The 52,611-nt window shown below is 28.4% G+C and overlaps 3 protein-coding genes across 3 annotated transcripts; 1 reads left to right on the top strand and 2 right to left on the bottom strand.

Moving 5' to 3' along the window:
• Positions 1-12,267: 12,267 nt before the first annotated feature.
• On the bottom strand, positions 12,268-13,962 carry LOC112689584 (protein THEM6-like). The gene has a single exon (XM_025563366.1). It carries the CDS (start codon positions 13,871-13,873, stop codon positions 13,136-13,138), a length of 738 nt encoding a protein of 245 aa, XP_025419151.1. The 5' UTR covers positions 13,874-13,962; the 3' UTR covers positions 12,268-13,135.
• Positions 13,963-27,391: 13,429 nt separating this feature from the next.
• LOC112689528 (protein THEM6-like) lies at positions 27,392-29,544 on the bottom strand. The gene has a single exon (XM_025563287.1). The coding sequence runs from the start codon at positions 29,001-29,003 to the stop codon at positions 28,344-28,346; it is 660 nt and encodes a 219-aa protein (XP_025419072.1). The 5' UTR covers positions 29,004-29,544; the 3' UTR covers positions 27,392-28,343.
• An 8,912-nt stretch (positions 29,545-38,456) lies between these two features.
• On the top strand, positions 38,457-41,563 carry LOC112689705. The gene is made up of 3 exons (XM_025563542.1): positions 38,457-38,595; positions 40,814-41,330; positions 41,466-41,563. Exons 1-2 carry the CDS (start codon positions 38,457-38,459, stop codon positions 41,143-41,145), a joined length of 471 nt encoding a protein of 156 aa, XP_025419327.1. The 3' UTR covers positions 41,146-41,330; positions 41,466-41,563.
• Positions 41,564-52,611: the final 11,048 nt, after the last annotated feature.

The following is a 52,611-nucleotide window of genomic DNA, read 5'->3' as shown; positions in this document are numbered from 1 at the left end:
ACAAACTTATTTGATACTGTCTGAGATTAGTTTTTCTGACTTGTATCTTATTAATCTTACAGTGAAATGTAGATTGATTTCAATCTTCGGATCTGTAGGAGGAAGGGAAATCGCTGGCAATTTTGTAGATGCTTTCAACTGAGCTAGATTTGAAGGCACCAATGGCTAGACGGAATTTTTTGAGTTTTTTTTTAAAACCACTTCATGTTTTACTACGCGAGCAAAAACGTGTAACCACATGCTTTGGCCAGAGAGACCAACATCATCGCCAATCACAACCGCGGCCCATTTTCTTCATCGACCCATATCCAACTATTTAAACGTCGTCGGTAAACCAAGAGGCATATCTCTTCCACCGAACACTACTACAATAGAGCAACACTCCAAGAGCGTCTAAAAACCATAGAGTAATATAATATTACTCTATGCAAAAAAAAACAGAATTTAACCGTGATGATACCGTGCATGCAGTAGCTGTTATCATTAATATTTCGGTGTGCGTGCAGCGTGCAATAGCATCACAACCCAATACGCGCTTTTTCTAACTCTTGTCTCAGATTCCAGAACAAGAGTACAAAAAGTGAAAGAAGTATGAACTACGAACAGGAATTTATAGGAGCCGGCTCAAATGTTTAATCACACTTAAGCAAACTTAAGTTTGAAGACTCCTGGTTCAACGATGGTTCGGTGTCGGGGGCGGGGATTGCAAAACCCCCCAAATATTCCCACTTATTTAAAATGAATTCTTATTAGTCTTCGATATGTTAAGAAATATAAATGCTTTGGATATTATTATTAATTATTATCTAAAATGTATTGAAGATATTATTTTTAAAGAAAAAATATTTCAATAATATTTAAAATGTATAAACCGAACAAATAAATATTAACGTATGTACAATATACTTTAACTTATCATTGCCCGCTAAAATTATTTGTTATCAATACATCATGTCTGATAATTTTTTAAATATACGAGTATCTTATACATTTTTACTCGCTAGAACGAAGGTCGGTCAAATACGTTAACGATAACGCGGTGAAGACCAGCGAAGATCAGCGAGGACCAACAGGACCGGCAGGAGAACAATGGATTTCCCTTATCCCAGGATCGGCAAATATATACTTAGATTTTAAATATATTTAGAATTAACTTTTATTTAGCTTTAGAAGAAGAATTAATTATACGATTTCGCCAAATTTCAAGAAAGATTTTATTTCTCCATATTTAATTTCAAATGTGACTTTTCCCATAAATGGGAGGTGGTGGATAAAATAGTTAAGCATTTCGTCTGGGTAGCTTTTATTTTTGTACATGTATAGTGAGCGCAACTCATCTTTAATTAAAAATTATTCATTGATTTGAATTTGTTCTGAATTCTTTGGATTACTATTGAACTGAATTAGTACGTTTTCCGTGATTATATTTTATTTTTAAATTCAGCACTATAACTTAAATTTTCGCTGTTTTTTAGAATTATTCGTCTAATTGTTTTATTTTTTCTTACTGTGGGCCCATAATGTTGATTTCATTATTTAGTATATTTATTTGGATGTTACGTTTTAGATTTTATAAAAATGTTATTTTATTCAGACTCTGATTTTATCTATTTTTACACTTAAATTTGATGTGAAATCGTACCTAAAGTTTATTTTATTGTTTTTACTTAAATATTTGAAATATAATATCCAAGAAAAACGCTGAGCTATTGCTAAATTTTGAAATGCTAAATCGATTACTGAGATATATTCATGACCTGGATTTAGTCATGTATTATTGTTTGTATTTAGAAGAGATATATTGTTGTCATTAAGTATTATTTGTATTATTTATGCACATTTATTTGTTGTTAGTGAGCCCCATAGCTGGTTGTGGCTATTGAAGTCTCGGGTAATTATAAATAGTAAAGGTAGTTTAGATAAGTTATCTGTACTAGGTCATTTTCGTAAATATTTAGTTTGGTAAATATACAGGGCGATTCAAAAGTCTTCATTCAATTTCAAAAATATATATTTATTTTGAAAATGAAGACATAAAGGTAGAATGAAGTAAAAAATATTTATAAAATAATCAAGTTATATTTAGTTTAATTACAACTTACAAATATTCAATATGACTCGCATAGGTCGCTCGACATACATCTATACGGTATTCAAATTCCTCTCAAACGTTGCTGATCATATCTTGTGTCATGGTATTCACAGCATCTTTAATCCTGGTTTTTATCTCCTCCAAATTTGTAGGTAATGGCGGTACACAAACTTTATTCTTTATATAGCCCTATAAAAAGAAATCACACACTTTGAGGTCTTGGAAAAGTGTTGGTCAGGGATGAATTGTCAAATCATGGCCTCCTTTACGCCCAATCCACTGTTGAGGAAGTTGACCGTTTAGATACCAGCGAACTTCTAACTTCTATTGCGGTTAACTAAAAATAAACTTGACTATTTTATATTTCCATTGGTATATAAGTCGTTGACCTGCAATTAATGATTGCTGAGCTATATCAGTTCGTAATTGGATGAAGACTTTTTAATTGCCCTGTATATTGCAAATAGTCATTATTTTTTTTGTGTGCATTGTTATTACAATCGCTTCTAAATTCATTTGTGTATTATAAAAATTATTTGAGATACAAATTGTAACGCTACCGCTGAAGCAATAAGCATTTTTGTGTTAACCTATATATGTTGAGATGTTTCCAGTTGACTTGTCGTTAAAGTTTGTTTCTTGAATACTTATTATTCTTGGTTTTGTTTTTGAATAATAAGTTGTAGTTCCCTATACTTTTTTAGAATCAATTTAGATTCTATTGTACTAAATTTAAGTTATGTACCATGATTATTTTGAGATCTTTCGTGTTTGCATTTTTGTTTTTAGTAATTTAGCTGTTAATTTTTTAGTTATTATTATCGTTGTAATTGTGTGTAATCAATATAGATTTTAAATTAATTTGTTATTACAAGTATATACGGCTATATTAGTTTGATTATTCAAATTATGTTGCTTGGTTCTATTTTTTAGTAATCACATAATTCTTATTAATCGTTACATTTTTGTGCGTTTTTTAGAATAACTTTAAATTGTAAACCTCCGATTTGTATGTTGGGATTATCTGTGAATACATGTTTTTTTGGTTCTAATAAATCGTTGAGTTTTCCAAGGGTGGTTTGCAATTTAAGTCGAGGTATCACATTTACTTTTTTTATAGTTAATTCTTTATGGATTTTGGTTGCAATCGTATTTTGCGTTTCGGATTCGATTTTTAATTCTGTTTGTTGAGATAGTGTTGGAGAGGAGCCTACGTTTCTTCTATTATCATTGTTTATTTTTTCATCGATTTCAATGTTATCATATATTATATTAGTTGTTTCAATGTTATATTAAATATATATATATATATATATGTATACTAGCAGACTTGACAGACGTTGTCCTGCGTGATATTTCAAGCGATTAGAATATTAAACAACATATGAAATGAAAGAAAATTAATATAATAATTTCATTATCGAATCAATACATCATATTAAATAGAGTATCCTGTTTGATTGTTGTCTAATTAATATTCTGTCAGGATGGGAACTTGAGGTGTCATAGGTACATCATTTACTTTTTTTGTGATAGTATGGTTCGTGTTAATATTTTCTAGGTATTTTTTGTAACTGGAAGAGAAATAGCCAGTTTTTTTTTTAAATTTGAAACGTACGAATGAGTCGTCTGAGAAAAGTATTCTGTATTTTATACCTTCATAATTTATTAGTAGAGAGCTAGGAAGTTTTGATGTGTTATTTGTTGTTATGACTATTTGTCTTTAAAATTTAAAATGTGTTTATATTTTTTATCTCTATACTGGTTCTTCAGTAGATTAACTAGTACGGTTAATATATATATATATATTATGAAGTTTTTTTTCAATTATTTCTTTTAGAATAGTTGGACAGACGTTAAATATGATAATTCATTAATCTGGATTAAAATATCTTCCTATTTTGATTGGTAATTAGGTTGTTACTACGTACTTAACGATATTTATCGAAGTTAGGAATATATAGAATCTATCTGTGAATATACGTGATATCAATATTATGTTTTCGAGTTTTGTCATTTATGTTATCCCATATACATATTCGTATTGTATATTGTCATTTCTATCCATGATTAAAGCTTGTTCTTTTTTTTTTTTATGATAAATCATTTTTGGTGCTACTTTTGAAAATTATATATTTTGATTTATATTGATATTTGAGTATTGAGATGATGAATTTTCTGAAATAAGTTTTGGATTGTGAATTTGAATTATCTTAGAGGTTTGGTTAAATTATTGTTACATTCATTGGATTAGTTATTGTATTGCTAATTTTAGAACTTGAGTTTGGGTTATATGACGAAAATGTAGTTTTGGATCTTCTTCAACAGCGATTTTGCATTAATGTTAATTTTTGGAGGTGATTTTATACTACTTACATCGTATTCAAAAATGCACTCACCTTTTTGTTTGTTCGTTTGAACTTATGTTTAACTGACTGAAGCGTTATCGTAATTAATGAGAACTTATCGATAGTCTCGGTTAAGTTGAATACGCGAATTGTTTTTTTTTTTTTTTAATTTATTTAGTCTCAATACTCAATAGTTAAAATTTCAAGCGTAATTCTGTTTTTGCTGTAAGATTTATAATTAATCTTGCATAATCTTAACCTAATATAAAATAATTCAGATCGTTACAAAACATAATACATAACTATAACATTGATGAAGAATAAATATCGTTATTTTGTATGAATTAATTTTGACTATTTTAAAATAACAAAAGAACCTACAAGTTATAGAACCATAGTTGATTTAACTTAAATATCCGAAGACATGTTTTGAATGTTTGAAAAGGAAAATTGTGTTCACAATTCCTGCTTGCTCTTTTGAATTAAACACAAACAAACTTTCGAGAGTACAAACAATAAAATTAATTCAAGTGCTTATATATATATATATATATTGGTATATGAAATACTTTACATCGAACGTGATTGTATTTTTAACAAATCAAAGTATAAATTAACTACTAATAACGTAACACATTTATTACAAGAACATAATATATTAATATATAATTTAATGTATCTCGTCGAACGACGTACCTCCATATGATTTCGTATAAAGTATATTTGTATTAATATCACGATCCTGGATTTGAGTTCAACTGGCGCTAACATAATAACAGTTGAGAATAAAAAATCCACCCGGTCTGGATGTGTTATTCAATCCAATTCCATTTCCATGCCACATATAAAACAATGGGTATCTTAGCGATGAGGTAAAATCATTAAGTTGTCCACGGAAACAATAAGTTCAAAGCAATTGTGTTATTTAGTATAGCTGACCTTGAGTATAAAATATAAATATATATATATTATGGACACATATATAGTATACACCAAAGATCAGAATCAGTATTGTCTCTGAATAAATGTATGATAAAAGATTTGAACTAAGATTATTTTTCTTATAACAGAAGCTGTGGCTCATGGTTTTATTTCTTATGTTTCTCTAGGAAAATATATAAACTTAGATTTGTTTTAGATTTAGTGAAAATAATATGTTGATATATAACAGATTTTTATTTTAAGACATAATCATTAATAATAAATAACTATAAATATTAAAAGATACAAAAATTACTAATATGAAATAGCAAAATATGTGTGTGTCCAGTAATAATCATAACATTTATTGAATACTTAAATTCTTTAAAATGTATATTAACCATTTTTAACTTCTTGATCAATAACTAATTTTTTTTTTTTAGTTTCAAATACACAATATATATTTAAATAATGAGGTTTAGAAAAAATAATGAAAAAACCAATTCTATTATTTTTTTTTCAAAAATGTATGTAAAATAAGTTGAAATTATTTTAAAATTATACACAGTTAAAAATACCTTTCAATAATATCTGTCAATTGTTGGTTATTGATATTTATATCATTCATCATAAAATGATAGAAAAATTCATACTATTTTTTTCTATTGTTCTCCGTACACATCACACTAGAATGTATTATTAAAAAACTTGATATTTCAGAAATGTTTTATAGCTGATATTACTTTTTTTTTTCAACCGATTGTAGTTCAAAAATAAAAATAAATAGCCAATGAATATTTACTATAGATGTGAAATTAAACATACATTTTTTAATAAAACTATCATACGGATAATGCCATGAACTTTGATGATAAATTTTTATTGGAATTTATCAATATCTCTTTTAGATATTATTTTGTTTGTATAACAAAATGTTAGTGATGACGAAAAGTGTCTTTCTGTAATAAATTTCATAACCAGTGAACCTTTTTTATCTTTAACTCGTCAACCGTAAGTATTTTAATATGATTTTTGCTATTGTTGCTTGTAAATATGATATCTTTATAACCAAACTGGAATAAATATGAAACAATTTTTTGCATACTAATACATTACTGTTGGCAAAACAACATCCTGACATCTATTACGAGGATTTAAAATGTATCAAATGTCTAATGCATTTTACATTCATTAGTTAAAAAATCACGACGATTTAAAGAAAAGTTTTTTGTAACCTTGATATTTTATAACTTACAATCAAATTAATGTGTTCACTTTATATTTTCACACATTAAATTTAAAATTATGAATTTCGTGAGTATTTATGTAAAAAATAATATAAATTGGTATTATTTATCAAAACAATGTGTTATATTTACCTGAAACTCTTGTTAAAATGACAGTGAAAAATCCTCAGACATTGCATATAACTTTGTAATTATAAAAAAAATATTTGTTTTATTAAACATGTATATAAAATAATAACAGTATTGCAAAAGTATTTAATTCCACAAATTAATCAGAATTTAAAATAATAATATTATAATAATCATTCAAAAATCATTACAATAATATTGTACTGAAAAAAAATTCAAAAGATTTGATACGGTATAGGTAAATATCATAATTTGTTACTGAAAATATTTTCATTTACCTACAAATAAATTGAAAAGTATATAAGTACATCTACTCAATAAAAATAAAACGAAAAAAAATTAAATCCCCATAAATTAAAAATCAATGGAGAAAAAAAGCTGCTAGGATATTTTTTACCGTAATACTTAATTAAATTAAAAAAAAAAAGCTTAGTTTTACATTATGTACAAAGTTTCTTTGTCCCACTTCTTGTGAAAGTTTTGTTTTACTTTCAATCGGCAAGAACATACTCAGTTTATGTTTAAATACTTATTTTTTTTTTTTTTTGCGATTCTTATAAATTGTTACGCTTATTACATAAGTTTCACGTTAAGATTCTTAACATTTGTTTTATTATCTAGGCAGTTTAAACCACACTTGCTGTTTTGAATTTACAATTTAAATTACACATAAAAATATTGTTTAATGAAGACCACAATAAAAAAAAATAAATATTTCATTCAATCGCGGTATATGATGATGTTTTTACTATTGTTCAGAAAATACTCCATAAACAATATGAAGAATTTTATGATCAGTTTATGATCAGGTTCAGTACACTTATAGTAGTTTCGATGAACACGAAAAGCCCGTTACTAGTTTTACAATTATGTGGTGAAATAAAATGTATTTAGTTTTCCACATCGTAAAACACGATTAACAAATACAATTTACTAAATTAACTTGTATGAAAATAATTTCAAAGGATATTATGATGATGAAATTAAGTTTAATTTTATAACAATTGGTTCACAATCTTATAATCAATTTTTTTTTTAAATCATATCTGTAAAGAAATGATAGTTAAAAACAATTTTAGATAAACATTGTACAATAAGCAATTAACATCTACAATTTTAAGAGATAATATGTACTGAAAATTAATATTTATTCAAATTATTATATATTTTTTTTCTTAATTCATATAGTTTAAAGATATTTAATCCTAAAAGTATTTTTTATTTCCAAACAGTACATGTTTGTAATTTTTAAAATAATTATATAAAATATACATTTATTTTACTATAAGTACATAACTTATTTTATCTGAAATTCAGTTGCCTATAATAATTCCTGTATTCCTGTTTTGTACTTATGCATTTACATAAAAACCATCTAAAATTGCTGTAAAGTCTGTTTAAAAAACAAATTATTGCTAACATTTTCATAAAAATAATAATAACTTTTTTTTTTGTACAACAAATTATGTATATGTAAAACTAAATTCCAAAAAATTAGTTTAAATGATTTTTAATTTAAATATTAAACTTATTAACTATTTTTTAATTTTTTTTTTTTGAGTGAATATTAACGTTAAAAGTTTTATTTGAAAACCTAATATATTTTGTGTAGTACGCATATAATATAATGATTGATCAATTATTGATTGCTATTTATACAAATGAAAATAATGATTTATCATCCAATATTGTTGTAGATTTCACAATAGAATTCCAAAAAGCTGTTTTGATCACTCTTTCGTTTGTGCATTTATATTGGCCAGATAAATAAATTAATGACAATAATTTAAATTAAAAATAATACGCCTCGTTGTCATTCGCTCTACCCTGCAGCCGTCTACACGAAACACGCATTAGAATTAAATAATAGTCCTATCACTTTTATATATTATGCGCATCACCATATTGATTTCGTACTCGCGGAATATTCTAAAAAAATAAATTTTATCTTTCCATTATTCCGTTATCATTGACAGATATCATTAATAAAATCACAATAAACTGTTTCTGAACGGTAGTCCCCGGACTATGATAATTTCCATTTTTAAATATAGGAATTATTTCACCCGGGTATACCAAGCTAATGCTAAAATATAAGATTTTTAAATACCATTCCATGGTCAAAAATAACTGTACAATCACTAATTCCACTATCGTTATTAAACCATAAATTACGTTTTGAGTTAAGAAATAAGCACTAATAATTTTGTATATAAAACTAATATTTTATAAAGCAGTTCAGTTTTAGAATAAAATATTATAACTATATACAGTACATGTAATCAATAGTTGGAAACACTTTATAATTCTGTATATATTAAATATATTTGAATTATTTTTTTTTTTTTTGGATACCTAGCATACTTTGTCATACACTTATTATACTAATTAAAATAATTGAAGGCCATTTAATTTCGCGCATGCACATAACAATTTTTTTTTTTTAAAAGACGACCCCCTTTTTTCTGGTAATTATTTTGACAGGTATTTTTTTATAAATTTTAATGGTTAAACCAATTTCCAAAGTTAAAAATTAGCCGAGTTATGGATTTTTAAATGTTAGATATTAGTTGAAATAGTTGCACACGTCAAGGTAATGCCGAACGTAGGATTATGTTTATTTCTTGACTGATTACTGAATTAGAAAACAGTCTATAATTTTAAATTACTTATTGTGGACAGACGAGTCTAAATTTACTAACAATGGGATTATAAATAAACAAAATAATCGTTATTGGGACAATCAAAATCCCCATTGAGTTATAGAAACAAATAAACAATGTGTCTGGAGAACAAATATTTAATGCAGTTTGATTGGAGTTAAATTGTCGAGACCTTACTTCTACAACGGTACATTAAATGGAAGATGATATCTAAAATTTCTAATTAATAAGTTACCGATCGTGTTAGACGATATTCTTCTTGCAACAAGAAACAATTTGATTTTGCAACAAGTTGGAGCTCCAGCACATAACCTAACAGTCGAGAAGAATTATTTAAATGAAAATTTTGAAAATCGTTGGATAGGAAATTATGGGATAATACAATGGCCACCTCGATCCCCAGATCTCACACCACTAAACTACTTTTTGTGAGGATTTCTAAAAACGATCGTCTATACAGACCCACCTACTAGTCTTATGCATTTGAAAGATAAAATAAATGTAGCATGTAATCAGCTTACTGGAGAAAAAATTTCAAGTGCAATAAATAGGGAACTTCTATGGAGGGCAGAAGCATGCTTAATTCATAGGATAAATTAATGTAATTTTAATTTGAAACAACTAAAAAAATTAAAATTAAAAAAAAAATTATAAATTTTTAATTAACTAGGGAAACATATTATTAAATGGGGAAAAAAAGTATGGTAAAATAAAGCATTATCACTCCCAAAAGTAAGTACTAAAAGTAGTACTAGAAGATATCGTATTATGGGGGAAAAAAAATAATTTAAGTCATCAAATTTGTGGATAGTTAAAAAATTTAAAAAAATAATATCAAACATCAAAAGTTTTTTTTTTTTATATATATATATATATGTATAAATGTTTCAATAAATAAGTCAAAAATTTATTTAGAATTAAAAAGTTTATAATTTGAATTAGGAAACACAATATTTGACTCTATAACTGAGTTAGAATCATCTACCATTGCAAAGAAATAGGTTTTTTAATTTAATTAATTCACTGAAGTTTCTATTAATCAACCATTCGCAATCGTTTATAAAATATTTTCTAGAATTTATTAGACATATCTAGGGTGCTAATAATGATTGCAATCACGTATTTAATAGCGTTTTTGAATAACAATGATGAGTGTCGACGAATAACAAAAACATTTTTAGAAATTGGCGATATAATTTAATTGTTGTATAAGATATTGGTAAAATTGATCACGATACAATTTCGAAAAAAAATTTAAAAACTGATCTTTATTTTAAACATATTATTTTATAAAATGATTGCAATTTATTATTTAATCCAAATTTGCATTTAAGAAAGCACATTTGTATATTTAGACAAAAAACACATTTAAAATCAAAATCTGTCATAATATAACTTAATAATACAATAATTTAAAAGAATGAAAAATAAGTTTTTATAAATTTAAACATATATAGCATAACAAAAAATTATTATCCCACATTAATAACTGCAGTCTAGATATTTTTTTAAAAGATTTTCCATTTAAATGTAAATTGGACAAAATATAAAATTATAAGTATATATTATTATATGAAAAATATAAACACTAAAAATGATTTAATGTTGGAGTACTTTTGATATTATGATAGCTTTTTAATTAGCTCAATAATTATATTTATCAGTCATAAATGTGTGTAAATAATATAACTCTATTTACTTTGTACATAGTTATAAACTTAATATGAAAACACTCAATAAATTAGCATATAATATCAAATTGGTACTTATTATTATCATTAATTGTATTTTACCCAATTATGGCTGGATTTTTGTAACTGTTTTAAACATGACAAATAATTATTTTAAATTATTTTCCACAACAATCGAAACACATTGAGTTGAATGAATACTCTGAAATTTGAGTATGTCGAATTATGGCCAGTAAACTTTGAAAACGATACAATAACCAATAAAACGCTATCCTAAGAGTAACCATATAGTCATGGTACTCAATACTTTAATGAACTTATATTTTATGAAAATTTTTTTTTATAGTATCACTCCGATGTATCTTCTCATTGGAACAGTCCAGTAAAAGTTTTGCTTGCATAGGCCACAGATTCAAAAGAACTCGTTCCAATGGGATTATTAAATTTATATATGTTTATAATTAATCTATTACAAACCAAAAGAGTTGGTTCTAATGTGATGATTATTATTAATAGTCCTGTTGCGACCAAAACGAATATTAAATATTAATAAGACGTTTTATATATTTTATTGTACTAGGTACTTGAAATGTTTTCCGACGGAGAAGCGAAACCTTTCTTTCAATAAATGAGTTTCGTTTATTAAAAAGAAGTCCCAGGGTTTTTGTTATTGTTTCATTTTAATACTAACATTAGTTTAGTTTGAGTATGAGTAACAATCTTTAACAATAGTAGATCCTCGTTTACTGACAAAAAAAAAAAATATAATACAAATACCGTTTAAATGCAACGATATTTATATCGAACGAAACAGAATATTATTATAGCACGTCTAGTCAATTGTACCACTTTCTACGCACTTGATGTAAATTTACTGTGATTGCCCCCCGGCAGTAGTGTAATTTTTATTCGTGTGTATATTTTTCATGGCAATGAAAATAAAATGACCGAGGACAAGGTGATCAAATAAATCACGTAACAGTACAGTTGTAAAAAATAAAAATTATACATTTATTTTACTGACTACATAACATTTAATAAATCAATACTACACATGTATTATAATATTCAACCAAAAAAAATTGAGCGAAAGGAAATACATTTATTAAAAAAACTAATATAAACAAAATATATACAAAGTTAATATTATAAATATATGTTATATAATATACGATATTTGAATGATAATTAAACGCATTATTTATCTGCAAACGTTTGTATACTTTTTTTTTTAAGTATTTGACCTACATTGAATACAAATACAAAAAACAAAACCAATGTCCATCAGTGATAAATGTAAGTTTAGTGGCAGTTTCTCGTTATGACGCGGAAATTATAAAAGCTCCCACGAAAAAAATTCACGGAAGAAAAAAAGTTAAGAGTTTCAATATCGTTGCACGTATTGACTTTGCATTGAGAGAAATTTGCCAACAGAGATTTGCTTTTACATGGAAAAATAGACACAGAACCTATTACAGATTTTTCTAAAAATCCACGATTGTAATTAAAAAAATATTAATAATGAAAAATAAGACACACGTAAATTGGATAAAAAAAAATCTTCATATTTTTTCAAACAAAGTGGTAATCAGTTTATTATTCTAATATTTGGTTATGTCTTTGGTGATTTTTTCAGATAACAAATAAATCAAATTTTTAAAATTTTTAATTTTTAAATCGAAATTATACATAATAGCATTCTCTGATGGGGGTCACGAATTGATTTTTTATTGCCGATTCTAACACGTTAGCTCAACATTTGTACTACGTTTTACTCGTCAAAAGTGTCATACGAAAATTTCGCTTAAATCCTTTTTTAGATAAAATATAATTATAATACGTACACGTATATGTTATTCGTTATTGGTTGTTCACAGGATCACGCGAAGACAACAGTAAGTGGGCGATGTGACGAAAATAGGTAGGGACAAAGAGGATAAATGGTAAACACCGCGAAGCAATTGAACTTTGACCGGGACCTGGGAGTGCGGTGGCCACCGTGATGGACGGGATGTGATGACGTACGGACGATGGGTGTAGATGGTCAGGGATCGTTGCCGCGGCCTCCGTTCTCGGCTCTCAAATTGGCGCTGGACACGAGGTTGGACTGTATCCAGTGGTGGATCTCGGTTGGACACTCAGGTCTTTGGACGGCACCGCCGTCGACCGTTTTGGTACCGGCCACCGAGCGGACCAGTTCGTCCGCACTGCAACCGACCACGCGCTGCCGGTTGTACACGATGGCCCGCACGAACCCGTCCGCCTTTGTGACAAACCGGTACTCAAAGAACACGGACACGTCGTCCCAGTACACCAGCCGGTTGCGGATCTCATACCGGGCGAACGTGCGCACGAACTTGCGGTACCGCACGCTGTTGGCGATGGTGAACATGAGGCCACCGCGGCGACGCAGTTCGCGCCACAGACCCGTGCGCAGCAGGAATTCGACGCGCGCCAGGTCGATCTCGCGCAGGTACCGTGCGTTGTTCATGTGCGTCAGGTACACGTCCAGGTCGGTGGTCAGGCACACGGACGAGTAGACGGCCGTCTCGAGCAGGCCCAGAGGCCGCCGCTGGCACCAGGTGGCCGACACATAGGCGAACAGCGTGCGGCAGAAGTACGGCACGTCGACCGCGGACATGGCCAGCACGAGGATCGTGAGCGTGGCGCACGCCGCAGACAGTGCAATCACCGTGGTCGACGTACCGCCGTGGCCGTCCGGCGGGTCCCTGTGCGTGGCGTCCGTCGCCGCCTGCGCCGTCGAGGACAGCGCGACCAACATCGATGACCGACGCGGGTAGTCGCGTTTTCAAACGAGGGCACAAATCCGGACCGATTGCGCGCGCGCGATACTACGAGGTGACCGGTCAGTACTCGAATAATCGGACACGTGACGCGCCGATCGGGCGTCATTCATTGTTTCGGTCCCCCTTACCCCCCGGTGTCCGCCTATCCACCCACACCACCGGATGAATTGGTGAGAAGATCTGCACGTACCGCGTTCCGAACGACCGATACGTGACCCTATATTTTATAATTTACCGTACGATTATTGTAACATTATGTTATCTCAACAATCAAATAACACTTGCCGAACATTGAGAAAACCGTATAATTTTAATATCACCTTTATCGCATGTAAATCACATAACCCGTTGGATAAAATCGTTTCCCCCCCCCCTTTCGTTCAAACTATACATACCTAGACAACATTCTTCGTACATGGTATCTATTATTTTGGATTTGGATTCGGATTTTGAGTTTGTCGCCATGATTATAAAACAAATACAGGGTAAGCAATATCCATAATACAAGGATTCGCAGTCAGGACACGTAGTTCGACGGAGTAACAAAGACGTAATACAAGTGTAGGCGTTCGTTCTCCGCAATTGAATACGCAACAGGAAGAGGCATCACTGCGTGATCAACACCGACGATTGAAACGTACGATGTTTTCGTAGTGATACAGAGTGATTGATTTTATGTAGCTATAATTTACTGAATGAGAAAACCTTGTTGAGGACGCTGACTTTTTTAAACAATCATTGTGATCCGATAAAGATTGGTATAAGAAATATAGATCGATTGACTCCCAAGCATGGGCGTTCTCATGGGAGGGGGGAGGAATATGAGGGTATAAATCCTCCATGGCCTCTTATTTTTGATAAGAGAAATATTCATGATTAACTGATAAGTGATATTTAATATTTTAATAATAATTAAATTTTCTAGGGCTTGGCCCCATCAAGCTTTATTTTCAACTAAGATTCGGACCTTCACCACTAACTATCATATACAATTTTGATACACACTAATTTTCGTTCGATTTGGACTAAAAGGATTACTTTGGTGATTACGACCTTAAGATATTTCCTATAGAAAATATTATCTAGTTGATACTTTGATGGTGATCGTTTTACGATTTTCCTTACAATTATCTTAATAATTACAAAAAATTGACTAAAAATTATAAATATACGGTATCATTTTCATAAAAACCGATTTTTGTTATTCAATTAATAAAATATCATTGTATATAATTATTTTAATGAAGTTTTTATTATTTATAAGTACTTGAATATTTTTATTTTCCAAAATTTTAGAATTTTATTCTAAGAAAATCAATTTAATTGTTTTTTTAAATTTAAAATTATTAAAACTAAATCAGTGGAGTTTAACTTTCTAAAATAATTGTAAATATTCATGTGACATTTTTGTAGTTAAATTTTCATTAGTTATTCAAGTCATAACTACTAAAATACCTAATCATTTTTAAGTGATTACAGTAAAATATTTAACACAATTTCTAGTTTATTTTCAATTTTTTCACAATTTTTAAAGAACTCTTGAAAAACACCTTTTTTATACTACCTACTATTTGTGTTTAATTCCATATATTTAATTATATGACATTTTTAATCTAAATGTATTATCTAAAAAATTATTTTCAAAAGAATTTACTATTTTGGTTTTTAATAAAAGTCATATATACATATGAAGTTTAAATAAAATAATTGTTTTCGAAATTCAAAAACTTTTTAAAAATGGACAATGTATATAATCTAATCTAATAGTATAAAATATTATACTAGGTTATAAAAAATCACTTAGTATACACTCATGGATATGATGCAAACGTGCATTATTTGGCCAAACATCACTACGATGACCATACAAAATATCAAGTAGAAGATACAACAAAATAATAATACCATCACTCATTGAATTACAATACGCCTTGAGGCTACAAACGGTAATCTTAGCATTCTCGTTGACAGCGATTAGTCGAAGAAACGATTGCTTTTAATGCGATTTCTTATGCGTTAGAATTTCTCACATATTTGCCCACACGTTCCACACGCTGAACGCACTTGAGTTGTTTTCTATTAGGACCATTTTCCTGGTTTTGTAACTTTTCAACATGTGTTATATACGAGTTCCTCGAGTGTTCTATAATTAAAAAAAATAATAATAATTCGTATTTTTTCTTCTTTAAAAAATGCCTAATTTATCACTTAAATTTATAACTTCTTACAAGCATTTAAATTAATTATTGTATTAATTTTACGTTTTACACTTTACATCGTTCAGAATTTGATAAAAATGAAAATAAACTGGGATTACTTAAGTATATGAACCCGATAAATTCTAAAATTTTTCTAGAATTCTTATACATACCTAACTGCACGTAACCACTGAAAACGTACTCTAATCCTAGATTAAAATGAATAATACAACTGTAAAAATTAATATTTTTAAATAAATCATTGAAAAATAAATATACTTAGTAAACTGCCATCGATGAATGCTAATAGTTTCCATATTAATATATATATATATATACTGGTTAACTAATGACAATAATATAAAAGTAGAAATTGATACTAGATTGAAAAAAGGGAATAACTGCTATTATGGATTAGGAAAAGTACTGAGCGCTAAAGCTGTTTCAAATAACCTTAAAGTTCAAATATATATAACATTGATACATCCAGTGGTGCTATACGGCTCAGAGACTTGGCCTCTCAGGAAAGCAGAACAAATGAGGTTGGAGGTTTTCGAAAGGAAAATTCTGAGAAGGATTTTTGGACCATGCAAGGATGATCAAACCGGAGAATGGAGGAAACGACATAACCAAGAACTCCAGAACCTTTTTCAACGCCCTTACATCACAAAAAAATTTCAGTCAGAAGAATGAGATGGGCATGATATGCATGGAGGAAACAGGGATCAATAATAAGATCCGAAAACAACCCAGCAGGAAAACGACCCTTAGGCAGACCACGCTTAAGATGGAAGGATTGTGTTATTAAAGATGTAAGAAGAATATAAGATAGTTTGCAATGGAGGGAAGAAGCGGAGGATAGAAATAGATGGAGAAGTATATACTTGAAGGGCTGGTCTTAAAGGCCGTTACCCACCAAAAAAAAAAAAATATATATATATACTGGTGTTTAAGTGTTACAATATTATTAAAACATATAAATATACCAGAAAGTGTAAAATTCCAAACTCTACACGTCCCTATACGTCGTCACGTATCTAATATAACCTCATCCAATCCATCATACGCCAGTATAGCAACCAACAAACCAAAAGCAAATACTTGCGATTCAATGTCAATAATTTTAAGCAAATTGAATGGGCGAATGTTAATTTCCACACGAGATATGGCAGGTAAAAATTATCCCTGGGTATGCATACATAAGTTCCCACACGAAAAAAAATTATATCAAATACAAACTTCCTTCCCACTTTATTCAGACTTAGCACTGACAACTTAAATGTAGTTGGTGTGGTTAAAATTTGTTTTGTTTCCATATAATATATAATAAAAATTAATAATACAACGTTTATGTGTGGTCCACATATTATTTTTATAGGTATAAAATAATAATAATAGAAAAATCAAATTTTATTTGGCTTATTGTGAAAGCTCAAACACTTTATGTAGTCATACTGTGTAATTATTTTTAAGTTATAATCTAATATTTTATTATTGATAAAGTTTTTTTTTTTCTTTTTTTTTTACTTATTTTTTGAGTAAATTTTTTGAGTCTATTGAAATCTGATGTTCTTATCTTTATACATGAATTAGTTTAAAACATTTTTAAAACTTCTATTATTTTGAAAATATTAGGAAGATAATGATAAAAATTTGAATTGGATTCAGAATGGAAACTTTTACAAGCGTTTGTAGTAAGGCTTGTATCAGAACTAGCACTAGCCCAAATACTAGGGGGAAACGTACTCGTATTTTGGATGTAATTAGTCACTAAATAATCGCAAAATTCATTTATTTTATTATTTTCTGGTTTTTCAACCATGAAACTATCTATAAAACAATCTCCAACTTCCATTGGATTAAGAAACGGTAAACTAAATGTATGAACCAACCACTTTCCTAATTCATCATTTGAAAAATTAAATTCTTGTGCAAATCCTAAGCTTTGAATTTTACGGTACCAAGCTTAGCTCAAATGGAAACGACATCCCCATATTTGTGCTGTCGGAAATATAATATTTATTGCTTGGTGCATTGATATCTCAAAGTCTAAAATAAATTTAATTGGGTTTATTCCAACTGCATTAATTTTTTTTGATAATTCAATATATGTTTTCAATGTTTTTCCGGTAAAAATCAAAACGTTATTAGAATATAAATATTATTTTTTAATCCATGAACTGTACATAATTGAGTGATATTTTTATCACAATAATTAAAAAGTGCTATCCATGTAAACTATTTCCAGTTTTTTTTCAAAGATGCAATATTAGTATCACATAAAAATATAATAATCTCATTTAAATTGTCATTTTCAAAAATAAAATTTTCATCTCTGTTTTTACATTCATTGAACTCAAAATATTATGAACTTCTTTTCTTGAATTTGGTATTTTAGGATAACAACTGGCTCTAGCATTTTGTATATTTCTAGAAATTAGTTTTATATCAGATATTAACAAATTACCTTCATTCTTATGTTGTGTAAGTTCTCGTCTGATAATTTTTGATGGTTTTTCAACAACGCTATCTACTGCTTTTTTTTTTACAAAAATTACTTATTTTTTTGCCGATTTAAAGCAGTTTCTTCCTTATGGGCATGTACAAAACACGTATTTTTATTTTCAACTAATTTTTCACTATTGATGTAACATTTAGTACGACACTTATTGTTTATACACATCTACGTATATAAATATTTGTTGTAGCGGTGTGTTTCTTATACAATTTATAATTGTTATGGACTAAAAGAGTTTTCCCTTTTCACTAAACATGTAAGAAATAATTACGTCCATTTTTATAAACTGAAAATGTTAAATGTAAACTGTTTAAATGTTAACTCTGTTAGTAATGGATGAGTACTGCAATCAATAAAATGAACTGCCCATACTATATACTAATATGTAATAAATATAATTCTAGATAGAATGTAATGCATTAAATTTTATCGCCACGTCAAAAATACCCACATATTGGAATATTTTTCGTTGAGCTTCAAATAAATTATTAATTGACGGATAATTTACCTTCGATTTTGTTTCTTAACTAAACATAAAAATAATAACACAGTATGACTATATTATGAAGTGTTTCATCAAATAAAATTTGATTTTTTTTCTATTATTATTATTTATTTTATACCATACCTAATATATGAACTAGATTAAATTAAAATGAAGCTTATGTTCGGTATAATTTTTTTTTCGTGTGAGAACTTACGTACGGGTGTATATTTTTTCGTGAGGGAACTTACATATGTACTCGCTTACCTGCTATGTTTCGTGTAGGAACTTACTAAACCCCAATTGAATACCATATTAAACACTTTAATTTTTATATCGTCCGTTCTTTTAAACAAATTCGCAATAAACTTCCCACAATAGTCAATAATTTCAATATAAAATCGCTTATCTGCAAACTACATTAAATCATTATCTATAGTTAATTCCCTCACTAAAATGTGTATTAAATAAATTAAATCATTAATTGCTCTATCAACATCTTATCATATCATCAATTTTATAAATGTCATAAACAATATTATATTAAATGTTACAAGCTTGTAAATTTTATAATATCCATTCATCATCGTTGAAACATTTTAAATTAAATAGATTTAAAAAAAATTTAATAAATATTTAATAAAATCATTATTAAAATGTGAGTCGTGGGGGCCAAGCCCAAATTAAAAATTTGATCCGTAATCATTACGTCACGGAATATAAATCAACCACGACTTTGTAATTCCACCCGACTTATGGTGAAGAAATTAACGAACGACGTCATCGAAGTCACAATTTTGAAAGGGAAGTACAAAGGCGAAGATGTTTTGATTCCACGGATTCCTTTGATTTCGAACGACATTCCATTTGATTTTAAACGGTTGCAATTTCCAGTGCGGCTAGAATTTGCGATGTCGATAAATAAATCTCAAGGGCAGTCGCTAAGTTTTTGTGGCATCAATCTTGAAAATCTATGTTTTTCACATGGCCAGTTATATATAGCCTGTTCCCGTGTCGGAATAACAACAAATCTATTTATATACGCGCAGGAAAAAAAACTAAAAATGTTGTATATCATAAAGCATTAGAATAATAAACACTTCTTTTTAAATAATTTTTTTATTAATTATACCAATTCGAATTCAATATACATAATTAAGACACGACAACGTCTAGCAAGTATTTTTATAAATTGATTTTATTTTTTTTTTATTATAAAGATTTTATGATCTTAAATTAATATTATACGTGTGTTTTATTTTAAATAACTCCAAATTACCCTTTTTTTTAAATTTGATATTAAAATTATTTAATTTTAGGAGTAATTGGTGGTTTTATAAATACTAAATACGCAGAAATAAAAAAAAATGACTGAATTTCACAACTAAAAAAGTTCTTATAATATTTAAATATGTATTAAGAATCTTAGCAACACATTTTTTGATGTAGTTTTAACGAATTGTTTTGACTTTTAAAAATAAAATTATGTCCATTATATTCATTGAAGAAAACTATTCATATTATTTGATATACTGTTTTTTATCTTAGATAATGGATAGCGTAGCGATATTGCATTTATATTATTATATTAAGACCGTTGCTTTCATCAGTTTCGTAACAACGTTCACCAACTATAAACTAAACGTTTCTTTAACAATCATTCATACTTTTTTTTTTTTTTTTCCAATTCTTTATTCATTAATATGTACTTACATAATAAACACGTATCGTTTTCTATTATTTCTTGTCCGGTCTATCCAAGTTCACCATCTTTAATATGCGAATGAAAATAATAACTATTATAACTTTTTTACTAGCGTTGCAATATGCAAATATGTAATTTATGAGATAACAATGTGATATTAAGATAGTTTTATAAATATCATATTATTTTGCTATTCTCTAAAAGTATCTCTCTAGTACTGTATCAGGGCAAAATGAATAATTTCTATTTCCGTTGTATTTTATTAATAGAATGACTTTGAAGACATTATAGATATCATGGGATATTATTTTTTTAAAAAAATCGGAATCTTGTCATTCACGCATTCAAGTATATGTACTTTTAATCCTAATTTTCATTAAATATTACTAAACGGTGATACTGATTTTTAAAATGAATGATGAATTGATTAAAATTACCAGTAGCTATCCTACATGCATGCATATTTTATTTTAACGTAATTTAAAATAAAAATATTCATATTACTAAAATGCAAACCACATTTAAATCATGACTAAACAAAAAATAATAAAACTAAATAAAGATAAAATCGAATAACTCGTTATGGATATTTTATATTATTTGTATTCTTGAACATAATGTACAACGTTAATTTAATAAATCGTTTATCATGTGAGCGAGTTTTTCTATATAAATTGAAATATTTAATTAACGTCATTATATTTACACTTAAGTTTCTTGCCAAAGTTATTAATTTCCACAATAATCTTAAATCTTTAACTGTAGATAAAATATTAAAAAGCCCTTACAACATAATTTCTTTATCCACACTACCCGATTCAGTCTCAGAAATAAACTAGAACAATAGTCGACTTATATTATTCATATATAAATATTAATCTTATTAGAATTTCAAAATAGGGAAAGAAGGATAAATTGTATTCGTATCTCTATAGATTTTAGAATGTTTTATAAAAGAAACAGTTTATATTGAAAGTTTTCGAATGGAAATCTCTCCCAATTAACTCAAATCAACTGATGAGTATATTCTGATGATATGTGCCATTTGAAAAAATTATGATTTTAACAGGAATTATAGTATGTATTATTTAGCTAAAATATAGTTCTCATTTTATAATGTATAAAAATGTTGAATAAGTATTTTTCGAAATAAAGTATGTAATACGAGTACAAACCATAAAATAATATTCAATTTTCAAATAATTTTTCAATTAATGTTTTCAATTTTTAATTTTTTTTGTAATTTAAAAGAAAACATATTATCATTTTGTGTTTTTATAATATTGGCTATTAATAAATACCACAAAAATATGATAAACACACAAACACCAATAGCATACATTTTTTAATAACATAAAGTTAATGAATTATTCGTAATGTTCATACATAACCTTTATAACTACTCATATACCTGATGTTATGAAACTTTTGTGTCATAAAAATCATACCTTGTTCTAGAATTTATAATCAACAAATTATTTCTTTATTTTATTAACTATACGATATCAGTAAAAATGTACATCAAATGTGCTTGAGTAAATCATAATGTAAATTATATCTTATTTAACTTACTTCCAGCAATCAACATATTAATGTGTTTTGTTTTTATTTTTTTCAACAAAATATTTTATAGACTGTAATCAATTTTAGAACAAATTACACTTACTAATTAAACATATAAATAAATTTAATAGTTATTATATTAGCTATTAGCAACATTATTGTTCGAATTAATAATTATCATTGTTATTATTATAAGATGTTTATTAAATTATTAATTGTGAATAAAATATTATTAATTTCACATAATATTAGATAATTTTTATAGCATTATTCGTTTTATTTTGAAACTTATTATTTATAAAATTTGTATGACAAAAAAGTTGGGTTTTTTATGTGTTTGAATCATATTTATTTCTATATAAAGTGGATTTTTTTTTTTTTTATAGAATAATAGTTTAACCCTAATTCAAATATTCATATACATATTTACATAATATTATTAAAATATAGACTGGTGGTAGTTTTAAATATAGAAAATGTCAATAACTGTGTTATTGATACTACAAATCCAAGTCCAAGAATTTAAATTTAAGAAAAGTTCTTTATTCTCTGTTCAACAATAACCAATACAACCAAAAAGCACAATATACTTTTATTTTTAAAACATTGATATTTTCAAGAATATAGAACATTTTTATGAGAATCTTTTATTTATATTATGGAGTTTATAAAATATACATTTTTATCTTTGAGTTTTAACTTTCTACTCTTCAACAATTTTTTTTAAATTATTTAAAGTTTTCCAACTATCAATTATACGTAATAGAATTTTCAATCATTTTCATTTTTAACGAATTCAGAAGAGTTCAAAAATACTTGGAAAATTAAATAAACTACAAATATTTCAAATAATTATATTAAAATTACTTGATAAATAAAATAAAAGACAACTAAAATTATACATTTGTGAATAGTTCATACTTTGTATAATTAAAAATATGCTTCGATGAGGTATATACTTATAATAATCAAAATATAACTCAATATTTATATTAACTACAAATAGTAATTTAAATCAAATACCCACTCTTTAATTTAATCAGATACATTTCAAGGGATACTTCAAATTTATATAAATTGTACAAAGCACATAGAAGTCATATAGAAGTTCAATCCAGTATCCATTGTTTAGGTTTTGTTCTATATTAATAATTATGCTATAGTAGTACGTAATATTAATGAATTCATTTTTCTGTCGGTCCACACGCGTTTATCATATTTAAAATTTGAAAAACGTCTTGTAAATATGTGTACTTAAATAATTAATCAACACTATTACGAAAAAATGTTATCAACTAGAACTTACATCGGAAAAATCCGGTACATATACATTATACATAATATACTATGCATGTCAAATTTTTTGATAAATATTATCCGCTTACGCATACACCTTTATTAGAATATATTTCTAGGTCAATGTGCGAGACATAAATTATCACGTATTTTAGTAATAACTTAAAATATTTGGTGCTTTTAAATGCATACATGTGGTTAGTTTAGTTTGGAAGGTTGTCTAAATATATAGGTATTCCAATGACATGTTGATTTCATCCGCACAATTTACCATTTTTATAAAAATATCTATATGATTAACGATTTGAATAATAAAATATCTATAATTTAAGCTATTTATCAATTATTTGCTATAAACACAACGATTAATTCCATTAGAACATGTAACCCTTATCAGGGTCGTTAAGAAATCTATTTGAGGTTTTCTAAGTAAACCCGATAGTTTGTACAATGTCAAGGTCAGATTAGAATTTCAAAACACCAATGCCAGACACATTTGAGAGACTAAAACTCAATTGAATATCGGCCAACGAAGTGCAATAATATACTTGTAGTATCGGGGCCAGAACGAGCCGTAAAAATTACGCTAGAATTGCTTAGTATATTGATCGTTCGATAAACGATGTTGTAGAGCCAACGAATTATTACCGTTTGACAGATAAAATATTATTAAACTGCATCAACTATGATGCCCTAAAATCCAACGGAAGACTGATACGTCGCGATTCTTGTCACTTCATTGAAATCGGTCACAGATTCCGCTGCCGGTAAGAAGTATAATATTATGGTTACGACTAGTACTTCTCTACACACATGGGTTTAAAAGGTTTACTGGTGTATTTGCCTACAATTAAAATGACTGCATGACGGCATAAATTAAATACTATGTGTTTTTTCAGATACAAATAATGATAAACAATGATAATAACAAATTACGGTATTATTCAACGCTTCAATAATTTTATGCATAAAATAGTATTTTCCCGCTTCCAATTAAAAAATATACGCTGTGGTAGTTCACTGTCATCATTAAACTCTGCAAATGATTTATGCATGAAACATTTAAACGCAACGTTGTAATATCGGGAAAAAATTCTTCTCCGATGATTATTTTATTTGCACCATCTGGTGCCGAAATCGATAGTATTTATGCAAATAATAATTATCTTAACAATCTTTAAACTTTGATTTCAAGTATTTGGTCATATTTGATATTGATCTTATTGGAATAGTATTCACCAAAACATATTACACATAATATAACAAATTATGATGTAAAGTAAACTTTTATTACTTAACGTATTTTGTTTTTAAAGTTACGCTATAAATGCATTTATTTTTATGATTTGTTAGAAATATTTATTTCTCTTGAGGAATTTTCACATTTTAACTCGTATACACACTAAATATGCACGTTAACGAAAAAAAAAACTTAAGATCAACAACATTAAACTGTATATTAAGTTTTACTTCTAACCGGAATTCTACAAAATCCTTCCTTTAGCACGATCTTTAAATTGTATACTGTTAATAAATGTTTTCTAAACGACTATTGAAGTGAAATTAAACCATTTTTAAAGTACTTGTGCCGGAAATCACTGTAATAAAACCGTTTTACCATAAACATTATACACATCGTACGTTATCAAATAGCTTGTGTAACTGATTGCATTGATTATGACAATGCACCAAATATATTATTGAACTTAGATACTCGTATTTCACATATAATCATTAAGTATGGTACATTGCATAGAAGCATAGAAACGCTAAGGAAATTTTACCTAATTATTGGAAACGAATTATTACTACTCGTATATTAAATACACATTCCTTATTTCACTCAAAATCTAAAATAAATATATTTCTTAAACCAATACAGTCGTTCATGTAACTGTTTACATCAACGGTTCTCAAACTGTAGTACGCGGACGGCCGCATGGTGGTAGAACAGAAAATAAAAATTTGATATTTAATTGATATATTAATTTAAAAATACTAATTAATTTATATTAGTAAATAAATAATAATTTTATTGTATTATTTTACTCCCTATTTATTTAAAATAAATGTATTTAAATATATTACGTTTATATGGTTCTATTGTTAATCATTAGTAGTACGTGACTGACTGATAATATACTCAAGTGGTGCGCGAAAAAAAAAGTTTGAGAACCGTTGGTTTATGTCATACATGTATAATGAAATACAAAGTTAAGAGACATATACAACAGTACAAGTACGATTTACCGGTAAAACCAGTATTATACATTTTGTATATTCAATAACCGTTTATCATGCCAAATGCAGAGGTTTTGCTTGAAAGTAAGAGTATACGCACATACGATTTATATATAGAGTATAATAGGGTCAGATTGAAAAATATAATATTATTACGTGTTTTGCGATGTAACCGGTTTTGTTCACATTGTAGGCCAAGGTGTGTTCACCACGTTCGACATACGGTATACCTACAAAGAATTCCTATAATAAAATGATAACAATAATAAACGTCATATTTTCATACGATTCTTTTTTTTTTTTATTATTATTTATTTTATTTTACTGGTGAAATTTTAAACCACTCATCAGGGTCAACCACCGTAGAGGATTATCTCGGAGTAGCTGTTGAACATGATTTGTGTAAACATAAGTTGTATGTGTTCTTACTGTGTAATAATATTGCCAAAGAAATAAACTAAGAAAATATTATTATTTTTTGAAAAATAAAATCGTTTGGATCATCCAAAAATATATCTGGTGCCACGCATACATACGATGTACCATCTACCTCTTTAACACCGATGTAAGTACATGTAATCCATCGTGGAAAAGCCGTTCTACATCGATATCGATAAATTACTGTATCGTATTGCGAGCTGTGGAAGATATTGTCAAATTTTTGCGTAAAAACCGAACGTTCCAATGCATATTGTTTGACCAAAATGTAAACGTAACATTTCGAACAAAGACACCGACTACGGCGTTGTTGGTCATGATCTTATTATTATAATCATTCACTTTCGACAAACTGTTCGGTATATTTTGTTCTTGAAATTTATACAACAGAACCTTAATTTTCAGAACGTTTGAACGCGTACACAATCTGAAACTACTGCAGATTGAACAAAGAAATATAATGTCCTTAGTTGCATACATAACACTAATACCGTTGAATTTTCTAATTCGCACCACACACCGTGTTGCAACAAAATAAGTATCCGGTTGTGGAATGTGACACATAGTAGTCCTTGATCTAAAAAGAAAAAAATCGATAATTTATGGCGAAAAAAATTCTTTAAACCTGCTAGCCGCAAATCGTTTTGACTTTTGATTATAACGGAAACCGTCTGCTGATCAGTGATAAATGCTCATGTTTAATAATATTACTCGTTATAACTATATAGTTTTATAAACTTTATCGGCATTTAATATCATCACTTGAGAATAGTACTACATTTTACAATATGTAGATGCGTCTTGTTATTACATCGTAGTATATTGTACGGTAATGCATCAATATCGGATGCTAAGTGAAACCTATAAAATCGAATGTTGCCTTGAAATGGAAAATATATTACATTGCGGATTTGTATAAATCCTCTGTTTTTCGGTTGGAAGGAATACGCCGTGCTTGTGCGCACGATGAGCATAGTCGCATAACGAGAAATGTTATTATTATCGTTGAACAGGAGAAGACGAAAACAATTAGGGTAAAAAGAATCACAATTTTCGAGCGTAAAAAATCACATGTTATAATACTGTAACAGTTTACACTTATCAAATTCACTTGTCGCCGTCAAACAGTAAACAGCGATTCGTGTAGCGTGTCAACGCTTCGGCAAAACAGTACTGAGCACGTACGTCTCATTCTTTTTCACCGAAAAGTCCAAAATAATAACACATATATATTTACATAGGTACATACAAATCAAATATAATATACAATATCACAATATTCGAGAAGATCAATATCTGTTAGTCGTCTAAGCCTCCTTCCTACTGTTAGTTATTGTTTACCACGGGGACGTATCAGTACTTGCGTCGTACACGCAAGTCCATGCTAACGTACATATTATTAAAAAACAATTGGATCCTCGTTACGATGTATAATAACTTTAATAACTTTAACGTACGCGGAATCGTTTTGGTGATATTTCCGCATACCAGTGTTTTAGGACACCGTATGGGAAACACCGTTGTAATGACTAGAATTTAACGGACCACGATGATAAACACGATTGCAATATGAATGACGAATAACACGCGGTTTGAAGTTTTGAAACCGATCGACCGTTGTAAACAACGTTTCGAGCATGGTCCCCGCAAAAATCAGGACAAAAGGGCGAAAGGCTAAGGGCAAACATTGATGAAATACGCGGACAAACGGTGTCATGGGTACACGAAAAATCCCACGCCGTACGCGACCGATAAAATAATAAATAAATTAAATGTGAAAAAATAAATAAACGAAAATTGACAAACGAATGCAACATAATGATAATAATAATAATAATACAATTGATAATAAATGGTCGATGGAACAATGCTATGACCCTTGAATGGAGGTACGCGCGCGTGATGTGAAATTCAGTCGAGAACGCGAATGTACCGCATTGCGTGGCGATAGGAGAGCAGCCGGAACGGCCGGAATAAGACCGAAAGCGGCGGCGGACGTCGGTCAGTTGCCGTTGCGCAGGTTGGCGCTGGACACCAAGTTAGCCTGCATCCAGTGATGTATCTCCAACGGACACTCGGGCTTGAGCCGCGGTGCCTCCTGGTTCCCGGGGTTTTCCTTGGCGTGCTTGGCCAGCAGCTCACCCATCAGCTGCTCCACGTCGCAGTTGATCACCCGCTGGCGGCAGTGCACGATCGCGTTGACAAAATCGTCGCCCCTGCTCACGAACCGGTGCTCCATGTACACCGAGTCCTTGTCCCAGTACACGATCCGGGACGAGATGCTGTACATGCTGAATGTGCGGATAAACTTCCGGTACCTGATGGTGGTGCCGCCCTGCACCGGCAACCCACCCTTGTCGCGAATCGCCCGCCACAGGCCGGTACGTGTGTAGAACTCGGTGCGCGCGAAGTCCACCTCACGCAGGTACCGCGAGTTGTTCATATGGAACAGCAGGAAGTCCACGTCTGTGGTCAGACACGCCGACGAGTACGACGTGGTGTCCAGCACGTGCACATACTTCTTGAACAGCCGGCACGTGGCCGCGCACCAGAATGTGCGCGCGAAGTAGTGCACCTCGAACACCCAGTACAGCAGCACGAGCACCAGCAGCACCGTTACCGCAGCCGTATATGAGTCACACGCGAGCAAAACGTCCAACATCGTTGTTATCCCGTCGACCGTCACCAATCTTCTGTTATTACTCTTACTATCGATGTCCCGCGTTCCGTATTTCCGTATTTCCGATGCGCGTTTCGGTTTTTATTTCCTGCACCGCTTCCGGACGATTAACCGTGGTGACGCGTCGCCGCAAAAATTCGATCCGAAAATCTGCACTGCCGATTGTAAACGTAAACGTCGCAGCGAATGTAGCGAACGCTGAGCGCGATGGATTGCACGTCGGCCGTAACTGTACCCGTCTACGCTGCGGAACACGCGCGCGTACAAGCTATTGAACAATTATAGTTACTAATAAATCGATATTCGTAAACAATACTGTTTCCTTCTAAACAAAATATAAAATAAAAATACAATAAGTCGCGTCCCGTCTCTATGCGTAATTTTAAAATTATATATACGTAAATATACTATAGAGCTGTTTCTGGCGCGAGCGCGCGTGTGTGCGTAATATTCGGTCGCTTCGGTCGCTGTGTACGGTATGACTGGGCGTGTGCGTCGGTCGCAGATTGCCGCTGAACGTTCAGACACGATGTCGTCCGGCCGACGGTGGTGGTGGTCGCGGTCGAGGGACCTGTCGCGTGATCGCCGCCGGTGGATTCGAAGCGTAACAAAATTACCCCCCCGTTCGCATTGCAGTTGTTCTCATGATACCGCGTCGGTGATTTCCCCCACCCGCGGTTTTTACCCCGTGCTTAATTCATTCGTTGCTCTACGCGACACTATCGGAACCGACGGCCACACCAGACCACGTTTCGCAATTCGATTTTTCCACTCCATACGTTAACAAGTATCGCAATGAACAAATGCAATTCGGACCTCCGAGTTCCCCCACTGGAAAACCAAATATCACTGGCCCGTGAATTTTACATTTTACAACGCTTTAATTCATCTAAAGAAGAGAATCTCTGTTTTCAATACGTGATTTTTTTTTTTTTATCATGCGTTGCTCTCGAATGCGTTTTATAGAATCCTTTGAGATCAACTGCAGATAATTAACATTATTTCGTGTCGTGAATTGTTCAAAGAACAAAATATATATATTACGTATAACCAGTGTGAGTATAGCAAAACATGTTCAAATTATTATTAATTGAAAAATTTGAAATTTTAACTAGGAATTTAAAATGTTGTTGGTATCAGCTCATAAGAAAATCAAGAAAATGTATTCCTAAACAAGTTAGGAATTTGCAAACTGTTCAATAGTTGATTCAAGGTAAAAGCAACAAAAAATGTTTAGGTTTTAATTAAAAATGTATATTGTCTTACTCCCCTCACCACATAACGAAACAATAGTAACACCACTGTACATAATATATATATTTTGATGATTTATATACATTATATAGATACATTTTTTATGTGATCTCTTCTAAAGTTGCACATTCATCAACGCTGTTGCCGTAACAAAAATAATGTTTTAATAAGTGTTTTATTATCTCTCTATCAAACAACTACTGTTTGTGTAAAAATAATAAATACAGCCTAGTCTGTCTTGAGGTCATTACGTTTCCCTACTCCTGAGAAAAACGACGGAGAGATTTCCAATCTATTTAGCAACCGGTTATAATAATATGTATAAAATGTCGTTGGACGACTAATCATCAGTTCGATAGTTTCATAATCGATAAAAACTCGCTGCAATCTTACTATCTATCAGTTCGATAGTAATATCACGCAATATTACATTATCCTCAAAGGATGTCTGATCGCACTGACCGATTTATTACAATAACAGACGATATTTTATCACCTATAGAATATATAAAACTGTATATTTTTCTTTTACATAAAATATTTTTCATAGTTGAAGTATACATACTATTTTACACGCAGAGGCGTCATTTGATTATGTGCTTAGTTTAGCTATTTCAAAGTCAACACATTATCAAAACATAAATACGTATTTTATAAGGTCACTGACATTGTAAATCAGAAAACTAAGACGTATGCTATACGGATACTTAATCATTAATTGAATTCACTAATTTATTTAATTACTTTATTTGTATAAAGTACAAGTCATTACATTTTTAGACTGGTTCGACATTTCTGTCCCCCCACGTTAATCGGTTCTTTGATAAAATGAGCCGCCGAGTAGGCAATTTAATAAGAATATGACTGTCCTACTCTAAAAAAAACTAAAATGACACCACTGTTTACACGAATGTTATATATACGATTTATTAGTAAGACAAATTATTTATCAAACATGCGAGACCTATTGAGAAATACAAGGAACTACCAAGTAAATTACAGATAACATTTATGATTCAATTATTGCTTTTTAATTACAATTATTTTAGTAAAATTCTTCATAGATTTCCGGCAAGGATTTTCCAGCAGTATTTTCAATAAAAGTATGATAGGTATAATTCATGAATTCAGCTATAAAATAATAAATAAAATGTATTTATTTTTCGATCATATTTAAAGCCGTTAATGTTGCGCCTTAATTTTTAAATTTAAGAACATGGTGCAAATTTTGTTTCAGCTAGAGAATGTTTTTATTTATATTTTATTAACGTAAGGAGTTCTTTTTGGTAAATTTAATTATTATAATCATGATCTTCATTATGATTATAATAATTAACTTAATTAACATGCGAAAAAATAAGGTTATAGAAAAATAAATTTTTTTTTTTTTAAATGTTTTCCCAATTGATCTTAATTTTTCATAGTCAGTACCTAATTATACTTGCCATTGTATTATAAGTGAAAAAATCGGTATTTTATTTAACATACATAACATATGAAACACTTTTAATTGGATTTTATAATTATATAGTGTAGTTTGTATCTAAGAATTCAATATACTGTGTTTAGTCAGATATATAATATTGTTTTAGCTTATATTTTATTTACTATTTCGTCGTACAATTTTAATTGATTTAAAGAAAACTGTGGGAGCGGAATATATTAATGAATTATCTTTTTGTCATGAATTTTAAATTCGTTGTTAACAAAATTCCTTATTATGGTGTTAATAAATGCAGGCTTGTCAGTTGGTAAGACATAAATATAATTTATAAATAAAGATCAAATATAAGTGCGTTAAAAATATTTTAAAATTGCATTAAAAATATGCCGAAATTGCAATGAAAGTGTATCAAAATTGCAATATAAAAATGTTAAAATTTCAATGCAAAATTTAATTATATTTATTATTTATGATTTGTATGAAAAATTAATAAAAAAACAAACCATACATAAACTACCGTAAATTTTATATTTGATAACCGATACTTAAAAATAATCAAAAATAATCCCAATAAAGAAATTGTATATTTTTTTACTTAAATTAGAGTTCAATAAAAAATATTTTTATATAGGTAAGATTTTTCTATTTTTTCATTACCAGTAATGATAACTAAGATCTGCTGTAAATTGTTAATATATATATATATATATTTTATTTTTTTATTTATTTTTTTTATTTATAACAATAGTAACAGGCGTTAGCCCAAATAACAAATTGATGCTTAATATTTAAAATATAATAGTATTATAGATTTCTAAGAAAGAAATAATAAAATAACAATGATAACAAAAAAAAAAAATGATAATATAAAATAATAGTGTCAACTTTGGTGATAATATGATACTAATGAAAAATTACAGTGTTGTTTAAAGTAACATTTTTAAAATAAAATAATATAATATATAATAATAAATAGATATCGGTATAGATAGAATTACAGAAATACAATATTGCTATTTAAGGTATTCCCGGCAGATAATAATATATTAATTGGTGAATGTGACATGTAATTTTTAGAATAATGTGGAATAAAAAAAAGATCTTTGTTTCGAATATTATGATTGTTAATTTTGAATGATATAAAACTAAGGATGAAGGAGTCGTCGATTTCGTTATTTAGTAATTTATTAAGGAATATAGAGTAGGAATTTTGTCTTCTATCTTTTAATGTTTTTAAATTTAATTTATTGAGAAGAATATCATAACCAGAGTGAAGCAGTCTAATTATATTGCATTTATATGAAATATATCTTAAAAATTTATTTTTCACTTCTTCAATCTGCTTACAATGAGATAAAGTCCATGTTTCCCATATTATAGACGCATATTCAAGATGAGGACGGATAAGATATGAGTACAGACTTTTAAAGGTACTGGGATCATTAAAATGTAAACAGTTTCTTTTAATCATACCAAAGACAGCTAAAGATTTTTTTTTTTTTTGAAAATATGTAAATTAAACAGGAGTTTTGAGTCAAAAATTACACCAAGGTCTTTAATATTAGATGTACGATTTATTGAATGATTATCAAGTTTATAATTAACAAGTATAGGATTGTGTTTCATAGAAAAGAATATAGAGTGGCATTTATTTAAATTAATCAACATTCCATTAGATTTACACCAAAGGTTAATATTATCTAAATCTTTTTGTAAGAGAAGTGAATCATTTTGACAGTTTATTAATTTAAAAATTTTTGCATCATCAGCGAAGAGAAGAATATTTGAATAATTTAAGGCTAAAACAATATCATTAATATAAATTAATTAAATTAATTAAATTAATATAAATTAAATAAATTAAACAGAAGAGGTGAGAGGTGGTCACCCTGGGGGACACCTGAAATAACTGGAATAGGATCAGAAATAAAATTTTTGTATTTGACAAACTGTGATATATTGATTAAAAAAGAATTTAGCCAGGCTAATAGCGGATCAGCAAAACCAATTGTTTTAAGTTTATTTATTAAAAGTGAATGATTAATTCTGTCGAACGCCTTTTCGAAATCTGTATAGAAAACATCCGTTTGTTGATTAATTGAAAAAGAATTTAAGAGAAAATGTTTATATGTGATTAAGTTGGTAATTGTAGATTTTTTTTTACGGAAGCCATGTTGCTGAGGAACCAGGACATTATTCAGGAGAGGAGAGATTTTAGAATTGACAATTTTAGAGAATATTTTAGGTAGGATAGAAATAATAGATATAGGACGATAGTTTGAAATAATAGATTTATCGCCATTTTTCAAAATAGGATTAATGAATGTGCTTTTCCAACTTGATGGGAAGCAATTCGTGTTAAGGGAGGTGTTAAAAAGAAAAATTATGGGAGCAGAAAGAACGAATCTACAAGTATATAAAAATAACGGGTTAATGCCATCAGGCCCAGTAGGGGTTTTATAATTTAAAGTGTCTAGTTCATTGAAGACATCAAAAAGGTTTATGTCAAAATTATTTATTGATTGAAAAGATTTTATGACAGGAGTGGAAAGAGAAGGAGCTTTTACTTTTTTATAGGTAGAGGCAAAATAACGACTAAATAAATTTACTATATCTTGACCGTTATCAGCTATTTCATTATTAAGGGATAGAGAATTCGGTAGACCTGAAGAAGATTTTAAATTTTTTATAAAGGACCAAAATTGTTTAGGATTAGATTTTAGAGAAGATTGAATTTTATTTAAATAGCACGCATAGTCTGTTTTACTACGTTGCTTGCAAAGGGATCGGATAGAAGAGAATTGTATGTAATCAAAATTAGATTTAGACATTTTATATATAACATGCAGTAATTTTTTTTGTTTAATTAAAGATTATAATTCTTTTGAGTACCAGATAGGAAATTATGACGAAAAAATTTTCTTTTTTGGTGTGAAAGAATCTATAGCTGTAAATAAAATGGAATAAAATTCCTGTAACATTGAAGAAATATCCTTATAATTATTGAAAATAGAAGACCAGTCAATGAAACCTAAAAATGAGAGGATGAAATTAAAATCACATTTCTTCCAATCATAGGATGTTTTAGAAAAAGTAAGAGTAGAAAACGATTTATCAAACAAATAATTTATGTATAAAGGAGGGTGGTAAGCGTCTATTGGAACAATTGGGTCATTATGTAAGGAAACATTAGAAGATGGTGAATTAGATAGAATGAGATCGAGCATAGAGTTATTGTTGTTAAGAATAGAATTAATTTGGAAGAGATTGAGCAAAGAAATGTTTTGAAGAAATATAGATTCCGATGAAGCAAGGTTAATATTTGGGTTTAACATAGCTTTATTTAATTGGGGCAGATTAAAATCTCCGAAAAGTAGCAAATCTGTATTAGGATATAATAAAATTACATCCTCAATAATATTAAAATATGATTGATAAAGAGTGGAATCAGAATTTGGGGGGAAATAGACACAATTAAGAATTATTTTTTCTCTGTTATTAACTTTAATTAAAACAAAAATCAACTCTAATGAACCTGTATCTATATTTAGTTTTGTTGAGAAAAATTTATTTTTGATAGCTATTAAGACGCCACCGCCTCTGGATAAACAGCTTGTGTTACTAGATCTGTCACATCTATATATGGAATAATTAAAGAATCCAAGTTCAGAGGAATTAAGATCACAAGTAACCATGTTTCAGAGAAAAGAATTGCATGAAAATCAGAAATAGGAATATTAGTATTTAAAAGATTAATTTTGGTATTAAGACCCCTGACATTTTGATAATAGATATCAAACTGTGCACTGGGGACTTTTATACATTTTTTGAATTTATAATGGTAGGAGTACCCTTAACATATTTAATTATTAAATCTGGTTCACCATTTTCTCTGCGGCGAAGGAGTTCATTCCGTAACTGGATCATAAAGTCTCGTTGGGCTTTAGTTCTGTCCGAGGAGAAACGAAGATTAGTCCATACTTGATGTGTCTTCAGTTTATTCTGAGCCGCAAATATGGAGAAAACTTCTTTTTGATCCGAAAGTGATAATTTTATTGGTCTTGGCTTGGAAGCGGTTGAAGAACGAAATAAATATATATATATATACGATCGTATTTACTTATATGAGCTTTTAATGTAATTTTTTTTTTTTTTGTAATTTTCTTAACTTAGGTATTAATTGAAGTTAAGTTAACGATATTTTTTAACTAAATGTTTAACTTAATTGATGTAATTCTCATATGAATTAACTTAATTGGATATGAACTCAATTAACTTAACTGAGTCAAAAAAAAAAAAATCACTTGCCCAGCCTTGCAAACTAGTAGTGATGAGAAAGTCAATTTTACTTGTTCAAGTATCAAATTATAAAAGTAGAATTTTTTTTTTTTATATAAAAAAATTTTTTTAACTGTCGTATTCTTAAATGTTTCCTATTAAAATAACAAATAGCTGTAATACGGTATATAAGAAGATATCCTAACGGATTTAAAACATATCAAATTTAATCCTAGATTCTAGAAATAAGCTGACGGTAATAGGGTGAGTAACCTATATTATATTTTTTTTGTTTAGATCACCATTGAACGATATTTAGTAGGTACCTATGGCTGTTTATATTTATGCAGTAACCACATAGCTTTGATATTATCGCGACTTGGTACGTAAATGTACTATAATTAATAGCAAACCAATTATTACAGAGTATGCGTACTCAAATATTTTTCGGCTGAATAAATATAGTATTGAGGAGGAGAATAATATCAAGTCATATATTTAAACGCTGAACCATTTAAAATCTATTTAGGTTTCAAAAACTACTTCCTTATTCTTTTTAACATTGAACATCGGCGTAATAATCATAATTTTACACTACTATTGATCGCCTGATACCAGTTTATCTTGAATTGGGTATTTATTTTTTGTTGTGAAAGGCAAATTATGTATAACAAAGTCACTCAGATTTAAGTGATTCTTCTCGAACGTTGTAAAATAACATGTAAAATACAATAACATCACAGACCTCACCGATTGTTTTATTGCTCGAGTCGAATGCTTTAAGCAATTGGGATCGTTTAAATTTGTGTGAAAAATATATCATCAACCATATGAACCGCTTTCTTAAAGGATCTTGTCAGTTAAAAATGCAACAGTAATTATACACTAATGTTATCCGATTAGTGTGAGTGTGTATGTATGTGTCCTACAAATGTCACATTGTAATAACATTTCAATAAATACTTATAAGATAATATTTGATGTATATTAATATATTATACTACATGAATATGAATATACTAATAATATAAATACAGTAGTTTAAAAAAAATCACATGACCATTTTTAGTTATATAATCAAATTTTTATTCTTTTAATCTAAAAAAACGTCCCCATCTGTTAATATTAAATAATAAGTAAATTATTTTTGAAAATATAACAAGAGAGCTTTAAATATTATTTCTTTTAGATATATCGTTGATTTTCATTACATCTCATATTATTTAATTTTTCTTTGTATAAATTCCAAGCAAATTTCCATAATTAGTCGAAAAATATTTGAACTTATAAATATTTGTATGATTAATGTATACTACAACAATTAATTATTCTTTAGTATTAGGTACATTTTTGTTGGTGCAGTAAAATAGCTTTTATATAGTATATGTTAAAAGTTAAAGGTATATAATTTCTGAATATACTGGATTTGCCATTATATTTATTACTTTTTTTTTATCTATAAACATATTTTCAACCAGAAGGTACATTCTTAAACCTAAAATTAAAAATGGTTCCTGATAATATAATTCGACAACTTGATGCAATCTGAAGGTCATTTTTGAATTTCTCAATAGTTGTCCAAATATTTTAGAAAAACTAACGGAAAATTATAAAATAAATAACAACATTTCATTGTTTTATATAGATGTATAAATATACCAAGGTATATTCTTATGTCAAACGTCAATATGTTAAATTTTTCGATATCTCAAATTACACTGTCACAAAGTACACAATCCCTTTGAAACTAGCACTACTCAAAAGCAATTACTTTCGATTACTCAATATAAAATTAATCAATTTTTCGTTATCTTGAGTACAAAAATAGTATTTTAAATACAGTAAGAATAGAAAATAGTGCAGTTTATTAAATGTGAAAAATCACCAATGAATTAAATATTCTACCAAATACATTATTATCAATTATTTAACAAAAAGATCAAATGTTGATGTTTAATTGTGTAAATATGAAAAAAATGAGGATGATTTTTTATTTGAACATCAGTAAATGTTTATTAAAATAATTTAATAAATACATACTTTTATTAAAGTATTAAATTAAATTTATTATAAATTATTTAAAATATAAAATTATAATTATTAAATATAGTAGCTCATTCATATGTATTTAGAATTAGTATAACTAAACATTTATTTTTAATTTTTATTAAACTTCTAATCCCATTGAGATTTAGGGCCCTTTCACACGACGCCACATTGTGACGCGGCCATGGTGGCGCGGCCAAAATAAATACTGATCTAGATTACGGTTTTCACACGTGGTGACAAATTGGTGGGGCCACCAGTCGCGACGGTCACGACCAAAATAGCTGGACGCGTGATCACATAAAGTGGCGCCACCAAAACATTTTTATGATTTCTTATGAAAAACGCGCGTTCTTTTCAATTGATCGGCTACCAGTTGCGCGACCAGACGTATCTGCACTGTGATTAACAAAATGGACAGCCGAAATTTCGATACAGAAAAATTAATATTTGAATTAGAAAATCGTCCTGCTTTTTGGAATTCTGCAAGTGAAGATTATGCAAATCGTATTTTAAAAAAGAAGAGTTGGGAAGAGTTGGTGGACATATTCAGTACTCATAATGAATGTAATATAAATGAAAAAAGGAAATAGGTGAGTAATTAATATAATATAATATAGGTAGTATAATTATCTATCTATCTATCTATCTATCTATACTATATATAAAATTGTAAGGGTTTTTCTTCGACCGCGCTAACCGAGAAAATTACTGAACCGATTTGGCTGAAATTTTTTTTGGCTGAAAGCCGACACTCTGCTGAAGGTTTTAGTACCACTTTTGTCAGTAAAAAAGTCATAAAAGTTCATAAAAAATTAAGAACAATTGTACCTATATTGTGCGTGTACCTATATTATCAATCCGAGATTGATTATTTAAATATTAAAGCGCTTCAAATTGAACGAATGACTATATTATGTCCTAAGTGCCATGCAAAAAAATGGAAAGATGAAACCCATGGACTTTGTTGCGCTGACGGTAAAGTTGTTTTACACCAATTTGAGGATCTTCCAGACTTAATTAAAAGTTTAATTGATAATTCTCACCCTCTATCAAAACATTTCTTTGATAAATCTAGACGGTCTAGATGCTCTGTTTCAAATGACATCGTTTGGAGCAAACGAAATAGCTGAAGGGAACTTCATGCCCTCTTTTCAAATTCAGGGTCAAATGCATCATTTAATAGGTAGTTTATTACCCGAAATTGGAAATAATGCTAAATTTTTACAAATATATTTTATGTCAGAGTCGGATCAAATATTTATTCGAACAAATATGATTCCAAATTTAAAAAGAGGTCTCATTGAATCATTGCAAACAGTTTTGCGTGAAAATAATCACCTCATACAGAGCGTCAGATCTAATCTGGAGTCGAGATCTTTTGATGAGTTGCAAAACTTTAAGTTAATTATTCATGCTGACAGAGTTTCTCAAGATGAACACAGAGATCAATATAATGCACCTACTATCGATGAAGTAGCTGTATTATTAGTTAATGAAGATAAAGGTCCCAGAGATATAGTTCTGCACGGTCGGAGTGGACACTTGAGTCGAGTTTCCGAATTGAATAGATCTTATGATGCACTACAATATCCATTGATGTATACTAGAGGCGAAGACGGTTATCACATTAATATTTTACAGAAAAATAACCAAAATCGAACAAAAACTGTCTCCTGCATGCAATTTTATTCTTATAGGTTTATGGTTAGAGAAACAAAAAAAAAACATTATTCAGCCAATTCGTCGTAGATATTTAATGCAAAAATGATTTCTGAAAGGTGTAATAATAAGTTAATGGGTGGCATAACATTTGTTTTCGCTGGTGATTTCCGTCAAACCTTACCAAGTCAGTGCAATATTCTCCATTTATTTGTTATTATTCCAAATATACACTCAATATAGCGACGAGCTCTTGACAATCGATAGTTAAAAATTCTCTTGTTCATTGTTAAATTATTTCCCCATAAGGACGCATAATATTTTCTAATAAACCAAATGCTTCATCTCCTACAATAACATATGCCATTGGTTCTGGGTCTATAGATGATATCGGTTTTGGATCAGGAATATTTAAAGAATTATTTATAAGTTTTTTATAAAATAAAAAATCTTTAAAAATAGATGAATCACTATTTTTTCCAAAAGCACCGGTATCTACAGATATGAATAAGTAATTAGAGTCACAGATGGCAAGCAATACAACAGAAAAATAATGTTTATAGTTGTAATACAACGATCCACTTTCTATAGATTTTATTAATCGTATGTGCTTACCATCTACGGCCCCCAAACAATTTGGAAAATTTGCATGTGTTTCAAATCCATTTGCTATATTAAGCCAATTTTCTTTCGATGGTTGTGGCATACATATATCTCTTAATTTTTTCCATATAAGTTCACAAACTTGCTCAACAAAACCACTGATTGTAGAGATTCCAAGACGATATTTGTGATGTAATTCAGTAAAAGATATCTGGTATAAAGAAAATGAAAAACGAAAAATAAATAAATTTTTATTTAATTTAAATTAAAATTATTTGTATTAAAATCTAATTTTAAAAATATTTAAAATGTTTAAAATTTGGTAATATCTGCAATTTTTTAGGATTAAGTTTACAACGAAAATGGAAAAGTTTGCGTGATTATTTTTCAAGAGAATTGAACAAAGTAAAAAAACTAAAGTCAGGGTCTGAAAGTTTCACGAACCCTTACGTTTATTACAACCAGTTATTATTTCTAACACCAGTAGTTCAGAATTAATCTATAGAAACAAAATTACGTAAATTACCACCAGATACTGATGAAAATGAAGAAATCGTAGTTGAAAGCCCTTTTACAAATGAAACTAATGATGAATTACATAACAATGCAACTAGTGGTCTAACAAAGAAAAAAAGAAAACAAATTGCAATGCATCCGGTTGAAAAAGAAATTGTAGAAGCATTACATAAAAGTATTCAACTTCGTCAAGAACAAAACCAACAAATGGAAGAAGATGACGATAGAATGTTTTTGTTGTCTTTATTAAAACCTTTAAAACAAATACCGAAGCCTTTACGTTGTTCTGTTAGAATGGATTTAATGAATGTAATAAATTAAGCCCAAGTTAATTCACAGTCAGCTTCTTTAATATTTCAACCACAGCATCAACCTCTACGGCATAAAATAATGCCACAAACTAATTTACAATATTTACCTTGGACTATGTATCAACCACATCAACAAATACATCATACCTATAATCAAGCCCCAAACAGAAATTATCCAAAAATTTTCAAAATCAGGTAAATACTCATATAAGATCTACAATTTCCACTGAACAACCCAATGATCAGTGTTGGGACTTATCTAGATAGATTTTTTGTCATCTTTTATCTTATCTAGATAAATAACGCTATGTTATCTAATTACTTATCTAGATAATTGTCTGAATTCTTGCTGAGATTAGAGTTATTTTTATTCTTGTATGAAGAGCTTGAAGAAAACGAATCCAATAAATCAGAGATCATCAAAATCAGTCCAGCCGTTCTTGAATTATATATTCTGTAACTAATCCTACTTTTTCTTATGTGTATAGATTTTGTATTCATAATTATAATTCGTGTATTATTAATAAGTAATTATTATTTCTGGGTATGACATCTTGTATTTTCATGTCGGAAAAATATCTTTGGTATTTTTAAACTTAATCTCTTATTTTTCCATGGAAGTTCCAAATATAGTTATTATTATTATATATATTTGATTTTAGTATACACACGTAACTCATACACTGAATAGCCAATACTTCACTCTTGGAACCCATAAAGCCGTAACTACTTATAGAATAATGAAAATCATAAAATTGAAATTATATGGAAAACAATATTGTTAACTTAAAATAATCTCTTATGTATTCTGTATTCATCCAGATACTAAGCGATTTTCATTGTTATTTTTTTTTTTTTTTGTGTCACATTTTAGTGATTAATTATCATTAAATACTATACTTTATATAAAAATACTGCTTAATGGTACACTACATTACTACAATAAACATTAAATACTTAGGAACCTATTGATAATAATTATTATAATTATGTCTTCATAGATATTATTACAAATATGAAATATTGACCAACAAATAACATTTTTTGAAATTATCTTTTATCTTTATCTAGATGAATTTGGACATATTATCTTTCATCTTTATCTAGATAAATTTTGCATTACCTATTCCCAACATTGCCAATGATCAAGCCACAAATACAAACTATGTAAAAGTACCACAAAATCAAACAGATGTTCAAATTAGACCTACAACTTCCATATATCAATATCCATACATATCAACTCCTATACAATCACCTTCAATTTCAATCAACGGTCATTCTACAAAAAACTTCTCAGATTCATGAATTTAAGATATATTTAACTAAAAACAAGCGTTCAATCATATTCCTAATTTAACAAAAGTAAATTTTATCATGACTTAATTTTAATCAATTTTATTATAATTTAATAATCAGAAGTAAGACGTTTATTGTTAATTTTTTTTTTTAAGTATTATAGTTGTTGCCGCCGTAAAATAGCGGCCGGTCGACGACCCGAGGACATCACAGCCTATCGACACACACGCACACATACACAAACACTCGCGTACATTAGCCGCTATTTTTGTATTTATCTTTATGAAATTATATTGTGAATTATATCATATGATAATGAGCTAGCGGCGCGTTATCTGCGTCGCCGGTGCGGGTAATTTAACACGGCCGCCGCAACTTTTGTTCGCTCTCTGCACGTCGTCGTGAAAAGTTCTGTGTGCGCGAATCGCCGCAAATTGTGATTTTTATAATTTTCTTTAAAAACGTGTGCACAAATTGCCTCATACATTTATTATTTTATTGTAGCCGCAAATCGCCGATTATTCGTAGTTTATTATTGTTATTATACGTGCGCTAATCGCAGTAAATTTTATTTTAACTATATTATATGTGCGCTAATCGCCGGTAGTTTTTTATTTATACACATTTACGTGTGCGCGAATCGCCACTGAATATTGTGAATTTTATTATATCATTATTGTGTGTGCGCTAATCGCCACTATTATTATTATTGTATTTTTTATTTATATTATATTTTAAGGTATAGATTTTAGGTAGCTGCAGCTGGCCAGTCTGCGCTCCACAAACCGTAAGTTTTTATATATTTATTTTATTATTTAATTATTAGCCAGAGTATATATTATTATTATTTATACAATTTACGTGTTGCTGTGAATTATTTTTTGTTATTACCATATTTTAAATTTTATAATTTATTGTTGGGCCAGAAGGGCCGATTCTTATAATTTATTTTACAATACAGCAACATAGTTACCATATTATACCAGTTTATTTATCATTGAGTTACCTATTATCATTAGTATTAAGCATACAGTATACATACACACATACACACCCACCACACCACATAGTCGGACAGTACTTGCGCGGCGACCCCAACCACTGCTGTCCGATCTATAAACACACACATACATACAGTGTGCCGGCCGCGATCGTAAGTAAAGGCGGCGTACGCGGATTATTAGCGACCGGGCGCGCGTAATATTAATTTACGCTCCCGGCGCGTACAATAGTATATGTAGATAAGTACCTAATACTATTACAATAAGTTTAATTACCTGCATTGTCTTATATTTATTGGTAGTACAAAAGTTTTTTTAGTAGTATTTTTTAAAGTATATATTAACCAATATATATCTTACCTTAAAGTTACGACCAATTTTTCTATAGGTGAAATACAGTATCTTATATTGATATGTTGACCGGTTAAATCGTCTTTAAGAATGCCGAAAAGTTGATCAAATGAACTGATCGACATTCTTAAATAATTAAAAAATTTCTCTTCATATTTTCTCAAATCATAGTAAAATAAATTAAATAAGATTTTTACTGAGCGATCAGCAATTAATGGATGTATCCAAAACTTTCTGTTTTTTTTCTTTTCACGTCTACTACGGCTGTACAAATAAGCAACACATGCCAACTCTTCCATTTTAGAACTAAATATTGGTTTAATTAGTTTGTTTAAATGTTGTCCATTGTAAAATAAAATAATAATGTGTCTGGTGGCGTTTATGGTGGCTATACTTTTTTGGTGGCACCACCAAGGCTGCGCCACCATTGTGGCGTCGTGTGAAAGGAGCCTTACCATTCAAAAAATCTTATGTATTTATTATTTCTATGAATTTATCTTAAAACGTTTACAAAGACATTGGTTCATTTATTTGCATTATTTTATATGAGATTTACATATATATGTTACGGGTAGTGTAAATATTTGGATAATGTTGACATTATCCGGCTAAAGTCCACATTAGCCAACTATTATCATTACCCGTCATGATTATTATTAAATTTTGGCTAATATTGACATTAACCGGATAACATGATATTAACCAAGAACTTATGGATAATGTCTTAACAACCATAAAAATTTGACGTGCATGCGAGAAAATCATTGTAAATCATTAACAATATTAAATATATTTAACATACAATAAATTAGTAATTGCCATAAAATACATAATATTATTAATATGAATTTATTTTTTATTTTTTATAATCTAACCTACTAATGAAACAATATTGAATTTCATTTTATATTATAAATTATTTCTTAAAATATTATTTTAAGTACCTATAGAAGTAAAATACTAATGTTTTAACCTTTATATTATATGGTATGCTTCCGTGACATTTTGAATTACACAAAATGCTAGATGATTTGCATTTATACATCGATATATCGATATATTGTTCACTTTATCGGTAAGATAACTGACTAACTCGGTTACAAGTTAAGATAAAATATTATACTCTGGAAGTCCGACGCTTTATTATTATATAGAATGCTAATAAAAACTCTATAGTCTATTTAATATACAACTTATAACATTTGTCCAATATTGACTGGTTAAGGTTGAAATTATCCGGATAATGTTAATAATTCCTGCTTATAAACGAAAAATTACACATTAGCCGGATAATGTTGACATCCAAATATTAACATTACCCGTAACTTGTATAAATATATACAATATGTACATACGTTAAATGTATAAGTAACGTTTCATAAATGATTTTTATATCTTTGTTGTATGCTATAGACTGGATTAACATGTGAAATGTACGATAGCGAAAAATAAGTGTAAGCAAACTAAGTATTGCTGTATTGATCTTTCAAACTTGAAACCAATTTTGAACTTCACTTTAAAAAAAATGATTCTGATTAAAACAGATCTGTTAGATTACATAAAATTTCTGAATATAATTGATGACGTGGAAGATATTTTTAAATAGGTAGGTTGCATTTTTAATATTCTAACTTTTGCAACAAAAAAAAAATGCATCTAAAATTTTCGGAAAACAAAATTAGTAAGTGCGTATAAACAGCACAAGCATCATTATAATAATTTGAAAACTATGAAATGTTATTAATTAAATATCAAATATCGCTTAATGATAATTCGTTGTAATAACCGATTTCATCATTCATTTTATAACGTTTATAAATAATTTTTGCGACCTTTCGTTATTTATTTTTTTTTTTTTTTTTTGCTACTTAGAAACTTATATCAAAAACCATATATTCAATTTTCAAAATTAAGTATAAATATTTAAAATTGTATGAATTTTTACTTCAAAAATATAGTAAATTTTTATGACTTGTAGTTTTTTCAAAATTTTATAATTAAACACTTGTAATTTTTTTTTTTTACATAAAACTGATATTTTTTTAATCAGTAGTATAAGGGAACTTTTTATTAAACTTTCAAAACTTTTTTTCCAAACAAAATGATTTATTGACATTTTCGAAAAAAAAATCTAAAAAAACATAAACATTTAAATTTTCTACACATTTTCTATATATTTTTTATATATTTTCAATAATTTATTAAGTTTGTCGACTCCCGTTATCTTAAATTTGAAATCTTAAATCAGTTAGCCAACAATTCCCAAACGAATACGTGAAGTGATTTTTATAAATAATAGATACCTGGTGTTGATATATTGTTAGACAGCTAACAAAATTCCGGTATCTTGATTTTTTGCTAACCTCTAGAAATATTTATTGATTATTGAATAATTCATTTCCCGTAAGCCATAAAGGTGTGTTAAATCATTTAGGTATAATTCACTAGTAGAAATGAAAATAAATCAATTAGACGATTTTCGCTGATGATTTTAGTTTAAACATTAATAAGATAATTAAATAATTTTAGTTTATCCTATTTTGGTTTAAACGTGTCTTATTCTATGCACATATTATTAAAATAAATACTGATTAATTTTAACAACAAATTATCTGCATACAACCGTACACGTCTGTGAAAACCATCATATAGATAACTCTGTGTAGGGACTGCACAATATAGACTTACATAAATGCAACTATCGAACTTTCATTTCCTGGCAAAAAAACCTTGTAAAGCTTATTTTAGCTTTTTACATATTTCCTTTGGTAAAACTGTTCTACGGTAGTTTATTTTTAACTTCAGCTTCATACTTTGTATAGTAATAATTCCAAATGCTATATTTAAAATCAGAAGCCACAAGTATAATAGTATCCCCGACTATTTTTTTAACAATTAATTACATGATATATTATTATAATTATTGAGTTATCAGTTTTGACCATTGGATAAAATAGTAAATTATAATAAAGTCATTATGATTTTAAGTTCTAGTTATTCATTTATTATAAAATGCATGATGCATTATTTTTAATGTTGAATAAAATACTTCATATAAATTAGCAATATAGAACATACATTTTAATATACTATTTTTCTTTAAAACTATTACTACCATAAGAAATATATTTATTATGTAAAAAAATGCATTTAAACGAAACATAAAATTATTATTTTATATAATAAGTAATTAAATACTTTAATTAATAATATTTTTATACTCATATAAAGTAAGTAAACTAAAACTTAGAAATAAAATAATTTGGGTCTAAAAATGATTCATTGTAAAAAAAATGAAAACAAAGCTATCAAGAGCAAACGATGTAAAGATCATACAAGCACATAATATTTGGATAGGGTGCATAAGGAGAATTACTGGGCTCAGTACAAAGAAATTTTTCTTTCGGTATGGTTATTTTACGGTAAAAGTATTGTGATTGGCCATAAAACCATGGGTATATAAAGCAATAATATTATCATGTTACAAGCTGTAAAAAAAAACACCATTTATAAAATAGTATTACTAACCATATCTCATAACGTTCACAAATATTGAACTAGGCGTTTTATTTATAATTCATTTATCTTTGTTAACTAGTGCTTCTCTGCGTTCACGGTTCGTGAATTTTCACTGAAGACATTTGAATTAGATAAATGATTGATAGGTTGAACAATAAGGGTATACGCACAATCTTTACACATACATTCTGTTGGTAAATGGTGCCAAAAGCCGTTGGCCTTGACGTTCACATTGATAATATTATAAGTGTACCGTATTCGTGTTTGGACCATCATTAAAGCCTTCAACGTTTATTTTTCATAATATTTGCATATCATATCGTTCCCCGTTGAGATTTATAGTAGTAATTAATTTCTTATGATTGATTTATATTGAATATCGCAACTGAGTTGACCAGCCTCAGGTATACTTAACAAAATCACATACCAAGTATTATTTGAGGTGAACACGCCAATATGATTTCCATGCATTCATTAAATTCATTTTTGATCATGAATATTATACCATTAAATGCTGAAATTATGAAAAACAATTAGTGATTTCATGTTATAAATCATATTTTTACTTTTTTTAAACCCGCAGGTACTGAATCCAGTTACCAATAGTAAAATATTGTCTTAGCAATATGTTTAATTAGAACACGATTTTATTTTTACTATTAACTGAAACAAACAACAAACAATAAACGAATTAGATATTTTACTGAATACGTTTGTAATGAAAAACAAGTTATATTTTTTGAAACAAATTAACTCATCAAATTCAGTTGATCTATTCGTTTGAACCAAATTTTAATTATGTGAAGAATTATAAATTAGCAATATTAATAGCTTGAGATTGGTCAGACAGTATATTTGTATATGTTATAACGATGTAGTAAATAAAAATTCTAGAAAGACATACTTATATTTCCATTATTTGAATGACGTAAAAAAATAATGCAACGAATGGTTTTCCGCAAAAATTGGTTATTATGTTGGAATCAAACACAATTACACTTGTAGGTTTATAAAATACTTTAAAAAAGTAAAAACTGTTGTGTAAAATAATTATTTATAATTTTTACTCAAAGCTCGTGATGATAAGCAATTTATTAGTTAAAAATATATGTGAATTGAAATATTTCAAAACATGTTTATTATTAATGCGTATACTTATATAATATTATTTACATGAGTGAGGATCAAATTTCAAATAGAAACAAAATTCATTACATACTCATACATCTATAGTCGTTTACGTTATGTTTGTAGGTAAAATAAATATAACTTTTAAGTTTTCAAATACAACTTATGGTTTTTTTTTAAAAAACTTCTGGTTAAACACTCTACATATTATATAGTTAGTTTATTTGGTATTGTATAACTATATTTTTCAACTTGAAAATAATTTCAATTAATTAATTTGTAATTATTATGGTTTAAATATTAGAATTTTGAATTCTGTAAGTTCAAATTACAAAAAACTTTCAATGTATATAATATAATTTAAAACTTAATAATCGCAATTTAAAAAATAAAAATATATTTACGGTACATACTAATTTATTTTAATTTTTGCATATTGTTTATATTATGTTGTTAATGGTGTAATATAATCAATCTATATGAAGATATTTTTACTACTGTTAAATTTGAAATGTAATATACTATAATATTATTATAAAATGCTTGAATAATTAAGTATAGGAGTTAACTGTGTCTTTTGAAATGAATAAACGTATCTTATTTTTATTTTAATTTTAATTAATAACAAAAAAATATTTACTAGATCTCACTGAGTTCAACTCTTGTGGAAGCCCAAACATAATTCTTATTTTCTCGAAGATTAAACTTGCAAGTGTGATAAAAATACTATACGAAAATAATATAATAGACTAAATGGATGATAAAAATAAATCCCCCCCCCAAAAAAAAAAAAATAAATAAAATGTCAGTTTAATCAATAAATGTTTGTAGAAACTGAATATTAATAAGAAAACTTAAATATGTAATCAAATTCGTATAATTCAAGTTGTTTTCCATTTGTTTTTTCGCTTCCTAGAATGTGTATATCCGTAAAGTTGAGTTCTTTTGAAAATTGTTGATTTTGAACATGATTATAATAAGAGAAGTTTGTTGATTCTAATATCAATAACCATAAAATATTATTGATGACTAAGTATAATGTTATATTTATGTTTTCAGATTTATTATTTTATATTTATTCCATGAAACAAAAAGCAGTGTTTAAAAAATATTGTTTAAAATTTTATTTTGTTTTTTCAACAGTCAAATAAGTTATTTTAACAGTACTTTTAACACTAAATGTATTATTAAGATGTATACTTCTTTTTTTGAACGAAAAAACTTAAATTTATTTGAAAAAAAATTTAAAAAAGTTGCCAAGACAAACATAGTGCCTAAGGTGTTACTCGATATGACGAGAAAACTATGTAAAACTATTTGGTAAATAATGAAAAAATATAATGCCTCAAGGTCTATGTGATAAACAATTACTGAATTCCAAATACGTAGCAAAGAAATAAAGGACCACTAATGCATTTTTCTTTAAGGCTACTCACACTTAGATAATGATGTTAAAATTTTCAGTACTTAGTACTGAAAATAGTAAAAACTAAAGTAAACTAAAACAATAGTATACACTATACAAAATATATGGAACTAAAAATCATCTTTAATCTCAATAATATTATTAAAAATATTACAATATAGACCATAAAATATTATTTTTATTATTTTTATTAGTATCTACACGTAGGTATTTAAAAGAAATGATAATTATTTTTACTATAGTATTTTATTTATATTTATTTTATATATTATTTATTTTGAAGTGTAATAAGTTGCGCCGTCTTGTAACCATACAAGAATATCTACTGATCTCAGTAATTTTCTTTGGCCTTATTGGGACCAAATAAACATAAAAAAATATATAGTTTCAACTTACAAGAGAAAAAATCACTCTGCTGCGTGAGAAGTTCCTGGACAGACTAAATTGTTGCGTGGAGACCAAAGCTACACTTCGATTTTGCGACTTAACACCATGTGAATTTTTCTTATGGGCATACACTTAGTCATGAGTTTACCAGAACAGAGTTCGAAATGTCGTAGAACTTAAGCAAGAAATGTCGTCGGATCCTCAACAAATTTGATTGAGCGATGTGTTATCTAGTGATGATAAATTTTATGGAAAGAATAATCACCTGTAGGGCTATTAGGGAGAGTCATATGCCTGATATTGATTTTCACTGTTAAACCTCACTTTTTCCTGAAGAGAATGATATATTTGTAATGATTTTTTTAAAAGAAATACATTTAATTTACAGCAGATTTAAATCCGATGTTCTTTTTGAGACACCTTATATATTATTTAGATTTCAACTGTTCCGGCTTGAGTATATCAATAATAGCTGAAATAAATTAAAGATGTTACAAGCTTATATAATAAATTCATAATTATAGGTGGTAGCACACATTTTTGAAAGAGAAATCGCAGAACTGATCCACATAATTAAATCAATTACCTGGCTCAACCCCTCTATTTTCTAAAATAAGATTTTTAGTAAGTCTTACAATTTATAGAAATATTATAAGTAACCTCTTAAGACACCCCTCTTTCCAAAATTGTTTTTTAACTATACCTGGATAAAAGTAAAAATTAATATGATGTGTATAACATAATATAGATCAGTGTTTCTCAACCTTTTTACCACCCCGGACCACTTCGATAATATTTTTTAGGTCACGAACCACCTCAATTTTACAAAAACTAGGAACTAGGAAGACTTTTTTTTTTTTTTTTGTTCATCAACAAGAATACACAAAATTAATCACAACATGTGTTAATTTATTAATTTATGTTACATTTTATTACTATACTATAACTAATTTTTCTAGTTTTGATTGCAAGATTTAAGTATTATACTTTTAATTAATTCTTAATAATATTTTTATAAATCAAAAATTACATATTAATGAGTACTTTCTAGTTAATTTTTAACAATATATTTATAAATAAAATATTACATTTTAATGAAAGCGTTGTGCTTGTTTTGTTTTAACAATTTTATCAAATCTTGGTTCCACTGTAGTTGTCAAAGATACACGTAAACTATGTGTGGCATCGAGCCTATTTCTAGTTTTGGTTTTTATATGGGTCATTCCAGAAAATCCAGCTTCACATAGATATGTCGAAGAAAATGGAAGAAGAATTTTCATTGCTTTTTCGAAAAGCACGTAATACTCGTCCTTGAGTTCAATCCAAAATTTGGTTACAGACATTGTTTTAAATTTAGATTGTAGACCAATATCTGATGATATCTCTAACAAAAGTTCTTGTTCTTTTAAACACAATTTATGTTGAGAGTTTGTTAAAAATGGATTTTGTACCCACAAATATCCGTCTCGTGGATCTTGATTCACTGGATAATAATCTTCAAACGTATCATACAATGATTGCAAATGATTTTCGATAGTAATTTTGATATTACTATCGATCTTTAACTCATTAGTTTCTATAAATGATGAAAAAGATTCAAACATCTCATAGTTTCTTTCTTGAATAAGCGTTATCCACAACTGTATTTTTTTTTTAAATGCATAAACTTTATTTAACATGGTGAAAATTGTTGTGAGTGGACCTTGTAAACTTAAATTAAGGGTATTTATTAAGTTAAAAATATCAGATAAATAAATACATTTTGCGATCCATTCAGTATTTTGAATAATTGAAATGTAATTACTTTTCTTTTGAATTAAAAATAATTCAATTTCTTTTCTTAATTCAACAAATCTATTCAGGACTCTACCACGGAATAATCACCGAACCTCTGCGTGCATCAATAAATGAGAATGTTCAGATCCCATTTCCTCACATAAAATTAAAAATAATCTAGAATTTAAGGCATTACATTTAATAAAATTAATTATTTTTACTGCCTCAGTCAATACTTCATTCAAATCAGGTGACATTTTTTTCGCAACTAAATGTTGTTTATGTATAATACAATGTATATGAACAAAATGTATGTTTGCTACATTTTTAATTCTGGAAACTACACCAGAATATTTTCCGGTCATACTTGCGGCACCATCCGTGCACACAGACACACAATTTTCCCAGTTTAGTTGGTTTTTTTTTAGATACTCATTTAATCGTTTAAATACTTCACTCCCTGTAGTATGTGAAGGTAATTCACAACAACACAATAAATCTTCACACATTTCTGATGTTTGAAAATCAATAAAACGTACGTAACATAGCAAAATTGCTTTTTGAGATACATCAGTTGATTCGTCAAGTT

The sequence above is a fragment of the Sipha flava genome, unplaced genomic scaffold (genome assembly GCF_003268045.1).
Source record: "Sipha flava isolate LNK unplaced genomic scaffold, YSA_version1 112_pilon_pilon, whole genome shotgun sequence".
Taxonomy (NCBI): domain Eukaryota; kingdom Metazoa; phylum Arthropoda; class Insecta; order Hemiptera; family Aphididae; genus Sipha; species Sipha flava.
The sequence above is the reverse complement of the archived record's forward strand: the minus strand, read 5'-3'. Positions and strand labels throughout refer to the sequence as shown.

Bases quoted from the DNA above. Each gene is read 5' to 3' on its own strand.
- LOC112689528 (XM_025563287.1), bottom strand. From the start codon at position 29,003: ATGTTGGACGTTTTGCTCGCGTGTGACTCATATACGGCTGCGGTAACG.
- LOC112689584 (XM_025563366.1), bottom strand. From the start codon at position 13,873: ATGTTGGTCGCGCTGTCCTCGACGGCGCAGGCGGCGACGGACGCCACG.
- LOC112689705 (XM_025563542.1), top strand. From the start codon at position 38,457: ATGGACAGCCGAAATTTCGATACAGAAAAATTAATATTTGAATTAGAA. The intron at 38,596-40,813 runs GTACTCATAATG...ATTAATCTATAG, and splicing joins AGAGTTGGTGGACATATTCA to AAACAAAATTACGTAAATTA.